Below are 60948 nucleotides of genomic sequence, written 5' to 3' on the forward strand. Positions count from 1 at the left end.
TACAACCAGACACAGAGTTAATATCAGCAACTAAGTCATATAAACTGGCTTTACTGAACATTAGATCTCTGTCAGGAAAATCATTTTTAATCAATGACTTCATTACTGACCACGATCTTGATGTTCTGTTTTTAACAGAAACATGGTTACATGAATTTAATGAAGCTCCCATTCTGATAGAGGCGACGCCTCCAAACTACTATTTTCTTTGTGAGAGCAGACAGCAAAGAAAAGATGGAGGGGCCACCTTGTTTAAAGATTTATTAGAGTGTAAAAAAGTATTTCTGGGAAAATTTGACTCTTTTGAATATGTGGCTCTCCAGGTAAAGAGCCCGGTCCGAACCATGTTCTTGAATATTTACAGGCCTCCTAAGTCCAAAACAAACTTTATCAGTGATTTTAATGAGCTTTTATCTGTGATATGTGTTGATTATGACTGTTTAATTATTGTGGGAGACTTCAACATTCACATGGACAATCCTGAAGACAGAAGTCCAATAGATCTATGTGACACTCTTAGAAATGTTGGTTTGACTCAACATGTTAAACAGCAAACGCACAAACAGGGACATATTTTGGACTTGATCATCACTAAGGGTCTAAACATTTCCAAGGTGTCTGTAACTGATGTTGTTCTATCTGACCACTTTTCTGTTATTTTTGAAAGCATCATCTGCAATGACTCAGTTTGCCAAAGAGACATGATAAGAAAACACATCTTTAAGGACGGTGCTGCTGAAACCTTTAACCAGATTTACTCTTCTACCTCCACTTTGCCCTGTAACACTGTAGATGAGCTGGTAGATAACTTTCATTCTAAAATCTCAGACATCATTGATTCAATTGCTCCAATTAAAGTGAAAGTCGTTTCTGGGAAGAAAATGTCTCCATGGAGAAGTGCTCCACCAGTCAGAAGTGAATAAAAGGTGTGTTGAAAAGCTGAACGCAGGTGGAGAAAGACTGGACTCCAGGTTCACTATATTATCTATAAAGAGAGACTATACAGATATAACCTACAACTGAAAAATGCAAGAGAATCTTTATTTTCTGAGATCATCAGTAAAAACATTACCAATGCTGGTCCATTATTTGCCACGGTCGACAGGTTAACAAACCCTCCTATTACTATAGCATCAGAACTCCACTCTACCAGGACCTGCAATTAATTTGTTAACTTCTTCACTGAAAAAACCCAAAAGATCAGAGAGGCAGTCAGAACATCCACATCAACTCCAGGACCAATGTTGTCTCCAACTAGAACTTGACAAAATGTCCCAATTTCACCAAATAAACTACAAAATCTTAGAAGAAATCGTACAGCAACTAAGTTCTTCTTCCTGCTGTCTTGATGTTTTACCCACAGCTTTCCTTAAGAAAGCTTTGCCTGTAATAACATCTGATTTAACACAATTAATAAACATGTCCCTTTTGTCAGGTGTTTTCCCCCAGGCTCAGAAAACAGCAATTATCAAACCTTTATTGAAAAATAACAACTTGGACAAGCTGCTACTACAGAACTACAGGCCTATATCAAACCTCCCCTTCATCAGTAAGATTATTGAAAAATCTGTGTTTCAACAGTTAAACAACTTCCTAACAACGACCAACCGCTTCAATGTCTTCCAGTCAGGCTTCCTGCTCACCACAGTACAGAGACTGCTCTTGTCAAGGTGTTCAGTGACATCCGTATAAATGCAGACTGTGGAAGAACCACAGTGCTGGTATTATTGGACCTTAGTGCAGCATTCGACACTGTTGATCATTTTATTAGAGCACCTGGAAAACTGGGTCAGCCTTTCTGGTCCAGCACTCAACTGGTTTAAATCCTACTTGAAGGACAGGGACTTTTTTGTGTCAGTAGGTAACTTTACATCAGAGACACAAAAATCACATGTGGCGTTCCCCAAGGGTCCATCTTAGGGCCCCTCCTATTCAATATCTACATGCTCCCCCTAACTCAGATTTTAATAAACAACAACGTAAGTTATCATAACTATGCAGACGACACACAGCTATACGTTACGATGTCACCAGGTGACCATGAACCCATTCAACCGCTGGGTAAATGCTTAGAAGAAATCAATGCATGGATGGGCCTAAATTTTCTTCAGCTGAATCAAAACAAAACTGAAGTAATAATTTTTGGACCAAAGGAAGAGCGTTTAAAAGTTAGCACACAGCTTCAGTTAATACAGCTAGAAACTACCAGTCAGGCTGGAAACCTGGGTGTAGTGATGGACTCAGACCTGAACCTTCAGAGGAACATAAAGACAGTAACAAGGTCGGCCTTCTATCACCTAAAGAACATCTCCAGGATTAAAGGACTAATGTCTCAGCAGGACCTTGAAAAACTAATTCATGCGTTCATCTTTAGTAGAATTGATTACTGCAACGGTGTCTTCACAGGTCTGCCTAAAAAGTCGATCAGACAGCTGCAGTTGATCCAGAACGCTGCTGCCCGCGTCCTCACTAGAACTAAGAAAGTGGAGCACATCGGCCCGGTTCTAAAGTCCCTACACTGGTTCCCTGTAGCTCAGAGAATAGAGTTTAAAATACTTCTGTTAGTCTATAAATCACTGAATGGCTTAGCACCAAAATACATTACAGACTTGTTGTCAGTGTATCAACCACCCAGACCTCTCAGGTCTTCTGGCTCAAATCTACTCTGCAGAACCAGAACCAGAACCAAACATGGAGAAGCAGCTTTTAGTTCTTATGCTCCACTAATCTGGAAAAAACTCCCAGAAAACTGTAAAGGTGTTAAAACCCTAAGTTGCTTTAAATCAAGATTAAAAACTTATTTGTTTAGAGTGGCCTTTGACTGGGCCATTTAAGCATTATTAGTTGTGTTTTCAGTCCAATTTTCCTTTCATTTTCTTGTCCATCATTCTATTCTCTTTATTTTATTTTTATTTTTTTAATTACCTCTGTTGTTAGATTTTATCATTTGATTTGTTTTTCTGTGTCTGTATCTGTGTTCATTTTCTTTGTAATTGTATGTACAGCTCTTTGAGTGTCTCGTTGCTGAAAAGCGCTATTTAAATAAACTTACCTTACTTAACATTGTTTTATATCACTAATAGAAAAATTATAAATAATTTCGACGTGTTGGAAAACAGTGTTTGGAGGCTGACTGAAGTCTTCCAGGTTAAAGTGAACATGACACAAGTTGGAAAATACTTTCATTCTCTCGGCAATTAAAAAAACAACACAAAGCTGTGTACAAAAAAACTCGCAAGACCAGGTTTGTTTTTTATTTATTTGTTTATCAGACATGATTACGTTTCGTCTTTTCAATTCAATTCAAAAATACTTTATTAATCCCAAAGGGAAATTAAATGTTGTTGTAGCTCATATTATGAAGGTTTCCTCAAAGAGTCGTTGTAGATGCTGATGGCTGTGGGCAGGAAGGATCTCCTGTAGCGCTCCGTCTTACAGCAGATCTGAAGAAGCCTCTGACTGAAGACACTCTGTTGTTGTAGGACAGTCTGATGAAGAGGATGCTCAGGGTTCTCCATAATGTTCTTCATTTTATGAAGAATCCTTCTTTACACAATGATCTCCAGAGGTTCCAGAGGAGAACCATCTGTCTTCATAGCTTGTTGACCTTTTTTAAGTCCCTGGTTCTGATGCTGCTTCCCCAGGAGATGATGGCAGAAGAGATCAAACTCTCCACAACAGACTTATAGAAGATCTGCAGCATCTTGCTGCAAACACTGAAAGACCTAAGCTTCCTCAAGAAGTACAGTCTGCTCTGTCCCTTCTTGTAGACAGTTTCATAGTTACATCTCCACTCTAGTCTGTTGTCCAGGTGAACACCGAGGTATTTATACTCCTCCACCACAATGCACTTTCTCTCCCATGATAAAAATAGTGTCTGATCTGTTCTTGTTTCTCTTAAAATCTACAATCATCTCCTTTGTTTTATTCACGTTCAAAATGAGATGATTGTTTCCATACCATTCGTTTTTACCGACAAATCGATCAGCAAAGCTGTGAAATAATGCAGGGGTGTTGTCAAGCAGTTACTTGTAAGGCATTTTTGAGGTTCTTAAAAAATACAGGACTGTTTTCGAGAATTTAGTTGGGAGAATTTGATAGTTTTCATAAGCCTTCCCGGCCCACACTCCATACCGGAAGGTGGCGGTAATGCACTTACAAGTTGTTTGCCAACTGTCAATAAACTACAGAAGAAGAAGAAGAAGCCTCTCTGGCTGGAGTGAGCACTGCCTACACAGGGGGAACAGATGCTAGCAGAGTATGGAAGCAAATCGTTACCATATTTCAAATGAAAAAGCATTTCCAGAAATGCTTTTTCATTTTAAGAATGTGGCTGCATTGTTTGACTCATAAATAAAATTAGTAATCAATCATCCTATTTGCATTTGCATTTTCTTCTTCATGACTGCACATTTTATGCCATAATCAAAGAGAAAACAAAGCAGACATTGCTTTTTCGTTTTCGCGATCTGCCCGCAAAGTCCTGCCCAGAACTCGAAAACGAAAAAACATTCCGAGCTGCGGGCGCAGAAGAGTGACGTCAGCAGCTGCTCTTCCTCAGCTCCCTGCTGACCGAGCTACCCATCTTGTTCGGTAGGGGGCGCTGTGCACGTCTGCATTGCATTACATTGCCAGACCGGCCGTAAAAACTTGCCAATGCGGTTGCCGCTGTTTTTGTGGAAGCTGATGCTGATTATCGGCAAATGGGATTATTGTTATAGCCTGTTACCTTTAAATAATGATTTCATTATTGATTATTATTTAATAAACAGCTTTAGACCCATAACATAAGGTGATTGTAGTTACTTGACATGGAAAATAAATAGCACTATGTTTATGTGTGACGTGTTGAAAGGATGATGAAGATTTATTGCACAAACAGCCGGTTTATTATAGATCAAGAGTGGCTATTCTGAAATGTCACTCACAGAAAATTATAAATAAATGCTTAAAAACACGCTGGATGTCTCAGCCCATGAGCCTGCCACCAGAACTACCAGTTCTTCCTGCCACCAGAACTACCAGTTCTTCCTGCCACCAGAACTACCAGTTCTTCCTGCCACCAGAACTACCAGTTCTTCCTGCCACCAGAACTACCAGTTCTTCCTGCCACCAGAACTACCAGTTCTTCCTGCCACCAGAACTACCAGTTCTTCCTGCCACTTCCACAAATTGAGCTCGACTCTGCTGCAATTCAATCAATTTCTCGGCACGTTTGCAATGTAATGCAATGCAGAAGTCCACAGCGCCCCCTACCGAACAAGATGGGTAGCTTGGTCAGCAGGGAGCTGAGGAAGAGCGGCTGCTGACGTCACTCTGCTGCGCCCGCTGCTCGGAATGTTTTTTCATTTTCTAGTTCTGGGCAGTACTTTACGGGCAGACCACGAAAACGAAAAAGCAATGTCTGCTTTGTTTTCTTTTTGATTATGGCATAAAATGTGCAGTCATGAAGAAGAAAATGCAAATAGGATGATTGATTACTAATTTTATTTATGGGTCAAATAATGCAGCCACATTCTTAAAATGAAAAAGCATTTCTGGACATGCTTTTTCATTTGAAATATGGTAACGATTTGCTTCCATAGAAGAGGGGAACTGGATTTCGCACAACACCTTTTACGTCAGCACTTGCGTCTTCAACACAAGCCTTGATACTTCAGCAAACATCTGCCTGGACTGGACTAATGGACACAAGCTTCGAAGTAGACATACTGGATACATAACTGGAAAATAGCAGATTACAAGGTTTGTGCTGTTCTAACATTTATTAAAACACTTTATTAGATTATTTCTCATTCAAGACTCGGACAGTATTTGCAGATAGTGTTTCAATTAATACCAACTTTTCTCTGTTTTAGCAACAGCAACAGGCTGGTAGAGGCCAGTTAGCCTGTGAGCTAACTGAGAAGCTAACTCTCTCGGAGGACATTTAGATAAAAGCACAGAAATGACTTTACATGGAGAATACTGCACTGTTCACAACCTTTTTCATGGGGAAATGGAGAAAACAAACTAGATTTCCCGGTAAGGAAACCACGTTTCATGAACCGTGACGAGAAATATCAGCTAGCTGCTGCATTGATTGTCTTGGGTACCACAATGCGTCCGCCATATTGGGAAGGGAAACGGCGGACAGTAACGTGAGCAGAGTCTCCCCGGATTGTAGCTTAGGCTTCATACTTCACTGTCAGATTGTTTCTGATATTTGTGGTCTTTATTATCTACGATGTTGGAAGATTCTACATTTTAAGAAATATTCAAATTACAGAGAGTTTTAGTGTCAGACTTCTGCTACTCATCAAAACAACTAATTTTTATTAATCTTGTTCGATCAGGACGCCCCTTGGGAACATCGTCTCTTATTTTCTCTCTTGTCTTGTTGATCATCAAGGTGTTTATTGTAAATATGAGACAGTCCTTTGTGTTACTTTTGGTCAGCAGTGGTTTTCATCTTAGAAATCTCCCTAGGAGGTCCAATCTTCCTTTCTTATTGTTGAATCATGAACTCTGACTCTAACTGAGGCTAGTGAGGCATGCAGAGTTTTAGATGTTGTTCTGAGTCCTTCTGTGGACTCCTGGATGATCTCTGCGTTCTTGGAGTAATTTTGGTAGGCTGGCCGCTCCAGAGTCATTCATTCAAAACTGTGATGGAATTGAAATGGAAATAAACAATAGAATTAATTTCAGTCTTAGATTTAACTCTAAAAAATAAAAAAAACTCTTACTATTGAACCCTTTATTTAAAATTTAATTAGAAAAATGTAGGAGACATTCCCATGTGAAATCCATATGCATCATTTATATTTACTGTATCATTCAGGAGTTTGTGGGGTATAATTTAGAATAATTTAGAGATCCACATCATCAACTCAAATGTGTTTGTAACAGAAAGAAGTAAATGTGAATATGTCTGGTTGTATGATGTTTGCACATTAACACGTGAAGGCACAGCATTAATCAGTCCAACATGGGTCTAAACGTTTCTTTAAACACATTTTTAGTTGAAAATGTTGCAGACAGCCTGACTGATTAAATAAAACTAATGGTGCTTTTGTCCTTTCTGTCTGTTCAGCTAAAGGATACTGTAGGTTGGGTGTCGTCTCTTCACATGTTTATGCATGGTCTAAGTGCTGCTGTCGTTCACAACAAAAAACCATTTAAAAACCATTCAAACTTCCATTTATCACCACCTAAGTTAAAGTAGTCTGACACTTGACAGAACCTTGACCTTTAAAAACGTTTATCCTGTTTATCCTTCCAGGTGATGATGTAAACTGTTGCTCATACTGAGCTTACAGCAGCCCTAATTATTTCTAAATTCACACCAGTTCCTCTTGTTTTTTGAAATAGTCAGAAATACATTCCCTTCTCATTAATTGTACATTTATTTAAAAAAAAACAATAGGATTTAAAACTATGAAATTCCAGTGCAGAATCTCAGCAAAATAAATGTTACAAAAATGGTTTGTGGGAAAAAAGCAAATGTTTCTGCATAGCGATCATCCAGGTCAGCTGATGTTGTGATTATAAGGACAGTCACTAGATGGCCAGGTGCCTCATGCATAAGAGTGTGCAGCTTTCATGCTAAAAGTGGGCGTTTTGGAGAAATCTTGAAACTCACGCCGCAAAAAAACATTCTGATGTATAAAACTGGATACACAAGTTACCACACACCTTTCATTCATTACATCAAAATTTGGGTGGAATTGAACGCAGCTGCACTTGCCTTTTTGACTGCCTGTCCCCGCCTATCAATAAATATGCAAATTAGTATAAGTACCCAGGGGGCACCCACCATGTGTCCAAATAACCATGGCAACAGTGCTGTGCTGCAGTCACAACACTGTTCCCACCATGAGGGATGTTTGTAGTGACTTACAGCAACCAACAACTTCTTCCATTGGTGATGTCCTCCAGCTGAGCCAAAGCTGCCATCGTTCCATAATTACCCACAATTTTACGCAGCTATTTATGGACGTGTGGTTGTCTCCAGCTTGTCCACCTTAGGAGTCATCAGACCTGACTTGTTAGGAATTAATCTGCTATTCAGACACAGTTTTATTTTTTAGTGAGAATAAGAGTATCCCTTAGATGATTCACATGTATTTTATGCTCCTCAGCGCTCAGACCGATGAGTATTTCCATCTAGAGGTGACAAAAACAGAGGAAGTTTCACAGTTTCCATCCGACTGAGGTTGTTTCCATCAATTTCTGAGGTTTGCTACTTTATTGTATGATCCTAAATGTGATTAAGTTTCATTCCTCGGGTTTAAACCTTAAAAGCTCAAACCCATTAAAAAACATAGCGGTTGATGCTCCATGAATTAAATTAAACTGAATGGAGTCATATTTCAGTGTATTTAGGGGAAGTTTAGTTCTCTGTAGTTTAAGGCTATTTAGTCTGAAGTCTGATGGGGATTTTCATGAGATCCGATGGGTTTTGTCTGTTGTCTGACATTTGAGGCCAGTTGATGTCTTTCTGATCCTGAAGATTGGTACAGTGGACTGACAACGTTATTACCTGCAATCTGTTACCGATGAGCTGATTCTCAGACTGAGGCACTCAAGAGAAGCACTCAGGAACTCTCAAACAAGTTTATTAGCCGCTGTAGGCGGTGACATGCGCACGCAGGCGCCATTGCTATGGATCGGGTCATGTCAACAAAGCCATGCTGTTCTGATGCGGAATGAACATCTGTCACAAAAATGACTGTAGTGCCCTAATTTCTCACGTAATTATTCTTAAAGTATGGATCATTTAAAGCTGAGAAAATCACAGATGTTATGGTACATATAAATATGTACTCTCCCTAAACATACATCTATAAGCAGCATGGGAACCGTGCATTATATTGTTGACAGGTGTACCTACTGTGCTCCAAAGACCGCCGGCTGCGTAGTTGTGATTACTGTATCCAGTTGTGTATACTGTCCAGGGCACACTGGCCCTCGGAAGCACCGGGCCATTTACCGGTGGCCTGGCCCGCTTAGCTATCGGACAGAACTAAAGGCTCAGTTTGGGTCACGCTGTATTTCTTTAAATAGTTTTTTGAAATATTTCATGCTGTTTGTGTGGCTCACTCTGGGATCAACTTCGTATGACTTCTTCGTAAGAATGTGATCAATTTACAATTTTTTTGTCCAGAACAAACCAACAAATCTCACACAACTGCAAGTTGTTTAAATATTCTTAAAAAGTTTTTGTTCTGTTTCTCCAGGTTTTCCACACATCATGTCTGTTAATGCATTGGAGGTTGATGCTCATCACATTACCCTCTTTCCTATTAACCAAGAGACCACACAAGACCAACTAACAGAGATGAAAGAGGAGGAAGCCGAACTGCAGCAGACGGTGGAGGTAAAACCACACCCAGAATCACAACCAATCAGAGGAGAACATGTTGAACTCAGCATCTTTCAGGATGTAAAGCAGCTTGTTATAAAGCAGGAGACTGATGCCTCTATGCTGCCTCCTTCTAATGCGGACATGTTACACACCAGAACTGAAACAGAACTGCAGTGGATGACAGAAATAAAAGAAGAACCAGAGTCTCAACAGATTAAGGTGGAGCAGGTTGAACTCTACCATGTTGGAGTGAAGAAGGAAACCGACAACTTTATGTTGTTTCCTGCTTACAAGGACTCCTCCCACAGCGGACCAGAACCCCTGCAGTTAACTGAGGCAAAGGAAGAACCGGAACCTGTAGAAAAGGAGAAGCTTTTCAGTGATCATGATGAAGAACAGCTTGCAGTGAAGCAGGAGACTAATACTTGTATGATGACTCCTATCAGTGAGGAGGACATCGGTAAATCAGAACTAATCAAGGACCAACTCCTCTCTTCAAACCCCTCTAAAACTGAGGAGCAACATCAGCCAGGAAGCAATCGGGAAGACTCAGGATCAGGTAGAGAGGAAGAGCTAAAGCCAGAGAAGAGACATCAGGACATCAGAAATAAGAGAAACAATGCGGACAATTCAAAACTAGGCAGCCATAAAAATGTTGTGCCTTCTTGTGAAACCTGTGGCAAGTCTTTCATTCAGATTGGACAATTGACTGATCATGTGTGCAGTCAGAAGCCTTTCCATTGTCCGACTTGTGGAAAAGGCTTTACTGTGAAAAGTAAGTTAAATATTCACATCATGACTCACGAGAGAGAGAACCCATGTCCTTGTAAAATATGTGGTAAGTCTTTTAGAACAGCCAGCCATTTAGCCAGTCACATGAGAGTTCACACAGCTGGGAAGCAATCTTCACTCATGACTTGTGGAAAGGATGTCGCCGAGCAAAATAACTCAAATATTCAAACAGGTGCTCACAAAGATGAGAAGCCATTCCTCTCTCCGACCTGCAGGAATAGTTTCAGTGAAACAGGAAGTTTCGAAACACACAGAGTTCATGTTGGTGAGAAGCCTTTAAGTTTGACCTGTGGGGAAGTTGTTGCCCAGAAACCTGATTTAAATGTTCCAACTAGAACCCATGTGGGGAAAAAAACATATCCATGTCATCTGTGTGATAAATCTTTCATTCAAAGTACCGATTTGGCACGACACCGTAGGACTCACACAGATGAGAAGCCATATTCTTGTGAACTGTGTGAAAAATCTTTTAGACGAAATAACATGTTAGTTCGTCACATGAGAGCTCACACAGGCAAGAGGCCATATTCCTGTAAAGTGTGCGGGAAAACCTTTAATGACAGGAATCATTTGGCCAGTCATGGAAGAACTCACACCGGTGAGAAGCCTTTCCCATGCATGGTTTGTGGGAAAGGTTTTAACAACAAATCTAACTTGAATTACCACATTAGAACTCACACGGGTGAGAAACCACATCCGTGTGAACTGTGTGATAAAACTTTCAGAACCACCAGTTGTTTGACTCGTCACATGAGAACGCACACAGGTGAGAAGCCATACTCTTGTAAAGGGTGTGGCAAATCTTTTTGCGACAGTAGTCAATTGGCTACCCACATAAAAACCCACACAGGTGAGAAGCCTTTCATCTGCCCTGATTGTGGAAAAGGTTTTATTCAGAAAAGTAGCCTGAGTTATCACATGGTGACACACACAGGTGTGAAGCCCTTCTCATGCCATGTTTGTGGAAAACGTTTTACCCAAAACAGTAACTTGAGTTATCATGTGAGAACTCATACAGGTGAAAAGCCATTTTCTTGTAAATTTTGTGATAAGTCTTTCAGTAAAAATGGTGATTTAACTCGTCATGTAAGAACTCACACAGGAGAGAAGCCTTTCTCATGTCTGACATGTGGAAAAGGCTTCATCCACAAAACAAACCTGAGTTATCACATGAGAACTCATACAGGTGAGCAGCTGTATTCTTGTGAATTGTGTGGCAAAACTTTCTGCAGAAATTGTGATTTAAGCCGTCACTTAAGAACGCACACAAGTGAGAAACCTTTTCCTTGTGAATTATGTGATAAATCTTTCAGAACCACCAGCCATTTGGCTCGTCACCTTGGAACTCACTCTGCAGTGAAGCCATTTTCTTGAGAAATGTTAAATCATTCAGTGGATGCTTCCTTCAGCAGTCAGACAGCAGATCACCAGAGAAGAAGTGATGATGAGGCGGTTAGGAAGGAGTTCTTAAATCGAGGGCATTTACCTCGCAGGATTTCAGTTTATTTATATAGCACTAGGGATGGGTACAGGATTCGGTACTTTTATAAATACCGACCGAATTCCGTCAGTACTACAGAGTACCTATTCATACAAATTTAAATGGTACCATGTTTCGGTACCTAAATGCATCATGAGAGAGTTGTGTGGGTGATTTTCCATGCTGGATATGAACACAGCATTGCACGCACAAGAGGCATAATGACATCAGTGGCCACTGGTACCGTCAACAAAGCAAGCATGGCTGATAGAAAGCGCTCTCCACTTTTCAAAATGCGACGCAGATTACGCTTGTGATGTGGAGTGGAATACTTCTAATTTGAGGAAGCTCCTGGTTAAGCATAAGATTTTCCTCAAGGCTGAAGAACGCACAACTATCATTAGCCTCGTATATACGGCTACATCTCCTGCATTCGGCTCCGTTAGCACGCCTGCATCCGTTAGCGACTCATCATCTGCAGCCAGCAACATGGGAGAAGAAATGTTTGACACAATTAAGATGTTACCATACAAACAGTTGGATGTTCATTTGATATAATCATTAAAGTTTATACAGTGGTCAGAAGAAGTATTTGATACACTGCTGATTTTGCATGTTTTCCTACTTGCAAAGCATGTAATTTTTCATCATAGGTACATTAACAAATACTAGTGGCCGAACGCTCTCAATTCCCCAACAAGTTTGAATATATAAAGGTTTTGGGTGAGTTAGTAACAATTATTAATGACAATAAATTAATTATAATTAAATGCTAGTAGCCCAATAATCACAATCCCATAGTGTACTCCTAACATCTATTCGTTGTGAAAGGTTTTGGTTATTGTTGGAAGATTTGTACATGAATTATCATTGCTTAGTTTAAAAAGGTTCTTTATCTTTAGGATTTACCATTAAAATACATTTTTATTTATTTAGTTTGGGGAACTTTGATAGAAGTGGTTTGAATACTTTTCACATTTATCTTTGAAGTATTTTAATGAATTATTAACAGAATTGTCATCTTGTCTTAGAGTTACATTTGGGTGGTTGCTATGCAGACTGAGCAGGAACTTGTGTGTGGAGGAGTTTGGGAAGCAGTCTGTTCTCACCCCAGCTGATCTCCGTGTCCTTGGATGCCAGATGTGGACGTGTGGGCTGTATCAGTACCTGGACAGAACCTGTTTTATTCAGTAGGACTTGTATTTGTGAAACTGTGTGTAGCCACACCCACGATGCTGAAACATGAGTGTTTTTTGTTTCTTTAATAAAAGGCTGTGACTCAGAGCAGCTCCTCTGAGAGGATGAACTGATAACTTTGACTCACTTGTGTCTTCATTGCCTCTGAGTTTATCAGTGTGTCTAACTCTGACATTTCTTTGGTCCTTCGAGCCGGATCACAGGTGTCTCTGTTCGGAGGAGCCTGGTGCCTGACTGAGGGTTAAGTCTGCATGCAGCCTCCAGCACGGCTGGGGAACTAAAATCCTTCACAGTAAATTCTGTGTGGGTAACCGATCCGTGGGCCGCGGGACTCTGGACTGTGGACCAACGTGATCCCGAACAGAAGGTGTGATTGAACTCACGAGGTAAAAAGTTAAACCTAGGTAAAACGCAGGCATATGGGCCTGGCGTCCGTGGTAAAAAGAAGTGTTGCACAAATAGTCTAGGTGATTGAGGCCTAAAAGTGACTGTTTGTTGGTGCATCTGAGTGTGTCTGCAGAATCATTCAGCCCTCTCACTGAGACAACCCGAAACCTTCGCAGTGTGAACATAAAGTTGCTCTCCACTGAACCTGTGGAATTCTGGTTTGTATTTTTAGGCATTTTATTAGCAACAGTCTAAAACCTCTTTTACCTTCGGGATTAGAACCCTAAGCGGAAAACCGGATGAAAACCAGGTTTTTCATCTAGAAGCCTGTTTTCCGGGAGGACATTAGGGTCTGGTGATAAATTCTGTTTGCTGGTGGATGTACATACATATTTTATGTTCTGAAAATAAATGAGATAATAATAATAATACATAGTTAAAAGTTATTGATTAGGAACTATTAATTAAAATATAAAATAAGTATATACACCTTCTCCATGAGATGGGAAGCTGCGTTCAGAAGCCTTGCTAAATGGCAGAAAGATTATAGTTTCAAAGGGGACCTCACAGTCCCTGCGTGCACACCGTTGGTAAACAGATGAAAATAAAAAAATAAATTAAAACACTGCAAGAACAGCCTTTAACTAACATAGCCATAATACTCAGGCCAGAACTTTAAGCTTAGCTGAAAACTGAAAACAAAAAGGGGGGCAGACCGCCACCCATCCCAGTTCAGAAAACCAAGGTAGCCCCAAATTATTCAGAGGAAGAGGTGGTTTTAGAGGAAGAGGTGGTTTTAGAGGAAGAGGTGGTTTTAGAGGAAGAGGTGGTTTTAGAGGATGTGGTAAAGGACAAGTGAAAAGAGGAGGTGACAATGTGGACAACATGGACATTGGGCTAAAAAACTGTCCAACAGGACAATCCAGTGAACAATGACTAGATAAGGAAATGTTGTTAAAGAAGTGATCTGAGAGTAAAAGATTTTGTAGGCAAGCATTAGTGAGAAACAGGTGCTTTAAAAATCATTCTAGGGTGTTATACTACCAACAATATCATGATAAAATGCAAAAGATTCATTTTACAGGGAAATAATTCCATATTTGGCTCAGATTGTTTGCATTCTTGATTTTTTTTTTCTCTTTGAGAGAAGTTAAATTTCAGCTCTGTGAAACGACCTTGACAGGAAATGTAGCTGCCTGAAAACAAAGATTAAACTTCTGCAAACAGCAGAAACCTGTCTCTGCTGAAAGGTCTGATGAAGATTGTAACTCTACCCTGCATGTCTACATTCTGCCACAATCTGCCTTTTGAAAATGTTTTGAATCTTGCTCTGTATGAATACAAAAAGAAAAAATGGTTAAATCTGCAGACACAAAATGAACCTGGATTGAAACAAAATTTATTTAATCTGAGATCTTCTCCAAATGCAACAGTATATGTCAGTCTACATGAGATACTAACAACTTCACCTACTGGTATAATATAAAGATCTGATTGAATATGTGAAACAAACAATGATGAAAGTTTTTCAACAGGTGATGCTCATCCAGGAGGAAGACAGTGTTCCTAGGAAATGCAGCTCATTCATTAACAATCAATTTTTCTCCTATAGGTGGAAGTTTTGCTGACTAATCATAGGCTGGATCTATGAAACATGATGAGCACAGAACAAATGACCAAGGTTCTGACTGACCTATGAACCTCACTGACCTGACAATGATAACATGACACCCAACAGATAACACCTTTAAGGTGGACCCACTAAGACCACCTTATTGATTCTTGGTTGTTGTGACTATGAATTTGAATATATTTAATATTAATAATAATATTAATATTTTATCAAATAATATTTGGGTCTGTTAAGGGTTGTCCTGTGAATACCGGCCCAGTAAGGCGATGGTATTAGGACAGAATAGAAAGGTGTGAGATGATCTCTGACATTATTGAACAGCATAAACTCTGCACATATATGGAATAAATTCACACAATTTCTTAAAATACAAGAATTTATTAATAAAAATAAGTCAACTCATAGTCAAACATATTTCAATCAACAAACTCTTTACTTTGCTAAAACAATCCAACTAAACTACCAAGCAGAATTAAAGAATAATGAAGACTAATGGACTATATACAATATAAACAAGTTGATTAAAGATGATTGATAATTATGACCAAAAGAGTGATACAACATTACCATGAAATGTTTATGTTTGAGAACCAAGGATTATCTTGAAGAATCTGGAAATGAAGTTAAGTTAGTCTTGGAACCAACTTAGACAATAATCAGCAAACATTTAGACAACCATTCACAATGTAAGATCAGATAAAATATTATTTTAATAAAATAATGTTTTAAATAATGATCTGCTGAATAAAACCAACCTTCTGGATGACCATTTCTCAACAGTGTCTAATTAGATACTTTTAGTTATTAAAATAATATTTAAGGAAATATTCTGGAAAAGAGCCAAATCTTTCTGGAGAAATATGGCTTAATGGTGTTTTCTTAGTTATCAGATTTAGTAAAATGATGTTCAGGGACACATTATTTACTGGATTGAAAACTAAACCTTTCTGGGTAAATATTATTTGGCAGCACGTGTTCTTAGCTTGTTAGCAGTTGAAGCTAACAAAGAAGCTGATAGCTTAGCACCAGAATCAAACACCTTTAAAATACCGTTAATAAAAGGGTTAAAATGCATAAGTGCGGACGGTGCGTTATGATCAATCTTCTGTGTATAAAATCACCTTTTAAATAAAGTTTGTCTTAACTTTAAAAACACACACACACAGAACACAAAACTGAGCACATGGTGCTGAGCAGATAGTCTGCTAGCACTAAGATAGCTGAGTTCAACACAAACAAAACTTCATAAAATGAAAAACGTTCCGTGGCTGGGCAGCGGCGGCTCGCTCTGTCGGGCTGACCAAACTGCACAGTTGCTATGGTAACCACGGTGATGCTGTCCCTGTTGTCCTCCTTTCAGACCGGAAAACTGCTTCACTCGGCGTCATAGAGACAGGGTCTCTGCTGGGAACTCTCTGTAACACAGTTTGCTTCTGTAGACCTCAGAGAGAAAGTCAAGCAACGCTTGTACCTTAATTACCCCGTTGATGAATGAATACCTGATACACAAACAGCAATTCATTCATACTTAACTTAGTGCATATGATCGATAATCATATGACACCCACGGATCCAGTTGAAGAGTTATGTCTGTTAAGAGACATTAGCACACTGGGTCTCTCTGGGTCTGGGTGACCCGTGTAGAAGAGATTGATTCCTTGAAAAGGTGGGGTTTTATACGGCCAGTGGCATCATGGGAACTTCGCTGTTACCCCCAATTCCTAAGTTGTACCGAAAGTAGGTGAATGCAATTTATTTTGAAAGTTCCAGAAAAGTCCGTACCGCATTTCCTTTTGTAACCATGGCTGTGGGTCCCAACATGGTGAATAAAAAAGAATTGAAGCGTTCAAAACAGACCTAGTGGAAACAAAAAGGATTATGAGGAAACAATGTGCATTTTAAGAATAATAGAAGTCAAATTATGTTCAAATTTTTGTAAATAAAATGACTGACAGAGAAATAAGTAAGTAGTGTGTGAATGTGTGTGAATGGGAATGACTGATTTCATTGTAATGCATCTTTGAGGGACATTAAAAGCGCTAATAAAGGTCTGATGTTCTGATGATCTTTGCCAAACTTATATCTTAATAAGGTTTCCAGAATCTTTTCCAAAAATCATATAAAGATGGCAAAGGTTCTACCTGTATTGAAAATACTGATAACCATAAGAAAGTTCATAGATCCATCTTCAATTTTTCCTAATTATTTTACAAACAGGTTATTTAAACTTTCATGTGACCAAATGTCTGTGTTTGACTTTCTGTTTTTGTGAAATAAATGTCTGTTTCATGTTATGTAAAAATTAGGGTATATGTCCATGATAATTAAAGACTATAAGAGCAAGTCTGATCCTCAACATACCATAATAATATTAGATCAGTTCTTTATGGTAAAACAAAAAGATTTTAACAGATGTTTAGACTTTTTCCAGTCAGGTTCAGAATGATCAAATCAGACTCAAATTTAACACAAGATGAAATGAACCTTAACAGAATTACTGGACTGGACTGAAATAGAGAAAACTTGAGTTAATTGAAACAAACTTTAGTTACTTAATATAAATACAAAGTGTAATTAAAAGGGAAGAACTGACTGAAACTACAGTGTGTTTATAAAACTGGGTAAGACAAACTAAGATAAGATATAATATGCTCTTCATTTCTTGTGTTCATCAATGAGGAGTGAGGTTTTTTTTTATAAGACCTAAACCAAGCATTATTCAAATAATAGCAACTTCCAGAAATAGTAACCTCATACTTAAATGTAATAAGGACTTACTGTATAAAAAAATAAATAAAATAAAATATGATACAAAAGAATAATAAGAATAATAGATACATCTAAACAAAGCTAGATTAGAATAGAACATTCAGAGCTGTTATAATCTTACTGATGAAAACCACAAAAATTGTTATGGAACCAGATGATTAAAAGAGAGCAGCTTTATCAGGGCAAAACAGAAACGTTTGTAGGAAAGATCAAATATCATTTTATTTAACATTATCATGGCACCATACAGGTCTTATTAACATCTTGGACTTCCATATTATGTATGGAAAGAAATAAAAGGTATAATTGGCAGCACAATGGAAAAATGCAAAGTTATTACTGAAATTATTAGAGACGGCTGAGCTGGGGGGCAACAAGCAATCCCACCCCAGCCCGCCGCCTCTCCCCGTGGGCCACTCCAGAGTAGAAGAGAGTCCAGCCCCTCTCAAGGAGATGGGTTCCAGAGCCCACGCTGTGCGTGGAGGTGAGCCCGACTATTTCTAGTTGATATCTCTCAACCTCCGGCACAAGCTCAGGCTCCTTCCCCCCCAGCGAGGTGACATTCCACGTCCCTCGAGCCAGCCTAAACATCCAGCCGAGGTCTCCACCTTGGTCCGCTGCCCAATCCTCTTTGCACCGGTCCCTCACGGTTCCCCCTGCAGGTGGTGGACCCACTGGGGGATGGTCTTGCGTCTCTCGTTCGGGCTTGTCCCGGTCGGGTCCCACGAGGAGCAACCCGGCCACCAGGCGCTCTCCGACGAGTCCCAACCCCAGGCCTGGCTCCAGGGTGGGACCCTGGCTCCGCCGTACCGGGCGACGTCACGTGCCTCGATTTTGCGGTCGTCATGAGGGATTCTCGAACCGCTCTTTGTCTGACCCGTCACCTAGAGCCTGTTTGCCATGGGAGACCCTACCAGGGGCATTTAGGCCCCAGACAACATAGCCTCTAGGATCATTTGAGCACTCAAACCCCTCCACCACGTTAAGGTGACGGTTCAAGGAGGGGTTCTAAATAATTTTATTGTATTTAATAATTTATTTTACCCTGGTAATGTTTTTGCTGCTTGGATTTTATGTGAAACACATTGTAACTTCGAAAGTTTTAGGAAGTGCTCTAAGCAAATCTTTTACTTTCCACGTGAATTCTTGTTGTGTTTAATGTAACTGTTTTTACTTTTGGGATATTTATAGTGAGAAAAAAATCTTTTATGGACTTCACTTATTACATTCTTAATGAAAAACATTGTTTGCAAGTCTTTAAAGTAATATTTTTGTAATTTTACATCATTATTTTCTGTGCTTTTTTCCTCCCTGTCCTGTCTGGCAGAATTGTGGTCTGAGTGCCAACAAGCAGCCCAACAGATTTACTTTCACAAGTTGAGCCCCATCCTCATGCTTACACATGTAAACACTCACACCCAACGTAAAGACACAACAATAGATGGTGTACACTCAACATACATACTCTAAACTCCCAGGTCCAGGTACAGATACCCTAGTGGGGCAACTGGACCCAGGAGGTGGTCCCCTTCATTCCAGGATGGAGACAAGGAGACCACTCAAGCCACCAGTCCAGACTTTACAACATTGTTCCACAAAACAGTTTTGCAGACTGTCTGCCCGGGATCAATCTGGAGGAAGTCCTGCTGTATCCGCAGAGCACGAATATTCAATCTAAAACAAACTTTACCGCAGTCAAAAAAACGCAGTTATGCGCTTTAAAGTCCGTGTGCCTATAACTGTCTTTATTATTGCCATGGCTGAGACAAAAACCTCCTCATAAAATTGGAACTTCTTCAGGCAAACTGGAGCTTCACCAGTCCAGACAGCAGCGTCTCTCCTCGCTGCTTATCCTGCCACCCCCCACCTGAGTGGATCGGAGCCACAGTGCCTAAAACGAGCCAGTGAGGAAGGGGCATTGTTGTCGCGGTTTTTGCCCGTCCTGCCATTATTCAGCAAATAAAGCCAAGCCACTCTATCATTGCATCTGCCATTGAACACAAGAGACCGGCAAAGGAAAATAACCACGGGTAGCTCCTCCACACGTGCACATGTCCGTACTTTGCTCAGATGCGTCTAGAGTGTCTGACTTCAAACTTGAGGCGCTGGACGCCTTTTTGGCGTTCTGAACCCATCATAAGTTGCTCCGGCTTCTCTTCAAATACAAGTGTCTGCTTTTGTCTAGAAGGGGGCTTCTTTCGCTTCTTTCGCGTTATCCGGCGAAAGAAGTTGCCATCATGTTTCCGTCTCTCGTTGTGATACAGTTTCAGGATCAGTGTCACAAAGTAACTCATCTATTTCTGCTCCCAGTTTGTGTTTTATAAGTGAACCTTTTTATCTGATTAGAGATAAGCGTGTGGCATCTCTAATTGCGATGTGAATATGCTGTTTGTCTTTATATGTTTATATTAAACTCCCTTGGTTTCTACTGTGGATTATCGTTTTGTTTTTAGTTGCTTTTAGTTGAGAGAACCATGCATACCATCGCCTTTCTGCAGTAATTTTAGTTGTCCATACGGAGGCGCTAGAGTCCTGGAAAACGTGTAACTCATCTGATGACATTGGCACTCTATGAAATTTGAGTTGTTTGTGTATTTTAAACGAAGTAATGTAATATTTACTTACTGTGGACCATTCTTTTATGTTGTGTATATCTATGCTGGCAACAGTGAGCATTAACCCTCTGAGCTCTGTGGTGACATTCTTTTTTAGACCATTTAAGCTGTTTATTTCCCACATATCTGGATTTTCTTCTTATTGGCTCCATCCCTTTGAACATATCAACAATATACTGTAAACATCTAAATGTGAAACTTAACTTTGACATGGACTTTTCTTCACTCTGACAGGCTTTCCACAAAATCACACTTAGTGGTCGTCAGATGTTGTTGATGACCACTTTCTCATAAACCAAAAGAGGGACATTATTCCTGACCCCAGGTCACCAAATGCACAGGAGGACCTGGAGCCTCAGCAGATTATGGACACTGTAATGGAAAATTATTTTAAAGTGCTCTGATCTTCCCTTCACCTCTCTTTTCTGACCTCTGTTTTATTACTCAGAGGTGACTTTAGGTGTCTCTCCTCTGACCTCTGTGTTTTAATACTTAAGAGTAGATGGACTCTAAATTCAAATGCTGGAGAGTTTTATGGTCAACACTCCCTGAAGTGTTAAATCTCAAGGGAGGGTAGATGGGTGCCCTCATAAATAACGTTGTTACCTCTGACCCAGGGAGGGTCTAGGGGCCATATTTCTAAACTCTTTTAAGTTGAGATAACAGCCTCATTCTGGTATAAATACTGTTTGGGACTTCTGTTCGTTGCTCTGCTTCTCTGACTAAACTCAGTGACAGAGTCTTCAAATGCTGATATGCCTTTGAATAAACTTATAAAGACAAGGTCTGCTCTTTCTCTTGTTAATGAGTTGACTTCTGTCTCACTTTGATAAGAAAATCCACAACAACACCAACGAGGATCCAGACTCTCAACCAATCAAAGAAGAACAGGTTGAACTCTGCATTTATCAGGAGGAAGAGCAGCTTTCAATAAAACAGGAAACTGACACTTTTATGGTGACTCTTGCTTACTAGTACACACATCCAAATAGAGCAGCAACAGAAAAACCAGAGGCAGTGAAGATTGAAGAACAAGAGGATCTCTGCTGTGATCAGAATGGAGAGCAACCTTGTGTGAAGCAAGAGACTTGGACCATTCTGGTGATTTCTGCTCGCAAGGAAATATCCTACAGTGAACCGGAACTACAGCCAAGAACAGAGGCAAAGGAGGAACCAGAACCTGTGCAGATTAAAAATGAACAAGAGGATCTCTGCTTCAGTCAGAATGGAGAGCACTGGTGGTGGAGGAGCCAAATGCTTTTATAGTGACTCCTTTTAAGAAAAAAGACAACAGTGAACCAGGACCAAAGGAAAAACTCATCTCTGCAAGCTCCCCTGAAGCTCAGAACCAAAATAATCCAAGAAGCAATCACAAAGATTCAGGATCAAATGGAAATAAAGATCTGCAGCAAGTGGAGAAACATCAGAAAACCAGAAATCACAGTGGCAATGTCGACAACCCAGAACTGAAAATGAATATGCAGTAAATGTTACACTGAGTGCAGAAACCTGACTGCTCTCAGGAAAACTCACACATTTAAAAAGCCGTTCACCAGCAGAGTTTGCAGTAAGTCCTTTGAACGGCGTAATCATTTGCTTCACTACAGGACAACTCACAGGGGTGAGATGCCATTCCTGTGCTCCAGCTGTGGAAAAGGTTGTACCAAACAAAGTACCTTGAATGTTCACATGAGAATTCACATAGGTGAGAAGCCTTATACTTGTAGAGCAGGTGGTAAATCTTTCACTTACCATAATTATTTGTTTCGTCACAAAAGAGTTCACACAGGTCAGCAGCCATTCCCGTGTCTGACATGTGGGAAAAGTTTCATTGATAGAAATACTCTGAATAAACACACCAGGGTTGATGAAAGAGGAAGATGCCTTTCTCATGTCCTATCTGTGGAAAAGGTTGTTTCCAGAACCCCTACTTGACTGTTCACATAACTCATTTGGAGGAGAAACCGTATCTTTGTAAGTTGTGTGATAAATCTTTCATAAATTGCAGCGTTTTGGATCATCATCTACTGACTGACAGATAAGAGGCCCATATCATTGCAAAGTTTGTGATACATTTGGCAGAGACTGCAGTGAATTGGCTCGTCACGTGTGAACTCACAAGGGTGAGAAGCCATATTTGTGCAAAGTGTGCTGTATATCCTTTTGGACGAGCAGTACTCTGACTAAACACGGGGGGATCCACATGGACGAGAAGCCGTAATCATGTCAAACGTAAATTATTCAGTGCCAGGTATCGGTTGAACCGACAAAAATCTAGATTTAACAAAATATAATATAATTCAGTGTTTGGAAAGCTAATGGTGAAACCTGCAGTCACAGTGCCATCTACAGGGCAAATGAAGAAGCAAAAGTTGTCCAAGGTTTTGTTCGCTCTTCAGATTATAAACATTTGGTGAAGATATGTTCTGTGTTCTGGATCACACATTGTGGAAGAGTCATCATTTAGATGTTTGGGTCACTAACTTTTAAATTGCAAATCAGACCCCATTACCTGGTTTGTTAATTTATGTTGCTGTTGGATTATCTTGAGCACTTTGTTGCTTTTATTTTATGTGAAACACATTGTTACTGACTTTTTGTCTCTTACTTTACCTTTTGTTAAATTTGGAGCAGTGTTTTGGTAAAATGATCTAAAGATTTTATCTCTTGTATTTTAACTGATGCTATTTTATAAATGTTTTTTTTCCTCCTCAGCATTCGAGGTACTTTGTCTCAGATGACCTATCTAGTTGTGCTATAAGATTTCAATTTGATTTTGCAATTTAATACAAAAACAGACAAGCAGAAATAAAAACACACAACAAACCTAATGGCTGGCAGATTATTTGGTGGTGTGACCCAATACATTGGTCTGCAGAGTCTTGGCTTCCCTTTTCCTGACGCTAGACATGTAAAAGATGAGCAGCAGGTTGTTGTTGTGCAATAATATGCTTAAGTCATTTCATATTTCATTAAATAACTTTCAGTCTGTCAAGTATTATACTGAGAAAACCATCAAAATATGGTGGTGGCATTAGAACAACAGATGAAATAGTGATTCGAGTACTGGCGTTATTAAACAGTAAACTCTGCACACATATGGGATAATTTATCTTCAAAATATATGAATTTATCAACAAAAATAAGTTTTCAATGCGGTCTTCTTCAGGCAGTGGGAAAACTGCTCCATCCATTGTGATTAGAGACAACATCTCTTCTGGGGAAATTTCTGGCTCAGATTCTTTTTTTGCAGAAGTTTGGAAAAAAAGGTTTAAGAAAGCTTGTCTTAATTACCCCCTTAGCATGATCACTGGAAACACTCGGATCATTACTTAGCTTTTGGTTGTCTTTCAATCGACAGGTACAGGAATGCCAAATCATAGTCAACTTTGTATCGAAGGATTTTTCCAAGTAGAGTCCTTCTCACCAGCGCATTACAAAGATATTGAGGTTCTTGCATGCTGCCTCTCCTTATGCTGCAGGTCAACAGGATAGAGAAAGAGGTGCAGCTGGGAAAAGGTTTTTGTTAGTGGCTCCATTACATCTCAGGGATTCCAGCTGTGGCTCCTCCTTGCTGGGTTTGGCCTAAAAACATAGATTAATGCTGTGCAGTGTGGTATTCAGAGTTTTCTGGGTTTTTTTCTACCAGTCTCTTTATTTTTGTTATTGCCCTAGGCCTTGTGGCAATAAAAAAAATATCCTCTGAGAGGGAGTAACGCACGATGTGCGTATATTGACCGTTCGTTCGTTCGTCGTCTTCCGCTTATCCAGGACCGGGTCGCGGGGGCAGCAGACTCAGCAGAGACGCCCAGACGTCCCTCTCTCCAGACACCTCCTCCAGCTCCTCCAGGTGGAGCCCAAGGCGTTCCCAGGCGAGCCGAGAGACATAGTCCCTCCAACGTGTCCTGGGCCGTCCCCTGGGCCTCCTCCCGGTGGGACGTGCCTGGAACACCTCCCGAGGAAGGCGTCCAGGAGGCATCCGGTATAGATGCCCGAGCCACCTCAACTGGCTCCTCTCAATGTGGAGGAGCAGCGGCTCTACTCCGAGCTCCTCCTGGATGGCCGAGCTCCTCACCATATCTCTAAGGGAGTGCCCGGCCACCCTACGGAGGAAGCTCATTTCAGCCGTTTGTATCCGGCCATAGGTGAGGGTAGGAACGTAGACTGACCAGTAAATTGAGAGCTTTGCTTTTCGGCTCAGCTCTCTCTTCACCACAACGGACCAGCTCAGCGCCCCCATTACTGTGGCAGCCGCAACGATCCGTCTGTCGATCTCCCGCTCCATTCTTCCCTCACTCGTGAACAAGACCCCGAGATACTTAAACTCCTCCACTTGAGGCAGGAACTCCCCTCCAACCTGAAGAGGACAAGCCACCCTTTTCCGGTCGAGTACCATGGCCTCGGACTTGGAGGAGCTGATCCTCATCCCAGCCACTTCACAGTCGGCTGTGAACCGCCACAGCGCATGCTGTAGGTCTTGGCTAGAGGGGGCCAGCAGGACCACATCATCCGCAAAAAGAAGAGACGAAATCCACTGGTCCCCAAACCAGACCCCCTCCGGCCCTTGGCTGCGTCTAGAAATCCTGTCCATAAAAGTTATGAACAGGACCGGCGACAAAGGGCAGCCCTGCCGGAGTCCAACATGCACTGGGAACAGGTCCGACTTAGTTCCGGCAATGCGGACCAAACTCCTGCTCCGCTCGTACAGGGACCGGATGGCCCCTAATAAAGGCCCCCGATTCCATACTCCTGGAGCACCCCCCACAGGGCATCACGAGGGACACAGTCGAATGCCTTCTCCAGGTCCACAAAACACATGTGAACCGGTTGGGCAAACTCCCATGAACCCTCGAGCACCCTGTAGAGGGTATAGAGCTGGTCCAGTGTTCCACGGCCGGGACGAAAACCACACTGTTCCTCCTGAAGCCGAGGTTCGACTATCGGGCGGACTCTCCTCTCCAATACCCTGGCGTAGGCCTTACCAGGGAGGCTGAGGAGTGTGATCCCCCTGTAGTTGGAACACACCCTCCGGCCCCCCTTCTTATAAAGGGGGACCACCACCCCAGTCTGCCAGTCCAGAGGCACTGTCCCCGACCACCACGCAATGTTGAAGAGGCGTGTTAACCATGACAGCCCTACAACATCCAGAGACTTGAGGTACTCAGGGCGGATCTCATCCACCCCCGAAGCCTTGCCACCGCGGAGCTTTTTAACCACCTCGGTGACTTCAGCCTGGGTGATGAAAGAGTCCAACCCCGAGTCCCCAGCCTCTATTTCCACCACGGAATGCGTGATGGCAGGATTGAGGAGATCCTCGAAGTACTCCTTCCACCGCCCGATAATGTCCTCAGTCGAGGTCAGCAGCTCCCCACCCCCACTGTAAACAGTGTTAGCAAAGCACTGCTTCCCCCTGCTGAGGTGCCGGACGGTTTGCCAGAACCGCTTCGAGGCCAACCGGTAGTCCTTCTCCATGGCCTCACCGAACTCTTCCCAGGCCCGAGTTTTTGCCTCTGCCACAGCCCGGGCCGCAGTACGCTTGGCCTCACGGTACCCGTCAGCTGCCTCAGGAGTCCCACAAGCCAACCACAGCCGATAGGACTCCTTCTTCAGCTTAACAGCATCCCTTACCGCCGGTGTCCACCACCGGGTTCAGGGATTGCCGCCACGACAGGCACCGCAGACCTTACGGCCGCAGCTATGGGCAGCAGCATAAACAATAGATGCGGAGAACATGGTCCACTCGGACTCTATGTCTCCAACATCCCCCGGGATCTGGTCGAAGCTCTCCCGGAGGTGGGAGTTGAATACATCCCTGGCCGAGGGCTCCGCCAGGCGTTCCCAGCAGACCCTCTCTATGCGCTTGGCCCTGCCAAGTCTGTCTGGCTTTCTCCTCCTCCAGCGGATCCAACTCACCACCAGGTGATGATCAGTGGACAGCTCAGCCCCTCTCTTCACCCAAGTGTCCAAAACATGCGGCCGAAGGTCTGATGATACGACAACAAAGTCGATCATCGACCTCCTGCCTAGGGTGTCCTGGTGCCAAGTGCACTGATGGACACCCTTATGTTTGAACATGGTGTTCGTTATGGACAATCCGTGACTAGCACAGAAGTCCAATAACAAAACACCACTCGGATTCAGATCGGGGAGGCCATTCCTCCCGATCACGCCTCTCCAGGTGTCACTGTCGTTCCTCACGTGGGCGTTGAAGTCCCCCAGCAGAATAATGGAGTCCCCTGGAGGGGCACTATCCAGCACCCCCGACAGGGACGCCAAGAAGGCCGGGTACTCTGCACTACCACTCGGCCCGTAGGCTGAAATGATAGTCAGAGACCTCTCCCCAACCCGAAGGCGCAGGGATACGACCCTCTCATCCACTGGGGTAAACCCCAACACGAGACGGCTGAGCTGGGGGGCAACAAGCAAACCCACACCAGCCCGCCGCCTCTCCCCGTGGGCCACTCCAGAGTAGAAGAGAGTCCAACCCCTCTCAAGGAGATGGGTTCCAGAGCCCACGCTGTGCGTGGAGGCGAGCCCGACTATTTCTAGTCGATATCTCTCGACCTCCCGCACAAGCTCAGGCTCCTTCCCCCCCAGCGAGGTGACATTCCACGTCCCTAGAGCCAGCCTAAGCATCCGGGGATCGGGCCGCTGAGGTCTCCACCTTCGTCCGCCACCCAATCCTCTTTGCACCGGTCCCTCACGGTTCCCCCTGCAGGTGGTGGGCCCACTGGGGGGCCCACCACCTGCATTTATCGGTAGGTAAAACGTATCATTATCCCGTGCATTTCTTTTTTTTTTTAGGTTGCTGGTTTTACAAAGCTTGTTCTTTTTGTAGGTTGGCCTGCTACTGTTTTCAGTTTCTCTTTAGATTTCTTCTGGCTGTTTTTTTAACAATAGAGAAATTGTAGATACACAGCCTTTTTAAAATTATTTTAGGGTGGCGTTAGGCCGTCCCTGAGCTCAAAGATATATTAATACGGAAGGAGTGTTTATTTGTTTGGGTTATTAATGTGTCTTTTTCTTGTGTGAGTAGGTTGGTTGGAGAACACGTAGTGTGGTGTCTTTATTTATTTTTTTATTTTTTTATTCCTCTCCTCCGGGTAGTCCAATTTCACCTGGCTTGAATAGAATATTAGCCAAGTTGTTCTCAGGGCCGGCAGAACCGTTACTTTTTATTTTTTGTGTTATTTTTAAATAAAATATCTCTATTGTTGAGTCCTTAGATCAAGGGCATGTCAATGTTCTGAACATAATAAAATGTTATTGATCCGTGAGCCACGCCTCTGTTGATTCCTACAAATTTACCTGTATGGGTTCTGTACTACAAGAGTCTGAGGGTTTCCCACGAATGATTGTAGTTAGCGATTATTGTACCTCAGGTCACATGGTCAAGGTAGTGCAAGATGAAGTGTAGTACTAAGCTGACTGCATCTTATGCCAATCTGTTTGCCCAATAAGTGCAGGGGTCTGGATGCTGCTTATTCACTAAAGCTCTCTAACAAACCTCTGATGCCTTCACAGTACTGCTGGATTTATACTGAGATTAAATTACACACAGGTAGATTTTGACACCTGCAACCTGTTCTCGTTAGGACAACAGGAGATCAACTATATGAAAGGGTTGAAACGGGCCTAAAGAAACATCAAACTGGGTTCACACAGCAAACAGTTGAAAATGCTTAAACATGTATTGGATTGTAAATGATGCAGCAAAAAGAGTAGACAACTGTAAACTGTTAAAGAAAGAAAAATATACATTACTTTAAATAATGTGTTACGTAAGGACTTTAAAATTACCCATAGTTCAACTTTCTAAAGACAGAATTATAGGATAGAATGTATTTTTTCCAGTTTATCTCCTGTTCAATAAGAGGCGGTATTGCACCTGCAATCCGGTTGGTAACCGCTGAAAACAAAAGAGGAAGAAGAAAGGAATGTAAAAGTCAGTGCAATTCTGCCCTCTAAACCGTTCTTCACATCGTGTCTCGTTGTGAGTTCTGACAGTATATTCAGACTTCTTTCAATACCGAGGTTTGTCTGTTACAGCAGCAACAGCACCCTGAGAGACCAGTTAGCCTCCGAGCTAACTGAGAAGCTAACTCTCCGAGAAGAAGCAGCTAGTTTCCTGTTAGAGAAAAGGACAAAAAGAGCTTCACACGGTGCATATCTGACATGCAGTGAACGCGACACTGCTACCTGCTCTTCCTCTATGGAACAAAAACAAGAACAACCGGTAAGAGGACCGTCGTTGACGAACTGACAACAAATGTTTGCTAGCTGCTGCGTTGTCGTTCAGTTGCTAAGACGCGTCAGCGTGTCCGCCATATTGGGAAGGGAAACGGCAGTAGGGAGAGCATTGAAGAGAGCGGATCGGCTTCAGTTTTTGCCGGATTAAAAGCGATTTACAGCTCATATTAAAAAAAACGATACGTCGTACTAGTTAGGCTTTTCTTGACTCTAAAATCTTCTGCAAGGAAACGGGGTTTTATGACTCCAATAAATATCTACCAGCTCGAGGTTGATCAAAGTAAATGATAAAATACAATGTATTCATTGCTGTAAAAAGGCACAAAAAAAAACATATTGCCAAAAAACATTGAAAATCTGACACAATTTCTCTGCTCTGACTGGCATGTCACACCATTTTTAGTTCTGTGATTTCATTGCTCAAAACGGAGTAAAACACTGAAATTGTCTTTGCATTTCATAATCCGTTATTCTCCTCAGACTGTATGGCCTTTCCTTATTACAGAATAACATTTTAAATGTCCGATGGCACTGTGTTACTCCTTGTTTTAATTATTTTTCTTAGGTTTATATGATGTATGAATTACGTGTTGCTCTATTTTGGAGAATATGTTTTATAATTATTGCCTCAGACCTCGTCCAGTAAATTAAATATAGTAAAATTAGTAAACCATATAAAATATGGAATTAATCATATTCTAGTACTTGTTGGCCTCATTTAAAACTGATATGTTTAAGAAAATAGATTGTACATGATGAATGCCGGTTGAGTTTATACAAAATTATGATCTCCAAAACTTTTGCGTTCAGTTACTTACTCCTTAATATTAATTCCATATTTTTCCGGAGGTGATTGAATATTTGTTTTATGATTGTAAGTACCACTAATTTGGTCTTTGCAAAGTTAAGAGACCCTCTCAGGTTTTCAGCATAGGCATTTGCTTTGTCATATCCTCTGGTGCACTTTTAATATCAATATTGTCTGCAGAAAGATTTGTGTCATCAGCAAACAAGAAAATCTTCAAAACATTTGTGTAGACATAGTTTTTGGCCCAATAGTGACACCACTAATGTTGTCTTTATTTAACAGTCTGTCTTCTACAGACATAATTACTTAAGCAGTTAAGTGCTGCCCTCTGATCCTATGTTCTTCTAGTTTACCCATTTGGATTTTGTGGTCAGTTATAATAAAAGCTTGTTCTATAAGAATATATTCAACTTTATTTGAGTCAATCTGGTCCATATATTAAAAAGATTAAGCAGACACAGCCTCCCTAAAACACACAGACACTTTTTCCAGTGTTTCCGTGGGCTTGAAGGATGGCCCGGGTTGCTTTGTATAGTATCCTGGACGACCCCACTTTAGTCAGTCCTTTCCCCAAAAATACTTCAATTTGTTCCCCTTTCTTTAGTGCTTTTATTAAGCCAAAGTAATAAATATTTATGTTACCCAGCAGGGATAAAATCAATTCTTCCATGCAATCTTGCATTTCTGTACTTAGGGCAACAAGCTGTCCATCGTGTTTTTCAGGCATATGATTGGTATTCCTAAATAATCTGATGAGAGCCATTTAAATGGTCAGTTTACCCTCACAGACGGTGGGCAGACCTCAGATGAAGAGATTGCTTCCTACTTTTTTAATATCCCAAAAAACCGATTTAGAATGAGTTAAGTCGGTTCTATGATTCATAAAGAGGCGTTAAGCTCACAAAGGCGGACACAGCACCTGTTTCTTTCAAATTTAAATTTAGTTGATGGTACACAATCTCGGGGGTCTAGAAAACATCCAGAAGACTTCACGACATTGAAGTTAGCATTGGATTTGTATGTTCAATAATGGCCCATTTCACTTTTGATGAGTCTTTAGGACCTTTGATTAGCTGTAGCTTACAATCTGAAATGCTTAGAATGGTTAGACTGTATTAGGAAACATACTTGACATTAAATGGTCATACGTGTTGAGTAATTAGTTTTCAGTCCAATATGTTTTAAGAGATTAGGGAAGAACAAAAGGAGTAATTGTTGAAATCAAGCAGTCCTGCATATACAGGTCCTTCTCAAAATATTAGCATATTGTGATAAAGTTCATTATTTTCCATAATGTCATAATGAAAATTTAACATTCATATATTTTAGATTCATTGCACACTAACTGAAATATTTCAGGTCTTTTATTGTCTTAATACGGATGATTTTGGCATACAGCTCATGAAAACCCAAAATTCCTATCTCACAAAATTAGCATATCATTAAAAGGGTCTCTAAACGAGCTATGAACCTAATCATCTGAATCAACGAGTTAACTCTAAACACCTGCAAAAGATTCCTGAGGCCTTTAAAACTCCCAGCCTGGTTCATCACTCAAAACCCCAATCATGGGTAAGACTGCCGACCTGACTGCTGTCCAGAAGGCCACTATTGACACCCTCAAGCAAGAGGGTAAGACACAGAAAGACATTTCTGAACGAATAGGCTGTTCCCAGAGTGCTGTATCAAGGCACCTCAGTGGGAAGTCTGTGGGAAGGAAAAAGTGTGGCAGAAAACGCTGCACAACGAGAAGAGGTGACCGGACCCTGAGGAAGATTGTGGAGAAGGGCCGATTCCAGACCTTGGGGGACCTGCGGAAGCAGTGGACTGAGTCTGGAGTAGAAACATCCAGAGCCACCGTGCACAGGAGTGTGCAGGAAATGGGCTACAGGTGCCGCATTCCCCAGGTCAAGCCACTTTTGAACCAGAAACAGCGGCAGAAGCGCCTGACCTGGGCTACAGAGAAGCAGCACTGGACTGTTGCTCAGTGGTCCAAAGTACTTTTTTCGGATGAAAGCAAATTTTGCATGTCATTCGGAAATCAAGGTGCCAGAGTCTGGAGGAAGACTGGGGAGAAGGAAATGCCAAAATGCCAGAAGTCCAGTGTCAAGTACCCACAGTCAGTGATGGTCTGGGGTGCCGTGTCAGCTGCTGGTGTTGGTCCACTGTGTTTTATCAAGGGCAGGGTCAATGCAGCAAGCTATCAGGAGATTTTGGAGCACTTCATGCTTCCATCTGCTGAAAAGCTTTATGGACATGAAGATTTCATTTTTCAGCACGACCTGGCACCTGCTCACAGTGCCAAAACCACTGGTAAATGGTTTACTGACCATGGTATCACTGTGCTCAATTGGCCTGCCAACTCTCCTGACCTGAACCCCATAGAGAATCTGTGGGATATTGTGAAGAGAACGTTGAGAGACTCAAGACCCAACACTCTAGATGAGCTAAAGGCCGCTATCGAAGCATCCTGGGCCTCCATAAGACCTCAGCAGTGCCACAGGCTGATTGCCTCCATGCCACGCCGCATTGAAGCAGTCATTTCTGCCAAAGGATTCCCGACCAAGTATTGAGTGCATAACTGTACATGATTATTTGAAGGTTGACGTTTTTTGTATTAAAAACACTTTTCTTTTATTGGTCGGATGAAATATGCTAATTTTGTGAGATAGGAATTTTGGGTTTTCATGAGCTGTATGCCAAAATCATCCGTATTAAGACAATAAAAGACCTGAAATATTTCAGTTAGTGTGCAATGAATCTAAAATATATGAATGTTAAATTTTCATCATGACATTATGGAAAATAATTAACTTTATCACAATATGCTAATATTTTGAGAAGGACCTGTAATGTCAAATTTTGATAAAGGGAGGAAGTTTAAACTGATAGTTTGGGAAATATAAGTTCAATACTGCCAAGAAGAAACAGATTGAGGGTTGGTTAAACCCTTGGCAATATTTTGGACTAGATTTATGTCATTTGAATTATGTAAAATCCAGGTTTTTAGTTTGTAAGTTTTACGAGTTGAGGAAGTAATTAAAGCTCTATAAAACAGGAGAAACTAATGACAGGAAACAGCAGGTGTTGAATGTAGAGATTATTAAGTCATATTTGGCTCCTGGCTGATTGCATATACACAGTCTGTTAGTAGTTTGTTATTTAATGTGTTTGATTATGTCTGGAGTTAAAGGGAATGTATAATGCTTTTAAATCCATCCTTTTTACACTTAAATCATTCAGTTTGGTCTATATAAAGTGGAACTGCAATGCATTTGTCTGAATTCCTTGTTGTTGTAGCTCCACAGGCTCCTCTTTTATTCCTGTTCTGAGGTGCGCCTGAGAGCAACAGGTTTTGAGGGTCTACGTTAAATGAAAATGAGGCACTCCACAGCCTGCCCCACTACAGGTCAAGGTGCGCTCCTATTTAACCTGTTCGGCCCTTTTTATCTAACGGCGGAGAAACGAGACAAAAACAGCAAAAACAATGCAAAACTGTTTATTTAATAATACTATTCATAACATGCAGTAAGGTTCTGTCCTCAATGAGCTAAAAGCAGCACACAGCACTAACATAAGCAGAAGGAGTGTGTGGTTTAATACACCTAACAACCGAACTGAATTTATCCTCTTTTAGTGTAGACATACAATTTAGTTATTAGTGAACAAAATGCAAGTTTGCATATATTTAATAGGGCAAAAAGTGCTTCTGAGAGGAACTGTTATGTGTGTGGAAGAGCCAAACAGTAATTTGATGTTTCTGCTTAATTTCTTTTTATAGCTCTTAAAGTATGTTCATAACAAAACAGGATGGATGAAGTATTTATAAAAGGAGTATTATGAACCACCAGTGCTACCAACCACAACTTAACCAGGGATGCCATGCTTCAGCCAATACAATGTTTGTTTTGCTGCTTTCACTGTGAACATTGCTGTAAATCCTGGCACACACCATGTATGTCAGAAATCCTGTGGGTAATTGAACATCACTCTGTCCAAAATGTATAGTAACACCCGTCACACTGCAGAATTAGTTGCTGCAGCAGAAAGGGCCAACAGAGATGTGAGTGCAATAGTGATTGGACACCAATGTTTGGGTGTTTTTGCTGTTATTAGAGTTGGGATATAAGAAGAAGGAGATCAATCTAGACTTTATTATCCCTAAGGGGCAATTTGGTTTGCTTCCAACGAAGAAAATTACAAATACAACTGACAGAAATAAAAAACTAGGTACAACATGCATGAATACAACCAGGACTCAAACATAGGTCCAAATAGAGACTGTAGTAGCCTATCAGGTCAAATTAATGACAATAACAGGGACAAATTAACATTTCTATCTTTTTGCATTGCACTTTATAATTAAGTATCTGTGATGACTTGATTTGTGATAATATGAGTGATTTATTTTGTCTCAGAAACTTGGCTGCAGCAAGAGGATTGTGTTACTAAAAATGAGTAACTCCCTCTAGTTATTTAAATTTTCACATACCTCGAAATACTAGGAGAAGAGGAAGAGTAGCAACCATCTTTCAGTCCAATTTATTGATTAGTCCCAGACCAATTAATAGCTACAGCTCATTTGAATATTTAATCCTTAGTTTTCCTCATCCAAATTGCAAAGCAGTAAAACCACTTCTGTTTGTTGTTTTGTACCATCCACCAGGCCCTTATTCTCAATTTTTAGATCTAGTGTTGAATACCAAAGAGGTAATTATAGTGAGGAATTTTAACATTCATGTTGACACTGAAAGTGATAGCTTAAATATAGCCTTTAATGCTATCTTAGACTCAATTGGCTTTGCTGTAAAACATTAACAAACCTACCCACCTTTGTCTTCATTCTCTGGACCTTGTGCTGACATATGGCATTGAGTGTAAAGACATAACAATATTTTCTCATAACCCTGTCCTGTCTGACCATTTTTTAACAACCTGTGAGTTTAATTTAACTGAGTACTCCACACATGAAAGATAATTTCATTATAGTAGATCATTATCAGGCAATGCTGCAACAACCTTTTACAGAATCTGTTCCATTTAAATGTCCTCATTATTACAGAAAAGCACAGTGAAGTGCAATCATTTCATTTCTCCCATTTCACAAACTAATCTTTTTGTTTATAGTGTCACTTCATGGTGCATTAGACAATGTAGCCCCCAAATGGTGTTCTACACATCTAGAGGATTCCTACTTAATCTGGAAAAATAACCTACTGCTGTATAAAAAGACACTTCATCAAGCTAGAACAGCTTATTTCTCCTCATTAATAGAAGAGAACAAGAATAATCCTAGGTTTCTCTTTAGTACAGTTGCTAAACTTACACAGAGTCATAGCTCTGTTGAACCATCTATTCCCTTAGCTCTCAGCAGTAATGACGTTATAGGATTTTTTATAAGTAAAATTAATTCTATCAAAAATAAAATAATTGGCATACTCCCGAAGATGATTACTTCATCCTCAGCAAGTGAGACAACATTGGAAATAACTGTAGAACCTGATTTGTGTTTGGACTGTTTTGATCCTGTGAAGCTTCCTGAGTTATCAGAAATATTAGCTTCATCTAGACCTTCAACTTGTATGTTAGACCCAATCCCAACCAAATTATTTAAGGAAGTGTTCCCTCTGATTACCAGCCCCATTTTAGATATGATTAATCTATCTTTAGTAAATGGATCAGAACCACAGGCTTTTAAGTTAGCTGTAATTAAACCTTTACTTAAGAAACCTTCGCTTGATCGAGATGACTTGAAAAATTACAGACCTATATCCAATCTTCCATTCTTATCTAAAATTCTTGAGAAAATAGTTGCTAATCAAATGTGTGAACATTTATACAGCAATGACCTGTTTGAAGAGTTTCAGTCAGGTTTCAGAGCTCATCATAGCACTGAAACAGCTCTGCTGAAAGTCACTAATTATATTCTTATGGCCTCAGATAATGGACTTGTGTCTGTTCTGGTTCTGTTAGATCTCAGTGCTGCATTTGATCCAGTCGATCATAATATTCTCTTAGAAAGGCTGGAATATGCTGTAGGGATCAGGGGAACAGCGCTAGGCTGGTTTAAATCTTATTTGTCTGACAGATTCCAGTTTCTTCATGTAAATGATAAATCATCTTTAAACTCCAGGGTTAATTGTGGAGTACCACAGGGTTCAGTACTTGGGCCAATTCTCTTTACTATATATATGCTTCCAATAGGTCAAATTATCAGGAAGAATGGGATATATTTTTAACTGTTATGCTGATGATACTCAGCTTTATTTATCTATACATCCTGATGAATCCAGCCAGATAGAAAACACTGATGACTTTAAATTTTCAGCTTCTAAATTCAGACAAGACAGAAGTTGTCGTCTTTGGACCGGAGTCTTTAAAAAAGAAACTGCTTAGTCAGTCACTTAACCTGGATGGCATTAAATTGACCTCCGGTAATAAAGTAAAAAACCTTGGTGTTATTTTTGACTAGGACATGTAATTTAAATCCCATATTAAACAGGTTTCTAGGATTTCCTTCTTTCACCTCCAGAACATTGCCAAAATTAGAAATATCCTGTCCAGGAGTGACGCTGAAAAACTAGTCCATGCATTTGTTACTTCAAGGCTGGACTATTGTAATTCTTTACTATCAGGATGTCCACAAAATGCAGTTAAAAGCCTTCAGCTGATTCAATCTCAGAGCAACGGTGGAGCCAACCAGAGGGTGCGGGTGTTCGCCCAGGAACAGGTGGAAGTAGAGCAGCTTAACCCAGACTGAAGTTAGTGTTAAACCTGAGAGCTGGCTCAGAATGGCCTAATTGTAAGCTAGCACTAATCGCTGATTCACCAGCAAGACATGAGGTGGAGGTTCACTAATGAGCATCATCAGGTCATGATGAGGGACTTTCCCGTGAGCTACTGGTGAAATTAAATGACCTGAAACAGTAGAACCCTCTCTGTGAGCTTCTAGCTGGATCTGCATCATGATGTGAAAAATATCTGATCTTCAGTCAAAATCAAAGCATTTAATCCTAAAGTTACTAAACACATTAAAAGGTCCTTCAGATCATCACATTGGATCTGATGGCTGCAGCTGGTCCTATAGTCCAGTTCTACATGTAGACAGAAACAGGTGTTGCTCAGTAAACCAGGAAAATATCTCCTGGTGCCAGAAAGACGTAGAAGAAAGAGCAAAGGTAAGCCTCCCTCTTCTCTTTCATATCTTCTGATCCTAAACATTCAGCTCTGGGTTGTTTAAAGGTGGAGAATGAATAAGAAATAAATCAAAGCAATTAATCACAGGTGGATCATTAATTAGTTAACTATTTTATTTTTCTGAATAAGTATGTAACATGTAATATATATATAAACTAAACTCATTAAACAAGGATACAGTTTTACTCAATGTAACACATACATACTACTTTATGTATACATTAATTAATAACTGTAATATTAGTACTGATAACAGGACAAAAGATGAGAGTCCAAGAAAGGTCCAGGATGAGGCTCTTTGTTCTATTTTAAACACCTTTTTTTTCTACAGAAAGTGTTTAATAGTAAAGACTGAACTAATGGCTCAGTGGAGAACAACAGACTAAGTGGATGAAGGGCTGGAAAGATGGCAGTAAAACAACAAGTTCATGAAAGAAGGAACATATTTTAATGAAATGTTGGGATAGTTCACAACATAATTAAAATAAATAAATGTGTTTTTTAGGGTCTTACCATTTCAAATAAGATTTAAGAAAATCAATTTAATACCTGTTTTCTTTTTAGAAATGTATGAAATTATGACAATGGAGCCTCAGATGTGGGAGCGAGAGTAAATTTTAGAAAAGTCATTAACATAGATGAGAAAAGAAGCCCATTTATTTGAGCCACCGTAAACATAGTTTCTTTGAGTTTAAGAACTCAGACAGACTGAGCAGAAAGTTTTTTCTAAATATCACAAAATGTGTCATTATCTGGTTCAGCCAAATGTTTTCTTCATCAGTTGTAAACTGTTTCTCTTCATCCTTCACTTAAACTACTAACAAAAAATTAAAACCAAGTCAAATTATTGTGAAGCTTTTTTATTTGATTCACAATCATTTAAATTCAATGAAAACCCAGTCAAGACAGAGAGCTGCTACAACATGTCCTGTGCTATTTTAACTTTAAGTTACTTAGAAACTGGGCCGCTGTCTGATGAAAATGTAACTATTTAGTGCCCGGGCTAAAGACCCCAATGATTCAGACCCTAAAAACGCCCCTGGTGGTGCCTCTCCACGATGGAGCTCTTTACTGGAATTCATATGTGAAATCATCAAAATGAATTGAAATACAATTAATCCATTCCAGACCCCCGAAATACCACAATGCAGCATTCATGAATATGAAGGTGCTCTAAAAATGTTAAATATTTGGTTCTGCGTTAGAAAAAAGATGAAGTAAAAGTAAGCTTTTTATTAACTGCTGAACTGATGTGGAACAGAAAAACTGTGGAGAGTAAATAGAAAGAAAAAAGGAAAGTTAAGTAAATCACATTTAAAGCATTTGAATGAATTTCTAAAACAAGAAGGCCAAGTTTGCCTGACTCATTTTACAAAACTAAATGATTCAATAAATAAATAACGACACACAGAGCTTAACTCCCCCAATGCTGGACCCAAAGTTACGCCCTTGCCCGGATCCTCAACCTGCCCATCTGTTGCTTGCGTTTGGGTCCTTCCAGCTAATCGTGTGACAAGTAGAGAATCTGTATGAAAGTAGCAACATGAAAATGTTGGAAAACCTCAGCTGGAACAGCATAAAACCTGAAATTCTTCATTTAAAAAAGGTGTTGTAATATATTTCGTTAAAACTGTAATTAAAACAATGTTCGCTTCCACATTTTGGCTTGATTTCACATAAATGTACTAAAACATCTTAATATTAAAGTGTTTCTTTTGTTCTTCCTTCCCTGAGGTCTCCTAAAGCATCATGTCTGTTATTACTTGGGAGGTTGTTGGTGATCAGTTTCTCATCCAACAAGAAAGCAACTCTATTCATGATCACAACTTACCAAACAATCCAGAGACGATAGAGGAACACGAGGAACCAGAACTGGAACAGATTAGAGAGACGAAGGACAATCCACAATATCAACCAATCAAGGAGGAACAATTTGAGCTTGACATCTGTCATGATGAAGAGAGGTCTGTAGTGAAACAGCAGGCAGACACCTTTCTGGTGACTTCTGCTTATGAGGAAATATTCCACTGTAAACCTGAACTGCAGCAGGTGATTGAGACAAAACAGGAACCAGAAACTTTACAGATTAAAGAGGAACAGGAACTCTGCAGTAATCAGGATGAAGAGCAGCTTGTAGTGAAGCTGGAGGCCTTCAGAGGGACTCCTGTTTATGAAGAAAAAGACCACATTGAATCAGACCCAAACCAGGACCAACTTCAGTCTTCAAACTCCCCTAAAGCTGAGAACCAACGTCGGGAAGGAAGCAATGAGGAAGTCCTGGTATCAATTGGAGATGAAGAGCTGAACTCTGAAAAGGGACGTCACAAAATCCAAAATCAAAGTGACAGTTTGGACCATTTTAAACTGAAAAGGCTACAGAAAAATGTACCTTCTTGTGAAATATGTGGAAAATGTTTCATTCAGCCTAGGTACTTGGTTATTCATATGAGCACTCACACGGGTGCAAAACCTTTTAAGTGTGGAACTTGTGGAAAATGTTTCACCAGAAAAACTACAATGAATTTTCACATGAGAACTCACACCGGTGAGAAGCCGTATACCTGTAAAGTCTGCAGTAAGTCTTTCAGCTATCGTAGTGATTTGGCTCGTCACAATAGAATCCATACAGGCGAGAAGCCGTTCTCCTGCCCGACCTGTGGAAAAAGTTTCATCGATAGAGGTAGCTTAAGCACACACACGAGAGTTCATTTGGTAGAAAAGCCGTTCCCGTGTGGATCGTGCGATAAATCTTTTACAAACAGTCGAGATCTGGTGCGTCACATTAGAATCCACACAGGTGAGAAGCCATTCTCATGTCCGACCTGTGGAAAAAGCTACATGAGCAGAGGCAGTCTAAAAACACACACCAGAGTTCATATGCGTGAGAAGCCGTATCCTTGTGAACTGTGTGGTAAAGCTTTCACTAACAGGAGTGCCATTGCCCGCCATAGGAGGACTCACACAGGTGAGAAGCCGTATTCATGTAAAGCATGTGGTAAATTTTTTGGTGACAGTAGCAGCATGATTAGACACAGGAGAAGTCACAGTGGAGAGAAGCCGTTTTCCTGTTCTCTTTGCGGTACGTCTTTTATGGACAACAGTCAACTGGCCCGTCACCTGAGAACTCACACAGGCGAAAAGCCATATTCTTGTAAACTGTGTGGTAATTTATTCACTGCCAGATATAAACTGACCACACATGTGTGTAGTAATAATCCTTAGGATATTCTACAAACTTAAACTTTTGTTGTTTGACAAACAGAAGGAATGTGACCCAAAACTATTGGGATTTATCTATGTAACAATATTTCCTTCTTTCCACTTCTATTTTGGTTACCTGAGAACAAACCATGTCATGCCCTTGTGCTAAAACCAGAGCAAATTGGTGTATTTTTGGTTGTACTTACGGATTTTCATGAATGAGGGAGAAAAATGGCCATGAAAATGCTCTCATCCATATATTGTCTATACCTGCTTATCCTTACAAGCTCGCTGAGGGGGAACGGAGGTGCTGGTGAGATAGGGCTACATTTTGGACAGGTTGCCAATCCATCACAGGTGTTCAGATCTCATGTATGAATTAACTAGATTGTAAACATTCACCTGAAAACATTCAATGATACTCTGTTCTTGTTTATTTGAGTTCTGGGGCGTCATGCATAAAATGGTGTGCAACCTTTATACTAAAAGTTGGCGGTTTTTGAATATTGCAGTGCACAAAAAATTCAGATGTACAAAACCATGCGTATACATGTCACCACACAGTTCCTTCATACATCCTAATTTGCTCAGTCACACATAGACAATGTTCGGAAGAAGTGCCCAATTCTGTACTTCCTGTAGCAGTTTTATTTTTATTATGCTTATGGACTTTGTGTAGAATAGGTTTCTCTGTTTCCACTCTGAGGGTTTTCTACAAGAGTTGGTTCTGCAGCTGCAGAGAAGAAAGATACAAAAGTTCTGTTCTCACACAAATGTACTGAGAAGTTGGTTCTCACACTGTCTGGTAAATATTTTGCATCTTTCTTTGTCCTGCAGTATAACAGATGTGTGCCATCTTTGTAAGAGTAACATTCTGACTCTGGTGGAAACTGTCCTCTCATATCAGAATCAGAATCAGCTTTATTGCCAAGTTCTTACATACAAACAAGGAATTTGACTCCGGTACACTTTGCTCTTTGGTTTTGTTTTTGCATTACAGAATATACATATTTACAATGTACACATATATAATAATAAAAAGATGCATTTGCAACATCTGTATGCTGTTGTTCTGTTCTCTATTAAATGTTCAACAGAGAAACAGTCTGGGGGAAGAAACTGTCTCTGTGGCGGCTGGTTTTAGTGAACAGTGCTCTGTAGCGCCACCTGAAGGTAAAACTCTAAACAGTTTATGTGCAGGGTGTGTGGGGTCTGCAGAGATTTTAGCAGCTCTTTTCCTGACCCTAGACCTGTATAAGTCCTGGATGGAGGGAAGGTCAGCTCTGATTATTCTCTCTGCAGACCTGATTATTCGTTGCAGTCTGGACCTGTCCTGTTTTGTGGATGAGCCAAACCACACTGAGATGGATGAAGACAGGACAGGTTGAATGATGGCAGTGGAGAAGATGACCAGCAGCTCCTGAGGAAGGTTGAACTTCTTGAGTTGCCTCAGGAAGTACAGTCTCTGTTGGACCTTCTTTCGAACAGTGTCTATGTGTGAAGACTATCTCAGGTCCTCAGAGATGGTGGTTCCTGAAGAACGCTTATTGAGTGTTGGTAAAAAGGAAAGGTGATCTAACACAGTGGTAAACATGTTCCTATCCCAGATTTTTTAGAATATGTTTCAAGCATCAAAATGAGTGAATATTTGCAAACAAAGTTTATCAGTTTGCACATTAAATATCTTGCCCTGTTAGTGTATTAAATTGTACGTAGGTTGAACAGGATTAACAAATCATAATCTTTTTTTTTTGTTTTACACAATGTCCTCACTTCATTGGATTTGGGGTTGTAACATATTGTTTGTAATTTTCTCATTTCTGTGCAACAATCCTGTTTTATATCCTATTTGCACTAAATGACAAAGATAAAAATGATTCAGTTTAGCCAGCAGAATTATAAATTTCCATGTTAAAATGTGTTGAGGTTCATTTCTGATCTTAATATGAACATAAATATGCAGAGACAACATGTAGCAGATTACAGCAGTATGAGAAATGTACCACGTCTTGTTTCCTCTTGTTTATTGCAGTCATTTAGCCAGACTGTAAGGAATCGAAGAATAAAAAAACATTCTCTTCATTATTATAAATATGAATAATTATTGGTCTATATAATAATGATAAGAAGAAGATTATTATTAAATGTATTGATCTGTTTAGAATTTATATTTCTTACACTTTACAGTTTTGTGGAACATAAAAAAATTTTATCCAACATTTGTATATTTCCTTTACATAAATCAGGTGCAGTTTTTACCTGTACCTGATAGAATTTGGATTACATGGAGTTTATCAATGTTGCACATTACAAGTTACAGAAAATTTATTGTACAACAGGAAACCTCTTCTGGAGAAAAAATAATTGCTTGAGATGGGGCGGAACCTAATGGGAGGTCATTGTTTCTAGTGTAACTCTCCGTGTGAGACTTCCGGCGGAAGTAAACAACAAGGCGCTAGCATCGTTAGCTTCCAGGTTTTCTTCTGTTTATCGTCGGTTTTTGCTGTGTGAGCTGAATATTTCAGAGTCTGCAGTAACAACATCTTCGGTTCATCATCTGAGAGAATTGATCAGAGAGCGACTAACTGCTGCTGCTGGAGAAATATTCAGAAACATCGTTCATTAGGAGGAAGAGATCGATCATCAGCTCAGACTGCTGGATATCAGCTGGAAAACCCAGATCAGATCAGAACCTACAGGTATGTTACCTGTACGGTGGCCTGAATGAACTAACACTGGAACACAGAGAATATGATCAGGGGACTAGTTGATGCCGCGGAGGAAGCAGGACGTGTCCGTGTGTTGTTCACAGCTCGATTGTTTGGATGGGGTGGATGATCCTACAGGTTTTGTAGTTATTCTTTCACAAACCACATGGGTCAATATTGCTAATACTGCTGTTGTTGAGTCTTTTCCATCACAGGTCAGGAATTTATCACCACCTTTATTGCAGAATCGTTTATATTCAGCCACCTTGGAGGGTTTATGAGCATGAATGGCCTATTTAAGGTCAGGCTACACCATTCCAATCAGATTTACAGTCTGGGCTTTAACTAGGCCACTTCTAAATCTAAGCTTTGTGTTTATATGCTGGTGTGCATCAGATCCTTGTTCTGCTGAATAACTTGAGTGTGGCTGAGTACGAGGTCACAGATTGATGGCACAATATACCCCTTCAGTATTTTCTGGAAGAGACCAGAAATCATGGTTACGTTCTTTTCAGCAACGTGTGCAGGTTCTGAAACATCGAAGCAACTGCAGACCATCACAATACTCGTCGTCGTCGTCTTCCGCTTCATCCGGGACCGGGTCGCGGGCTGCACGGAACCTGCTTTTAGAACCTCTAGGAACCATCAGTGAACTTGCAGTCTGGGAGTGAATGGTTCTATTAGGAACATATGGACCAATCAGATCTCTGATTTATGATGGGGTTTGATCATTAAGGGCTTTATATGTGAGAAGGAGAATTTTAAATAATGTGCTGGATTGAACAGGGAGCCAATGAAGGCTTGTTAAAATTGGAGAAATATGATCAGCCTTCTTCTTTGCAGAAGTCAAGGTGCAAGGAGTGTGAGTTAAATTACGAGTAATTAAGAGAAACATATTTTTTCTTGCAAAGTATTCTAATGTGATAAAAATGGGTTTATTTACTGCATTTTGTTTTTTGCCATTTTATTGTTTAGCACATTTCAGGGAAAAAATAAAGGTTCAAAATGCTTTACATAAAAACATAAGAAAAGAAAACAGGAAAAAAAGTACATAGCATTGGCATGATAAATGGAGGTAAAGAAAAATTAAACTAAACAAATGGCTTTTCAAGCTTGATTTAAAATAACTTGGGGATTCAGCATTTTTGCAGTTTTCTGAAGGTTTTTTCCAGACTAGTGAAGCAGAAGAACTGAATGCTGCTGCTCCATGTTTGGTTCTGGTTCTGGGGGATGCAGAGTAGACTTAAAGCAGAAGACCTGAGTGGTCTGAAAGATTAATACCACGACAACGAATCGTTAATGTATTTCGGTGCTAAGCCATTCAGTGATTTATATTAAAAACTAATAGTATTTTAAAGTTTTCTCTGAGATAAAGGGAACCAGTGTAAGGACTTTAGAACTGGGGTGATGTTCTCTACTATCTTATTTTTAGTGAGGACACATGCAGCAGCTTTCTGGATCAGCTGCAGTGGTTTTTGGGTTGGCTGTTTAACAATGTTGAGTCAAAGCAAACCTTTTAGGTATATTACATAGTATCTTTGCCCCTCTGCGCATTGAGGGTTATCCACATGGATGTTCAAGATGAAGGTTTTGCAACCCTTTTCAGACTCATTGATGACAAAGACTTCGTATTTCATCGGTTTCATTTTTTGAATATTAGATGTAAAAAAATTCAGTGTGTGGAATATTTATCCTCTGCGCTACCCAGGGGGCCTCTGATACCTACAGTTTTAGTGAAACTCAACTGATCATAAAGGCAACTTGTATACATTCCTGTAAAAAAGTAAATTAAACTAATATCTATGTCCAGTGTTTTTCCATATGTCTAAAAACACTTTTTACAAAACTGTGGTTCTCTGTAGTCCCAAAGCCTTCATAAAGTATTTATAACCCTTTACAGAATCATAGAAATCGAAGACTTCTTATTTCATCCCTTGTAAATTTGATGATCTAAAACATTTCAGTGTGTGGAATATTTATCTTTCGGCCCTACCCAGGGCCCCTGATACCTACAGTATTTAATAAAACTCTAACTGTCTGACTAATTATAAAGGCAACTTCTGTATATTCCTGTAAAAATGTATTAAACTAATTTCTATATCCAGTGTTTTTCTATATCTCTAAAAATGAAAAAAAAAAAAAAAACAGTTAACATTGTTCTACTGTTCTTCATTCCCTCAGGTCTTCTACAGCATCATGTCTGTTACTACATGGGAGGTTGCTGCTGGTCAATATCTCATAACCAAAGAGAGGAACTCTGTTCTTGATCAATTTATATCAGACATTGGAGAATTAAAAGAGGAACAGGAGGAACCACAACTACAGCAGATGATTGAGACAAAAGAGGAACCAGAACCTCAATTAAAACTGGCTGAACTGTGCATCTTTCAGGACGACGGGCAGCTTTTAGTGAAGCAGGAGGCAGACACCTCTATGATGACTCCTGATTATGAGAAAATATTCCATAATGGACCAGAATGGCAGCAGATGATGGAGACAAAGGAGGAACCAGAACCTGTACAGGTTAAAGAGGAACCAAACGAAATGGAACTAAAGCAGATGATTGGGACAAAAGAGGAACCAGAACCTTGGACATTTAAAGAAGAACAAGTTCAACTCTGCATCTTTCAGGATGAAGAGCAACTTTTAGTGAAGCAGGAGACTGATTCCTTTATTCTGACTCCTACTGATCAAAACGACTCCAGTGAACCAGAAACTATCAAGAATCATCTGCTCTGTTCAACCCCTCCTAAAGCAGAAAATAAAGATCAAGGAAGCAATCATCAAGACTCAAGATCAAATAAAGAGGAAGAGCTGAAGCCAGAGAAAAGATGCAAAAAACCCAGGAATCAAGGTGACAATGTGGACAACTCAAAGCTAATAAGTTATAAAAAGAAGTTACCTTTCTGTAAAGAATGTGGCAAATGTTTTACTACTCAAAAAATGTTAACAGTGCACATGAGAACTCATACCGGTGAGAAGCCTTTCTCCTGTCATACCTGTGGGAAAGGTTTCGCTGGGAAAACCGCCCTAACTGAACACATGAGAACTCACACAGGTGAGAAGCCGTATCCTTGTGAGTTGTGTGGAAAACTGTTTCGACATCGTAGTACTTATATTGGGCACATGAGAACTCACACAGGTGAGAAGCCGTTTTTATGCCTGACTTGTGGAAAATGTTTTCCTTGGAAATCTACCCTGGCTGCACACGTGAGAGTTCACACTGGTGAGGCGGCTTTCTCATGTCTGACCTGTGGAAAAGGTTTCACTAGGAAACATACCCTGACTGCACACATGAGAACTCACACAGGTGAGAAGCCGTTTCCTTGTGAGTTGTGTGATAAATCTTATCGAGACCGTAATAATTTGATTTGTCACATGAGAACTCACACAGGTGAGAAGCCTTTTGCTTGCAAAATGTGTGGTAAGTCTTTCATTCAAAGTAGTAATTTGATTTGTCACATGAGAACTCACACAGGAGAGAAGCCCTTTGCTTGCAAAATGTGTGGTAAGTCTTTCATTAAAAGTAGTAATTTGATTTGTCACATGAAAACTCACATGGGTAAGAAGGCTTTCTCATGTCTGACCTGCGGAAAAGGTTTCACTATGAAACATGCCCTGAGTGCACACTTGAGAACTCACACAGGTGAAAAGCCTTTCTCATGTCTGACCTGTGGAAAAGCTTTCTGTAAGGAATCTGCTCTGGCTGCACACATGAAAACTCACACAGGTGAGAAACCGTTCTCATGTTTGACCTGTGGAAAAACTTTCTCTGGGAAACCCACACTAACTGAACACATGAGAACTCACACAGGTGAGAAGCCGTATCCTTGTGAGTTGTGTAAAAAGTTTTTTCGCCATCGTAGTACTTATATTGGGCACATGAGAACTCACACAGGTGAGAAGCCTTTCTCATGTTTGACTTGTGGAAAATGTTTTTCTTGGAAATCTACCCTGGCTGCACACATGAGAACTCACACAGGTGAGAAGCCTTTCTCATGTCTGACCTGTGGAAAAGGTTTCTGTAAGAAACCTGCCCTGACTTCACACATGATATCTCACACAAGTGAGAAACAGTATTGTTGTAAATGTTATCGTAAATCTTACATTAACAGTAGAGATTTGACTCATCACATAGTAACTCATACAGGTGAGAAGCCTTTCACATGTGTGACCTGTGGAAAAGGTTTCACTAGGAAAGCTGCCTTGACTGCACACATGAGAACTCACACAGATGAGACTATGCACATCAGAACTCATTCAGAGAAAAAGCCACATTCTTGTTAACTGTGTGGTAAATTATTCACAGCCAGATATAAACTGACTGCCCATGTGTTGTAATAATCCTTAGCATATGCTACAAACTTTAACAGAAAAACCTGTCTTTGTTTGATGAACAGAGGGAATGAGACCCATAACTATGGATTTAATTTATGTAGCAATATTTCCTTCATTCAAAACGCTATAAAAAACATATTTTTTTAAGCAATCCCCCACGTCTGGGGTTATTAAAAACTAAAGAACCTCCCCTTTTCATCAAGGCATAGCTCGTCTTTCTAGCATCTTCTCTGGTGATGTAATTTGCATGCGTATAAGATGTGCTCTGGCTGCGTATATTTACAAGCCCCTGGAGCTAGCTTGCACTCTGCTCTGTTAGCTCCCAGTGTTGTGTTAATTGTAGGAATCAATCATTTGTAATGGCACAAAAGAGTAAAATTACAGGTTTGGAAGTTTTGGACGACATTTGGCGGACCAGTGACATCAAAGTGAAATATTCTTCGGACAGCTGCGTTGATTAGGATAAGGAAAACCAGTCCATATCTTATTCTATTTGCTTTATTGTAGATGTTGTATTTCATTGATTATTTTGTCTTTATTTCCTCATTTTATGGAACTGTAGAGCACATTGGTGTGCAAAGTGCTTCATAAATAAAGTTCAAGTCTTTTGGCTTATTTCCTCGTTACATTATTTTTCCTTTATTCTTTTCAGCTATAGCTACACTCATATCAGTTTAGTTCACATTTTGTCTTTCAACCTCTGCAGCACTGGAAATTTATTGCTCCTGTAATTTGATCTTTCCAACTTTTCCAGCTTGTCTGAACCAAACCAATGTGAATGATGAGAAATGCGGTTGTTATAGGTGGGGTGATGGAAGAATTTGGTTCTTGCCTAAATCTCATTCAGTCTAATGGGTTGAAATATTTGCTTTCCTTAATATTATGACTGTAAAGTTGTGGGTTATCTTATGTCTTTATTTTTATTATGCTTCGGAACTTTGTGTAGAATAGGTTTCTCTGTTTCCACTCTGAGGGTTTTTTACAAGAGTTGGTTCTGCAGCTGCAGAGAAGAAAGATACAAAAGTTCTGTTCTCACACAAATGTACTGAGAAGTTGGTTCTCACACTGTCTGGTAAATATTTTGCATCTTTCTTTGTCCTGCAGTATAACAGATGTGTGCCATCTTTGTAAGAGTAACATTCTGACTCTGGTGGAAACTGTCCTCTCATATCTTGTACAATAAATTATTAATAAACCTCACTAAGTGATTCTTGATCATAACGGTGCTTGGATAATTAAATTTTTCTATGGCAATAGATACAGCCAGGTTGGCCAGCCTTTGTTCTTGCATTCCTGCAACACTTTGTAGCACTCAGACTTCCTCTTAAATGCTGTGTTTACAAGCAGGATCTTTGTTTTGTGAACAGAACTCCATGAGCTCTCATGGTAATGTGAACAATGTCCGTGTTTTCTGTGATAGATCTGACTTCAATAACCCAGACTCTTAAGATCACACTCAAGTTACAATAGGAACCTGTTTATGAGCTCAGTAAATCAACTTCAGGGTCCCTGACTCTGGATATCTGTTTGTGTAAACCAGGAATGTTGGTATGAGGGAACCAATCACAGTGAAGAGGCAGGAACAAAGCTGGGTATGAAAAACAAGATGATGAATGTGCAAATTAAAAATACCAGCACTAAGTAAATTATGCATGAATGTGTTTAATATTTTGTCACTTAGCAATGCTGGGCCCTAAATTACAAAGCAGGTTCAGTCTGTCTGGGTTTTCTAAAGGAGATCCTACTGAAGTTCAGTGTTCCTATGAAGCTTTTCATGAGCTTCCTAAATGAACCTAGGGTTACCAACTCTGGATCCGAGCGCCCATGTAAAACAGGTGGCGCTGCAATAAAAGGACCAGTTACAATAAAATGGCAGGAAGGAATCTGTCAAAGACAAAGAAAAGACAGCAAACGTTCAATTTAATTCACTATCTGCCATTAAATTCAGGCACAAATCCACAACCCCAATTCCAAAAAAGTTGGGATGTTTTGTAAAATCCAATTAAAAACAGAACACAAGGATTTACAAATCCTGTTTTTTATTTAATACACAACAGAAAAGACAAGGCAAGACATTTAATGTTCAAACTGATAAACCTTTGTTTTTTTTTTTGCAAATATTCCCTCATTTTGAATTTGTTGCTTGCACATTCCAACAAAGATGGGACAGAGGCAGCAAATAACTGGGAAAGTTGAGGAATGCTAAAAGAAAAATAAACCTGTTTGGATCATCCAACAGGTAAACCAGTTAACCTCAACCACCAGTGCCAACAGCAGGCTCTGCTCTTCTGTCCACTTTGTGTGTGTGTGTGTGTGTGTGTATATATATATATATATATATATATTTAGAAAAGCTTTTTTTGCTTTTTTTTTGTTTTGCCAATCCTGTTTAGTCTACAGGTCCTTCTCAAAATACTAGCATATTGTGATAAAGTTCATTATTTTCCATAATGTCATGATGAAAATTTAACATTCATATATTTTAGATTCATTGCACACTAACTGAAATATTTCAGGTCTTTTATTGTCTTAATACGGATGATTTTGGCATACAGCTCATGAAAACCCAAAATTCCTATCTCACAAAATTAGCATATCATTAAAAGGGTCTCTAAACGAGCTATGAACCTAATCATCTGAATCAACGAGTTAACTCTAAACATCTGCAAAAGATTCCTGAGGCCTTTAAAACTCCCAGCCTGGTTCATCACTCAAAACCCCAATCATGGGTAAGACTGCCGACCTGACTGCTGTCCAGAAGGCCACTATTGACACCCTCAAGCAAGAGGGTAAGACACACAAAGACATTTCTGAACGAATAGGCTGTTCCCAGAGTGCTGTATCAAGGCACCTCAGTGGGAAGTCTGTGGGAAGGAAAAAGTGTGGCAGAAAACGCTGCACAACGAGAAGAGGTGACCGGACCCTGAGGAAGATTGTGGAGAAGGGCCGATTCCAGACCTTGGGGGACCTGCGGAAGCAGTGGACTGAGTCTGGAGTAGAAACATCCAGAGCCACCGTGCACAGGCGTGTGCAGGAAATGGGCTACAGGTGCCGCATTCCCCAGGTCAAGCCACTTTTGAACCAGAAACAGCGGCAGAAGCGCCTGACCTGGGCTACAGAGAAGCAGCACTGGACTGTTGCTCAGTGGTCCAAAGTACTTTTTTCGGATGAAAGCAAATTCTGCATGTCATTCGGAAATCAAGGTGCCAGAGTCTGGAGGAAGACTGGGGAGAAGGAAATGCCAAAATGCCAGAAGTCCAGTGTCAAGTACCCACAGTCAGTGATGGTCTGGGGTGCCGTGTCAGCTGCTGGTGTTGGTCCACTGTGTTTTATCAAGGGCAGGGTCAATGCAGCTAGCTATCAGGAGATTTTGGAGCACTTCATGCTTCCATCTGCTGAAAAGCTTTATGGAGATGAAGATTTCATTTTTCAGCACGACCTGGCACCTGCTCACAGTGCCAAAACCACTGGTAAATGGTTTACTGACCATGGTATCACTGTGTTCAATTGGCCTGCCAACTCTCCTGACCTGAACCCCATAGAGAATCTGTGGGATATTGTGAAGAGAACGTTGAGAGACTCAAGACCCAACACTCTGGATGAGCTAAAGGCCGCTATCGAAGCATCCTGGACCTCCATAAGACCTCAGCAGTGCCACAGGCTGATTGCCTCCATGCCACGCCGCATTGAAGCAGTCATTTCTGCCAAAGGATTCCCGACCAAGTATTGAGTGCATAACTGTACATGATTATTTGAAGGTTGACGTTTTTTGTATTAAAAACACTTTTCTTTTATTGGTCGGATGAAATATGCTAATTTTGTGAGATAGGAATTTTGGGTTTTTATGAGCTGTATGCCAAAATCATCCGTATTAAGACAATAAAAGACCTGAAATATTTCAGTTAGTGTGCAATGAATCTAAAATATATGAATGTTAAATTTTCATCATGACATTATAGAAAATAATGAACTTTATCACAATATGCTAATATTTTGAGAAGGACCTGTACACAGGCAGGGTAACCGGTAAGAACACTGAGATGAGGAACTAGGGAGATATGGAGAGAATCCAGGTGGAGAACAATGAAAAGCAGAGAACTTAAATATTGAGGGAAGTGGAGTGTGAACCAATAATCTGGTAGAGGAACTAATCAGGTGAATATGAGACAGATTGGGACCAGGGAACCTAAACTTTACAGAGGGAGAATGACTAATTAACATGATGAACATGGAGAGCATGGAGGTGACCAGAACACAAGTAAACAATGAATAAAGAACATAAACAAGAGGAGACCAGATCTATCAGGCTGTAACTAAATACATCTAACACACAAAGTAGGATAAACTAAACAGAAAGAATGAAATGAAACCAAGATGAACAGAAAAGCACTTGGATGAGCAAAGAAGGTAAGTAAACAAACACAAGCCTAACAGACAAATCCTGACATATCGAAAACACACAATGTCATGTCACAGATTTCATTATTTATAGAAATCTAAACGGTTTTAATTGCAGATGACAAGAAAAAATATAGTTCACAAAGGTACTGTGTAAATGCTGAAAGAACGTCAGTCAGTCCATACAGGAGTTAAGAAATTTATGGGAATCCATAAGTAGATTATTGAAACTCTTGAATGAAAACTGGTTTCCTAAAAAAAACACAAAAAAAAACAATCTTAGAAACCCTTAACCCTCAATGTACAATGATATAAACATTTAACCTTATTTACAGTCCAAAGCTCTTCTGAAGTTGCTCATGTGTCTGATCACTCATTGCATTGCCTCCTTACTCAGACTCGTGGTCATGATGAGCCATCAGCAGTTTCTCACTGAGGTAGAAGATAGCAATTGATAAAGCATTCACAAAAGAGACTGTCAAAAATATTGGATAAGCATACATATAGATATGCATATGTACAAATTCACATTCTCCTCAAGTGTTTAGCATACCTCAAGTCATACTGCACTGCACATTTATATATTTCGATGGTTCTCCCGAGGGATATTTTGCTGACAGCAGCCAAAGCATGGACTGTTGCCTTCTATTAAACTGGGTCCTTTAAAAGGTATCTCTATAGCAGGCAACGAAGTTATCATCAGCCAATTGGCTGATGACACAACATTGTTTCTAAAAAAACCTGTCTCAGATACCTCTAGCCATCGACCTGATAAATACCTTTTCTGCTGCATCTGGACTCTGCTTGAACATAAAGAAATGTGAAATATTTGCTCTTAAATCTTGTGACATTCCTTTGATCTGTAATATACCTGTAAAATAATCTATTACTTAGGAATAGTCATTACTAAAGACGGTGAGGCCAGATGCAATATAAATTTTAACTTAATTATTGACCATACCCCCAAAAAATTTAATCAATGGCTACAAAGAGATTTGTCATTAAAAGATAGAACTTTGCTAACCAAAACTGAGGGAATATCCGGTCTTACATACGCTGCCCTATCTCTCTATGTTAACCAAAACGTCTCAGAAGATATTGACAAGATGCTATTTAATTTTTGATTACTGTGAAGCACTTTGTGACTCTGTGTCTGTGAAATGTGCTATAGAAATAAAGTTTATCCTTATTCTATCCTTATGGTTTACTCACAACATAATCTTGGTTCATCAGTTGTTTAACTCCGATGGTTCTTTAATGACATATCAAGAATTCTTCTTAAAATATAATATTGTAATTCTCACTAATGAATATAATAATGTTAGAAATGCAATCCCTGCTGGAGTAAATATGTTTTTTAAAAATACAGCAAAACAAAATCCAACACTATTACCCACTGATCCAACCAAACTTGAAATTAGACAAATTTGTTTCTCTTCATCGCGCAATATCAATCGTCATTGTTGGACCACTTGTTTGCGAATATTGGACCATTTGCACGTTGCTGGGCGCCACAATGCCATTCCAACGTCATCGGCCATTTTGTACCGCAGGATAGTCTGTCCAACAAAGCCACTGCGGCTGAAATGAGGTCTGACGTCACAGGAGGCAATATAGAAAGGAATATTTGAAAGAAGCTTTGCTTTTAACGCTGGAAGCCGGACCAGCAACTGGAACGCATCAATTTCTGGAGAAGAGTCCCAAGTGGATTTCATTTATTCTCATTCGTTGGCCAACAAAAAATTCATGAACGAGGTTTCTGGAATAAGAAGGCCAGAAATTTCACTTTGCCGATCGAAGACGTGAATTTAACACGTAACCAAAACCACAGAGTTTCAAGGAGAAGCAACTTTCCCTCCTTGCTCGGTTCTAATCGACGGTCAGATCATATTTTTCCTTTTTGCCAAGGAGGCCAAAGGACGAAGATTGACCGCTCTTCTCGAAGTTAACTGTGGATGCACATTTAACTTCCAACTTTCCCGCCCTCTCTCTCTCTCTCTGCTCAGAAGGAAGACTCCAACAAAGTAAAACCCATCTTTTTTTATTTTTCCTTTATTTCTTTATTAAGGATAGTGTGGGCAGGATAGAAAGGAAATTTTAGTGTGATTAGAGTCGCCATTTAGAGTCTAATGTGTTATGAATTGTATGTGCTTGCCATTATTTTGAAACTTGCTGGTACTTTCGGAAACCGCCGTGTCTCGCAAGTGTGTCTTTACCGTGCAAATACCTGTGCGTAGGTGTGCTGTGAAACTGAACTGTTATAATAACCTTATGATGAAAATCATCAATTTTTTTGTCTTTAACTTTACTGCTTACTAGCTTGCCGCCAAAAGTTTTATAACTCTTTGTGTGCTCACCCCCGCCCAGAGTTGGGGGATGTTTTATGACTGTGCATTTCAATGAGTTACACTTTGGGAGGGGTGCACCCAAAGCTTCGTTCAACCATATTCCCCTTTTATTTTGCCATAAGTGCTGGTTTGACCCCACTGCTGTTTGCTTTATTTTGTTTAGTTAGATATTTTACCCCCTTTTTGTGTAGAACTTTGCATGTTTGAGTAGGTGAAGATCATTGAATCGGAAGAGCGGATTGTATCAGGCTGTGATTTAATAAATGTTCACATAGATAAGAGAAGGCGTTTTGTGTTTATTTTGTGCAAGAGTGATTCGTCAGTCAAAATAAGGTTGAAAGTTCCCCACGTTTCAACAGAAATGGTTGATTAAACAGTGACATCTCTGGTAATAGTTATCAATTATTACTGAGTATTTAACGGTTGTAATTATCAAAGTCGTTGAGCTACAATTACAACACCAAAAGACATCTCCAGTCTCAATTCATAAATGAGGATTTTGGTTAAGAAATTAATTTTGTCAAATTATGATTGTTAATTATAATTCTTGATAAATATTAATTAATCGATAATCATAATTCCAACATCATATACACTTATTGTTTCAGAAAGATGTTGTGTCAATTCCATATGTGGTATCTTACGGGAACGTCCTGATTAATAATCTTGTCTGGAAAAATATTTGGAAGTTACCTGCTAGTTACATGATAAATAACAAGGTTAAAGAAGTTTCCTTTCAATTAATTCACAGATTTCACCTATCAAAGGTTTTCTTACCTGCGTTTCAAGACAGATATAAATGTAAATTGCTCTTTTTGTGAAGGACACCCGGAAGACGTTTTTGATTTATTTTGGCTTTGCTCCATTTCCACCAAATTCTGGAAAGTTATTTGCTTCCTAATTTCTTCTTGTATAGAACCACATCTTTCCCTTTGCTTTGAACATGTGTTGTTTGGCTTTCTCAGCTATACCTCTGCAAAGAAAAAGCTATTTTTTTTTTATCATTATATACTTATACAAATGGCATATTCGCAAATGCTGGTATAATAATCAAAAACCACTCTTTATCATTTTTGAAAAATGAGGTCAAACAATATATTAAAACTATTAGACATTCTACTAATGTTAAAGCTATTAAGACTTTTAATTTATGTGTTCTCTTCAATATATTTTTGTAGCCTGATTTTCTGGGATTCTACCTCTGAACGACTGTAGCTCCCTGGCGGCATTTGTTAACATTGTTCTGTATCATCTTGTATTGAATTGTATTTCTTAATAAAGTTTATTTTGAAAAAAAAAAGAAAAAAAAAAAGCATGTTTCCAGATTTCCGTGTGAGACTTCCGGCGGAAGTAAACAACAAGGCGCTAGCATCGTTAGCTTCCAGGTTTTCTTCTGTTTATCGTCGGTTTTTGCTGTGTGAGCTGAATATTTCAGAGTCTGCAGTAACAACATCTTCGGTTCATCATCTGAGAGAATTGATCAGAGAGCGACTAACTGCTGCTGCTGGAGAAATATTCAGAAACATCGTTCATTAGGAGGAAGAGATCGATCATCAGCTCAGACTGCTGGATATCAGCTGGAAAACCCAGATCAGATCAGAACCTACAGGTATGTTAATGCTGCGTTCATTTGTTCTCGGAGGTCGGATTTTCGGTCCTCCGAGTTGGAAATTTAGCTGAAACGCGCGCGAAAGTCAGAAAGTCTCGGCAACACGGCCATTCCCTAACTTCTGCATTCAAGATGGTTGCTACACGCATAAATAGTAGTAAAACGTCTTTACTGTTACTGTTTTTCTTATTTATGCAACATTTAATTAGCCGTACACGTACTACTTCTCACGAAACTGAAGTTGGCTTCTGATTGCAGCTTCTGATTCGGGAAACAGTTGCATTCCACCTCATTTTTTCATTACCTACAGCAGCTTTATTCATCCATCCATCCATTGTCTTCTGCTTATCTAGGGTCGGGTCGCAGGGGCAGCAGCCTAAGCAGACCCAGACTTCTTTCTCCCCAGCCACTTGGACCAACTCGTCCAGGGGAATCTCAAGGCGTTCCCAGACCAGCCGAGAAACATGTTCCCTCCAGCGTGTCCTGGGTCTTCCTCTGGGCCTCCTCTCGGTGGGACGTGCCCAGAACACCTCACCAGGGAGGCGTCCAGGAGGCATCCTAACCAGATGCCCGAGCCACCTCAACTGGCTCCTCTTGACGTGGAGAAGCAGCGGCTCTACTCCGAGTCCCTCCTGGATGGCCGAGCTCCTCACCCTATCTCTAAGGGAGAGCCCAGACACTTAACGGAAGAAGCTCATTTCGGCCGCTTGTATCCGGGATCTCGTTCTTTCAGTCATGACCCAAAGCTCATGACGCAGAAGAGGGTAGGAATGTAGATTGGCGGGTAAATCGAGAGCTTCGCTTTTTGACTCAGCTCTCTCTTCACTACGACAAACCGGTACAGCGCCCGCATCACAATCCGTCTGTCGATCTCCCGCTCCGTTTTTCCCTTGGACTTGGAGGCACTGATTCTCATCCTGGACGCTTGGTGCATTGTCATCCTGATACACGGCACCGCCTTCAGGATACAATGTTTGAACCATTGGATGCACATGGTCCTCTAGAATGGTTCGGTAGTCCTTGGCAGTGACGCGCCCATCTAGCACAAGTATTGGGCCAAGGGAATGCCATGATATGGCAGCCCAAACCATCACTGATCCACCCCCATGCTTCACTCTGGGCATGCAACAGTCTGGGTGGTACGCTTCTTTGGGGATTCTCCACACCGTAACTCTCCTGGATGTGGAGAAAACAGTAAAGGTGGACTCATCAGAGAACAATACATGTTTCACATTGTCCACAGCCCAAGATTTGCGCTCCTTGCACCATTGAAACCAACGTTTGGCATTGGCATGAGTGACCAAAGGTTTGGCTATAGCAGCCCGGCCGTGTATATTGACCCTGTGGAGCTCCTGATGGACAGTTCTGGTGGAAACAGGAGAGTTGAGGTGCACATTTAATTCTGCCGTGATTTGGGCAGCCGTGGTTTTATGTTTTTTGGATACAATCCGGGTTAGCACCAGAACATCCCTTTCAGACAGCTTCCTCTTGCGTCCACAGTTAATCCTATTGGATGTGGTTCGTCCTTCTTGGAGGTATGCTGACATTACCCTGGATACCGTGGCTCTTGATACATCACAAAGACTTGCTGTCTTGGTCACAGATGCACCAGCAAGACGTGCACCAACAATTTGTCCTCTTTTGAACTCTGGTATGTCACCCATAATGTTGTGTGCATTTCAATATTTTGAGCAAAACTGTGCTCTTACCCTACTAATTGAACCTTCATACTCTGCTCTGTGTGGAATATTTATTTTTCTGTACTACCCGAGGGCGCCTGTTTTTAAAAAAACTCATGGCTAATTATAAAAGAAACTTGTGTACATTTCCTGTAATAAATAAATAAAAATAAAAACTGTTAACATTGTTCTACTGTTCTTCATTCCCTCAGGTCTTCTACAGGATCATGTCTGTTACTACATGGGAGGTTGCTGCTGGTCAATATCTCATAACCAAAGAGAGGAACTCTGTTCTGGATCAATTTATATCAGACATTGGAGAATTAAAAGAGGAACAGGAGGAACCACAGCAGATGACTGAGACAAAAGAGGAACCAGAACCTCAATCAATTAATAAAAAATGGGTGGAACTGTGCATGTTTCAGGACTACGGGCAGCTTTTAGTGAAGCAGGAGACCAACACCTCTATGATGACTCCTGCTAATAATGAAATATTCCACAATGGACCAGATGTGCAGCAGATGATGGAGACAAAGGAGGAACCAGAACCTGTACAGATTAGAAAAGAACAGAAGGAATTGGAAACCAAGCAGATGATTGAGATAAAAGAAGAAACAGAACCTTTGCCAATTAAAGAAGAACAAGTTCAACTCTGGATCTTTCAGGATGAAGGACAGCTTTTAGTGAAGCAGGAGACTGATTCCTTTATTCTGACTCCTACTGATCAAAAAGACTCCAGTGAACCAGAAACTATCAAGAATCATCTGCTCTGTTCAACCCGCCCTGAAGATAAAAACCAACATCAACAAGGAAACACTCAGCAAGACTCCAGATTAAATAATGCGAAAGAGCTGAAGACAGAGAGCAAAAAACCCAGGAAACAAGGTGACAATGTGGACAACTCAAAACTAAATAGGAATAAAAAGAAGTTACCTCTATGTGAAGTATGTGGAAAATGTTTCTCTACTCAACAAATGTTAACAGTGCACATGAGAACTCATACAGGTGAGAAGCTTTTCTCATGTTTGACCTGTGGAAAAAGTTACCTAAGGAAACATAACTTGACTGCACACATGAGAAGTCACACAGGTGAGAAGCCCCATGCTTGTAAAATGTATAATAAGCCTTTCGTTAACGGTAGTAATTTGCCGAAGAGAAGACGCAAAAAAAACAGAAAACAAGGTGACAATGTGGACAACTCAAAGCTAATTATGAATAAAAAGAAGTTACCTTTATGTGAAGTATGTGGCAAAAGTTTCAGTACTCGACAAATGTTAACAGTGCACATGAGAACTCATACAGGTGATAATCCTTTCTCATGTTTGACCTGTGGAAAAGGTTTCACTAGGAACTCTTCTCTGAATGAACACATGAGAACTCACACAGGAGAGAAGCCGTACTCTTGTGAGTTGTGTGATAAATCTTTCATTAACAGTAGTAGTTTGATTAGTCACATGAGAACTCATACATGTGAGACACGTTTCTCATGTCTGACCTGTGGAAAAAAGTTCTCCAAACCATCAAGTTTGACTAAGCACATCAGAACTCATACAGGTGAAAAACCATATCTTTGTGAACTGTGTGGTAAATTATTCAGCAGCAGATATAAACTGACTGCACATGTGTGTGGTAATAATCCTTAGGATATAAAGGAGACTTAACAGAAAGATCTTTTTTTGTTTGACAAGCAGAGGGAATGTGACTCATAACTATTATGATTTATCTACATAATATTTCCTCTGTTTCTACTTCTACATTTTTTCACCTGTGAACTAGCCATTTCGTTCCCTTGTGTAGAACCAGGGAAAAGTGTCAGATCTTAAAACAGGTACGTAGCAATCCACTGATTAATAAATGGTCATTGGGTCCAGGGCAGGTTGTCACTCCATCACTGATGCTCAAATCTGAAGAATGAATTAATCAGATTGAATGATTTCATCTGAAACCTTTTTTCTTTATTCTGTTCCCATTTATTTGATTTCGGATCTGTTCAGGCCTTTTGACTCAGACTATGACCCCTGATAAAATGTATCAAAGTAATTAAGTAAATTTCGTTACCATAGACTGTAAATAAAACAGAGAAATGTAATTTACATTGGCTTAAAATGGCTGTACTCGATTTTTAAACTTTTTTGTTTGTAACGGTTACGTGGAACCCACAAGGGCAAAACACAGTCACACGTACTTGACACCGCAAACTCCATGCATATTGTATGATTTATCTGAAAACTTTCTACTTTACTCTGTCCTCTTTATTTGAGTTATGATCTCCGTCTGGGCCTTTTGTCTCCTGATAAAAGCCAAAATAACTGTTGACCGACCCCTGCTGGTTAGTATTATTTATCAAAGTGATATAACTACATTTCGTTACCAGAGACTGAACCTGTAATTACTGAATTAATGGAGTTAGTTCATCGTTAGATGCCACAACAAATAACAACAGGGAGAATAAATATCTTAAAATTAAATATTTTACCCAAACCTCTCTATTTGTTTCAAAATATGTCCTTGGCACCTCTAGACTGCTTTTCTAAAAGATATTGGTCAGGATGATATTAAAGAACAGGTGGGCATGATTTAGTTTGACCTTATTTTATTTACAGTTTGACCGAGAGGTTTAAAATGTTCTGATTTAAAGCTGTATTACTGGGCTGCTCAGCTGAGGACCATCACGTTTTATTTTTCAAATGCAAATCTTCGTCATTGGACCGAAATGGAAACCGATGAATTAGAATTACCTCTTCCTCTAAACTTATATTCAGCTTTGAAAAAATCTCCCATAGTAAAGCAAATTATAAAAATATGATATGAAATAAAAAATACTTAAGACAGATTCATTATCTCAGTACAGCCAATATGGGGCAATCAGAATTTTGAATGAGGAAGAGCAGATCTTGGGTTATGGTTATTATAAGGGACTAAAAAAGATCCAAGATCTCACGTGGTTCTGATACATTGATGTCCTTTGAAGAATTAAAAGCAAAATTTATTCTTCACAAAATAAATGTTTTAAGTATCTCAAACTTAGAAGTTTTATTCAAAGGAACCAAAGTAACGTAGTCAGAAAACCACCAAAATCTTTACTGGAAGATATGGTGACGGGATGATTGCTGAGCTTTATAGTTTTTTGATATCTAAATCATATGACAGCTCATCATTTAAATAACCGACTTGGAAATAGGATCTACAGAGTAAAATATACGACTACAACTGGGAAAGGGCTTGTGTCGATGCTCATTCTTAAGACCATAAACATACGATTAAAATGAATACAATACAAATTGTTTTTGAGGGTAGATGTGACGCCAGTGGGACTGAACAGATGAAAGTAATATTCTGGATATATGTACAAAATGTATGGAAAGCAAAGGCACGTTGTTTCACTGTGTCTGGCAGTGTAAAATAAATAAAGGTTCTGGACCCTTGTTTAATTACTCTTAACAATTGGCCTTATTAGATATTAAAAGAGATCTATAGTTAACTTCTATATTCCTATTTTGTAAGTATGACATGTTGCTGTTTCCAAAGCACAATTAAATGTAAAATAGATTGCCAATACCACCAGGAATTATGGTCTGGCTTTTTTCTTTGTTCATTCTTTTCTCACCCATATGGGTTACTAATTCAGTAAATATCTCTGAAGTGTGTATGTTTTATGTGAAAAAAAAGCAATAAAAATATTGTTGAAAAAAAATTGTTGGTTGTCAAAGCAGGTACAAAACGATCCCCTGGCGATAACTAGTAACTAATAAATGATTAATAGAAGGTGCCTGTTTTAAACCCAAAAGGTCAGGTACATCATGACCAAAAGCTACAGCGGTACAACATGGTGGAGTGGATAAAACCAGCAGCAGAAGACCAGTTGGTTCGTTTACTGGCAGCAGCAGTTTGCTTCCATCTTGCAGTCTAGTCCGAAAACAAATCCTGTAGAGACAGGAACAAAGTGGATTCTGTTTTTCAAACCTTTGAGGAAGTGTCATCAGTGTGCAAATCATTTCAAGCTGAGTACAGGAAGGTGGTGGACCTCTTTGTGACATGGTGTGGAAACAATCATCTCATTTTGAACGTGACTAAAACAAAGGAGATGATTGTAGATTTTAAGAGAAACAGGAATAAGTCAAATCATCATCAAGTCTATCATGAGAGAAGAAGTGGAGGTGGTGGAGGAGTATAAATACCTCGGTGTTCACCTG

General features: G+C 40.0%; 4 protein-coding genes across 12 annotated transcripts; all 4 read left to right on the plus strand.

Annotated features, from left to right (window-relative positions):
- Window positions 1–5460: 5460 nt before the first annotated feature.
- On the plus strand, window positions 5461–12931 carry LOC124873728 (zinc finger protein 260-like). Of its 4 annotated transcripts, none has more exons than XM_047374625.1 (4): window positions 5461–5745; window positions 5859–6024; window positions 9219–10403; window positions 12650–12931. In XM_047374625.1, the coding sequence occupies exons 2-4, from the start codon at window positions 5958–5960 to the stop codon at window positions 12679–12681; spliced, it is 1284 nt and encodes a 427-aa protein (XP_047230581.1). In that variant the 5' UTR covers window positions 5461–5745; window positions 5859–5957; the 3' UTR covers window positions 12682–12931. The 4 variants fall into 4 exon arrangements, with proteins under 4 accessions (XP_047230581.1, XP_047230579.1, XP_047230580.1 ...); XM_047374626.1 differs by having other exon boundaries at window positions 5464–5745; window positions 9219–10121; XM_047374623.1 differs by having other exon boundaries at window positions 9219–12931.
- Window positions 12932–28154: 15223 nt separating this feature from the next.
- Window positions 28155–60449, plus strand: LOC124873762 (zinc finger protein 287-like). 2 transcript variants are annotated; one of them, XM_047374701.1, is made up of 2 exons: window positions 28155–28212; window positions 56968–60449. In XM_047374701.1, the coding sequence occupies exon 2, from the start codon at window positions 56983–56985 to the stop codon at window positions 58396–58398; it is 1416 nt and encodes a 471-aa protein (XP_047230657.1). In that variant the 5' UTR covers window positions 28155–28212; window positions 56968–56982; the 3' UTR covers window positions 58399–60449. The 2 variants fall into 2 exon arrangements, with proteins under 2 accessions (XP_047230657.1, XP_047230656.1); XM_047374700.1 differs by lacking the exon at window positions 28155–28212 and adding an exon at window positions 54802–55076.
- Window positions 28320–40694, plus strand: LOC124873756 (zinc finger protein OZF-like). 2 transcript variants are annotated; one of them, XM_047374693.1, is made up of 2 exons: window positions 28320–28455; window positions 38209–40680. In XM_047374693.1, exon 2 carries the CDS (start codon window positions 38224–38226, stop codon window positions 39694–39696), a length of 1473 nt encoding a protein of 490 aa, XP_047230649.1. In that variant the 5' UTR covers window positions 28320–28455; window positions 38209–38223; the 3' UTR covers window positions 39697–40680. The 2 variants fall into 2 exon arrangements, with proteins under 2 accessions (XP_047230649.1, XP_047230650.1); XM_047374694.1 differs by lacking the exon at window positions 28320–28455 and adding an exon at window positions 35863–36455 and having other exon boundaries at window positions 38209–40694.
- LOC124873732 (oocyte zinc finger protein XlCOF6-like) lies at window positions 28332–47921 on the plus strand. Of its 4 annotated transcripts, none has more exons than XM_047374632.1 (2): window positions 28332–28455; window positions 44565–47921. In XM_047374632.1, the coding sequence occupies exons 1-2, from the start codon at window positions 28432–28434 to the stop codon at window positions 46668–46670; spliced, it is 2130 nt and encodes a 709-aa protein (XP_047230588.1). In that variant the 5' UTR covers window positions 28332–28431; the 3' UTR covers window positions 46671–47921. The 4 variants fall into 4 exon arrangements, with proteins under 4 accessions (XP_047230588.1, XP_047230590.1, XP_047230591.1 ...); XM_047374634.1 differs by lacking the exon at window positions 28332–28455 and adding an exon at window positions 42075–42521; XM_047374635.1 differs by lacking the exon at window positions 28332–28455 and adding an exon at window positions 42075–42374.
- Window positions 60450–60948: the final 499 nt, after the last annotated feature.

This window comes from Girardinichthys multiradiatus, chromosome 9, assembly GCF_021462225.1.
Source record: "Girardinichthys multiradiatus isolate DD_20200921_A chromosome 9, DD_fGirMul_XY1, whole genome shotgun sequence".
NCBI lineage: Eukaryota > Metazoa > Chordata > Actinopteri > Cyprinodontiformes > Goodeidae > Girardinichthys > Girardinichthys multiradiatus.

Excerpts from the sequence above, each read along its gene's own strand:
- LOC124873728 (XM_047374623.1), top strand. The coding sequence starts at position 5,958 with ATGGAGAATACTGCACTGTTCACAACCTTTTTCATGGGGAAATGGAGA. Across the intron at positions 6,025-9,218 it reads AAAACAAACTAGATTTCCCG|GTTTTCCACACATCATGTCT; the intron begins GTAAGGAAACCA and ends CTGTTTCTCCAG.
- LOC124873732 (XM_047374632.1), top strand. The coding sequence starts at position 28,432 with ATGGAACAAAAACAAGAACAACCG. Across the intron at positions 28,456-44,564 it reads AACAAAAACAAGAACAACCG|GTCTTCTACAGCATCATGTC; the intron begins GTAAGAGGACCG and ends TCATTCCCTCAG.
- LOC124873756 (XM_047374693.1), top strand. The coding sequence starts at position 38,224 with ATGTCTGTTATTACTTGGGAGGTTGTTGGTGATCAGTTTCTCATCCAA.
- LOC124873762 (XM_047374701.1), top strand. The coding sequence starts at position 56,983 with ATGTCTGTTACTACATGGGAGGTTGCTGCTGGTCAATATCTCATAACC.